The sequence below is a fragment of the Protopterus annectens genome, chromosome 8.part1 (genome assembly GCF_019279795.1).
Source record: "Protopterus annectens isolate FY-2018-M chromosome 8.part1, PAN1.0, whole genome shotgun sequence".
Taxonomy (NCBI): Eukaryota; Metazoa; Chordata; order Ceratodontiformes; family Protopteridae; genus Protopterus; species Protopterus annectens.
The window spans coordinates 431,384,452-431,456,540 of record NC_056742.1 but is presented as its reverse complement, the minus strand read 5'-3'; positions in this window follow the sequence as shown (position 1 = coordinate 431,456,540).

The window sequence follows — 72,089 nt, the reverse complement described above, 5'->3', positions numbered from 1 at the left end:
TAAAGGGATACAATGACATCCCTAGATCTAGACACATTCCCTTTGTTTATAACCTGTACTATATATAGAAGGACTTTCTTACAACAATAGGCACATGTTGATCAAAAGTTAGGTCACTGTCCTTTCTAAGTTCTCAAATCCTGAAGAACTGGGTCAGCTCTTAGGTTCATAGGTTCATAGGTTCATAGGTAGGTACTAGGCTATCTGCCTGAGGGCATTTATAATCCTAGCCAGAGTGTGTCGGCTTTCGCCACCCCATTGATTAATTAACTGATCCTCTGTCAAGCAGAGACAATGAAGTGATCCCAGGGGTGTATTTTCTGATACCCATCCACTTGTCAAGGTTTCTCTTGAAGAGTGTTAGTGAGAGGCTCTGCCTAATGTAGTTTGGAAATTTGTTCCAAAGCATGGGGAGTCTCTGTGACAGGAATCTATCCCTCCATCATGTTCTATTTATTGTTGTGGTGAGGTTTAGCTCACTAGAGCGTGTGGCTCGCAGTGACTTGGATTTCTTTAGGTGGAGCATGTCCATCAATTCTGAGTTGGGCATGGCTTTGTAAGTCAGGCAGAGATCACCTCTGAGTAAGCAATATGCCATTGAGTACAGACGGAGTTTTTTCAGTTGGGCTGCATAGGACATATGTTTGATGCCAGTAATCCTCTTGGTGAGGTACTTTTGTGGTCTTTCCAGCTGTTGGAAGTGTCTTGTGAGCTACATCCCAAATGGGGCATTGTACTCTATGACGGGTCTGATGAGTGACGAGTAGAGGGGCACTATAACCTCTTTATTTCTAGATGCGAATCCTTTAGTAATTAGATGGGCAACATAGAAGGATTTCCTAACTACTTTGGCAATATGATTGTCAAAGGAGAGATTACTATCTACCTGGGTCCCCAGATCTCTTATTACCTCTTCTGTATTAAGGGGCTGCCACCTATGTGGTAATTCGTGGGTGTTTTGTTTTCCCAAATGGGATCACTATGTATTTTTTGGCATTTAGCTTGAGGCCATGACTTTGACACCAGGTGTCCATCTCAGTAAGACCCTTTTGGAGGATGTCCATGTCAGCAGGAGAATCAGTTATGGCTCCCAGTTTGCAGTTATCAGCAAACTTGGTTAGCCATAGTCCTCCTGTGTTTGCCTGTACTTCTGAGAAGTATATGCCGAACAGTAGGGGTCCCAGGACCAAGCCTAGTGGGACACCACTTCTGACTGGTTTAGAGTCAGACCTGGAGCCCACTATTCTTACCAGGTGAGTTCTGTCTGTAAGCCAGTTGGCAACCCATCTTGTGATGTAGGGGTTTATGTTCAGGCTGGTGAGTTTTTCTATAATACCCGAGTGGAGAATGGTGTCAAAAGCCTTTGCGAGGTCAAGGTAGGCTGTATGAACCACCTTTCGCTCGTCTATGGCTTTGGTGACTGTCACAAAGAAGTCAACCAGGTTTAGTAGGCATGATCTGCCCTTAGCAAAGCCAAACTGGGTCAGGTCAAGTGTTTGGAGGTTCCCATTGTCTTTGTTAATGAGTTCCATGATGATGCGCTCCTAGCTTTGCAGACCAGGCTAGTCAGGCTTATGGGGCGATAGTTACCAGGGTCAGTTGTGGCCCCTCATTTGTGGAGAGGAATAACCGTTGCTGTGCACCATTCTATGGGCACGTAGCCTGTAGAGAGGTTGAGGTTGAACAGCGTGTTTAGGTGGGGGGTTAGTTCATTCTATAGTTCGTGCAAGATGCAGGGGTATATTCTGGATGTGGTAGTAATTTTAATTAACAACAATAATAAAAACACACAACACTACAAATAATAAACAATTATAATAATAGGATTAAAGATAAAAAAGTAATTCAGAATAAAACATGTATAAAATTAAGTTATAAGATACTCAAACATCCTACTTCTATACTGCTTATTAAAGTATGAAAACATTTATTATGGTAGCCAAAAATATTAAATTGCATTATCCTGAGTGTTAGTCTACATAGCTAAAAATAATATTTAAGAGGAACTGAAGCTTTCAGTACTGTAGAATATGATCCAGTGTTCCTAATTCCATTCAACTCATCTAGCACACATTCTGCCTTCTTTAGTCTATTTTGAATCAGAGAGTACTTACCAAAATTCCATAAGGCTGACTATACTTACTGCTATAAAATACTTAAAGAATATCTGCTTTATAATTAGGACTGGACTTGCAAAATCCATTATATCAAAGAAAAAGAAAACAGACATACATGGTTCAAATATATGTTGCAGAAAATCATATACTGGGTGAAATATAATTAGAGAAAATGAATAGCTAAAAGCAAACATTTCTTAAATGTATGTAATTAGGTGAAATATACTTCTCTTCGGGATACATATGTTTTAAACAGAAGAATGAAAATTGAATTTAATTTATTGAACTGAGGTATTTTTTATAAAATTGGTAAAGGATGAGATATGAGAACAACTGCCCACAAACTCACAAAAATGTTTTCTAAGAAGGAGAGCATCATGTAAAGATCATTTAGTATTGTATCTGACAATGAATTTAGTCATTAATCATTAACTAAATTTATCAAATGAGTATAATCCAATGGCAGATCATATAACAAAACTAAGTAAGAAAAAATACATTACAAAAATGTAATGTTCTTAAAACATTTAAATTAAGTGTAATCACAGATCCAGGTTTTCATAAGCATAGTATTCAGTGGTGTGCAATTATTATGCTTAGACTTGACCATATACAGCCCAGACATCAGTGCCATTCATAAAGAAGAATTGTCCTAGATTACAAACACACCTCAAAACAATGGGCCAAAAGGATGACAGATTCATAATCTGATGACATCTGTACCAATAACAACTAGCAAAGTGCTGCATTCTATTGCTAGTGCAACATCAATCAGGAAAGGTTAACAATGCCTGCAGAAATATAGGATCTAGGCAGTACTGTGGGTATACTGACATAATCTGCATTGAATTTACAGTTACAGTTACACAGAACTATCAGTATCCAAATGCAGTGGTCCTTGTATATACCCATCTACTAAGGGAAGATGTCGTTTCCAGAAGTGGTTGTGAATATACATAAAGCATCTACAAAAGCAATCACTGCAGAGCAGGAGAAGCTATCATTCAACCGTTTACATACTGACAACCCCTTACATGAAGCAACTATACAGTATGGTATTATTCAGCTAAGCTACAATATTCTCTACAAGTTATAGACAGATTCAAGTAAGTGATTTAGGGCATTTCAGCACCGAGCAATATGTAAACACAGCAAGTACATCATAATACCCCACTTTCACAACATTCTGAAGGGAGGAATGCAAAACAGTAGGTCTACTGATGTACTGTTCTGCAATCATGGGCAATGTGATTCATAAAACAATTAACCTCACTGGCATGCCTACAATGCAGCATTTAGTCGCATATAATGCAAATGAAGGGGACCTAGTGATGTGGTCATCTCAGCTGGAAGGGGGCTACTATTATAGTGCACAGGCATGTACATATTTAAGTGTCAAGGTCTTTGTTTGTACCCGACTTTCTTGCCCTTTCTTATGGTTAGAAATTTGTCTGTGGTACAGCTACGTAATGCTGAGCCCCACATGTTATAATCTTACATCTACAATGGTTTCAGTGTAAGTATGCAATGTTACTTAGATAAATTCCTATTACTCATGCAATCTTTGTTCCAGAATTCAAAGGTTTATAAATGACAATTTGTAGTACAGTTAATCATTTGCATGTCTATCATGAATCTGGGATCTTCCAGATACACAGCTGTGTACGCAGATACACCACAGAATTTAGATACTTCTATGAAAGCATTAGACACTGGTGTGTTATTTCTACCATGAGCCAGCATTATGCAAGTGGGGACCATGTTTATGAAGCCAGTTGAGAGTTCTGACAAAGATATTTGTATTATAAGAGATCAGTCAAAACAAGTAAAGAACCTTTCACATTTATCAGTTGAATTGCTTTCAAAATGCAATTGATCTTTTATAACTAATGCAAATTAAGATTAATTATGCATTTCTTGCTAAAAATATGACAGATTCTAAGGAAGCTTTGTAAACTATAAATATTTAGATCATAATTGAACCTATAAAGGGGATAACAAAATGTGTATACCATAGTCCATGTTGTATATTATTCTTGACTGACTTCCAGACTTTAAAAATGTTTACATTGTTGAGTCATTCACCTTTCTTTGAAGACAAGAGAAGAGATTATTCCTAAAAAGTAAATATTAACTATTAGTAAATTGGACTTTAATATTCTTAAATATGCATAATTATAATTCAAAGTAAATAATACTGATTAATCAAAATGTAACAGAATTTGACAATAGAAAGTACTGATATCTTCTTCTCTTTCGGCTGTTCCCATTCGGGGTTGCCACAGTGGATCATCTGTTTCCATTTCTTCCTGTCCTCTGCTTCTTGCTCTGTCACACCAACCACCTGCATGTCCTCTCTCGCCATAAACATAAACCTTATCTTAGGCCATCCTCTTTTCCTCTTACCTGGCAGCTCCATCCTTAGCATCCTTTTCCCAATATATCCAGCTTCCCTCCTCAGCACATGTCCAAACCAATCTCACCTCTCTGACTTTGTCTCCAAACTGTCCGACCTGAGCTGAACCTCTAATATACTGATTCCTAATCCTGTCCATCCTTGTCACACCCAGTGCAAATCTTAACATCTTTACCTCTGCCACTTCCAGCTCTGACTCCTGCCTTTTTGTCAGTGCCACTGTCTCCAACCAATACAACATAGCTGGTCTCACTACCCTCTTGTAGACCTTCCCTTTCACTCTTACTGGTACCCGTCTGTCACAAATCACCCCTGACACTCTTCTCCACCTATTCCACCCTGCCTGTACTCTTTCCACACTCACCATTACTCTGAATTGTTGATCCCAAGTACTTAAACTCATCCACCTTCGCCAACTCTACTCTCTGCATCCTCACCATTCCTCTATCCTCCCTCTCAGTCACACACATATATTCTGTCTTAGTCCTGCTGACCTTCATTCCTCTCCTCTCTAGAGCACATCTCCACCTCTCCAGGGTCTATTCAACCTGGTCCGTACTCTCACTACAGATCACAATGTCATCTGCAAACATCATAGTCCATGGGGCCTCCTGTCTGATCTCATCTGTCAACCTGTCCATCACCACTGCAAATAAGAAAGGGCTCAGAGCTGATCCTTGATATAATCTCACCTCCACCTTAAACGCATCTGTCACTCCCACTGCAGACCTCACCACTGTCACACTACCCTCATATATATCCTGTACCACTCTTACATACTTCTTTGCCACTCCTGACTTCCTCATACAATACCACAACTTCTCTCTAGGCAACCTATCATATGCTTTCTCCAAGTCGAACAAGACACAATGCAACTTCTTCTGACCTTCTCTGTATTTCTCCATCAACACTCTCAGGGCAAACATCACATCTGTAGTGCTCTTTCCATGAAACCATACTGCTGATTGCTAATCATGACCTCCCTTCTTAACCTAGCTTCCACTACTCTTTCCCATATCTTCAAGCTGTGATCAATCAGTTTTATCCTTCTATAGTTACTACAGCTCTGCATATCACCTTTATTCTTAAAAATAGGTACCAAAACACTTTTTCTCCACTCCTCAGGCATCATCTGACTTTTCAAGATTTCACTAAACAATCTGGTTAAAAACTCCACTGCCATTTCTCCTAAGCACCTCCATGCTTCCACAGGTATGTCATCTGGGCCAACAGCCTTTCCATTCTTCACCCTCTTCATAGCTGTCCTTACTTCCTCCATGCTAATTTGTTTCACTTCCTGATTCACTATCTACACATCATCCAACTTTCTCTCTCTCATTCTCTTCATTCATCAGCCCCTCAAAGTACTCTTTCCATCTGCTCAACACACTATCCTCACTTGTGAGTACGTTTCCCTCACTCACTATCCTTTATCACCCTTTTTTGCTGCACATCTTTCCCAGCTCAGTCCCTCTGTCTAGCCAATCAGTACAGGTCCTTTTCAAAGTACTGATATATGCATTTAAAATGTATAACATATTGGTTCTTTGGTACTAAGTATAAATATTACAAAATTTTAAAAGAGGCTATTCTAACTGAACAGCTATATAGATTATCAATGTTAGAATGGTACTATATACAAAGTGTGTTTAAAAGTAGTTCGATATAGATATTAAAAATGAATTTTGTCTCATTTAATAAATGATACAAATAGGTTTTGAGAGAGCACTAATAACAGTTGCAAAGTTGCAGGATTGTTATTAAGAAGATTAATAAATATGGGAAGTGAAACTTTTTATGCACTTGCCATAAACATTTGTATCTGACCTAAACAAAAGCTTTTAAAATAGCAACAGGAAATGAAAAAAAAAGGATAAATTAAAAGTTTAAATACCAGTCAATAATGAATCAAAATTGAAACCTGATCCATTTTCAGCCTTATCATGGCAAATCTGGTTGAAAAGGGGAACATATTTTGTGAGCAATACATTTTAATGTATTTGCTAGAAATGCAAGTAGAATTTTAATATTAACATCCATTGAAGCTATTAGCCAATAATTTGGGAGGTCAGAAAGGTCGCTCTTGTGCTAAGACATCAGGAATGTTTTGGACTGATTTAAGTATAAATCAGAAAACCTTTCTGAAATATATTTTTATGTACCTTCAACAAATTTTTTAGAAAATTTCCCCATGGGGAAAACAGATCAGAAACTGTCAGGGGCAATGTTTTGTTATATTTTAATTTCCCATGGTTGGATATGTAATTAGTTACAAAAGTAATAAAAAAGGTCTAGTTCAACCAAACAAGAAGTAGAAGAAAGATCAGAGTATACATTATAAATAAAGAACTTCAACAGTTTAGTGAAATTGAGACAATCCTTATCAAGAAAGATATATGAGTCCTAGGCAGAATAATTTTGAACTTTTTTCATAAAAAGAAAGTATTGTGATTACAACATGTATTCATCAATAAAAGTTCTTCTAACCATGATAACTGAAAACTGTAAATCAAGAGATGAATCTTACATATTCGGTATTTCAGCTTACCTTATCTGTTGGAAATTTTGCATCTTTTCTAAATTATGAATCTTATCAATAATATAATTTTCTGAGTTCAGGGTCAAGGCACAAGTCATGAAGTCCATCAAACAAGGTATCTGTTTTGTCCTTAGCAAATTTTGAGATGGTAGGCTTCTAATAATAAAGAATACATCGTTTAAACACACTTAATATTGTTTTTTAATAACTGTAGATTTAATGGAGAGGAAACTATTGCAGAAGTACATTTCTAATCTCAGCATATCATCTCACTAAAACTGTAAAGATAGTTATGATTATTATGGACTACAACTTAAAATATGCACAAAAATCCTACTTTCTTGCAAAACAAGATTTCTAAGATGATTAGCAATATGAATGCTAATGAACTCATTGATTAGACTTAGAAATTTCAATGTATGTTTAATTTCAAGCTAATAAGTTTCATCACTAAATTCCTTGTCAAAGCTTATTTCAGGGAAGTCAAATGGGCATTGAAGATTTTAAATAAAGGCATTGCCATAATGTTACTATTGATTCCAAGTTTTTGTTGAATTATTTTAATCATTTGCTTGGAATTTCTTTATTTCAATTTCTTTATTAATGCCTTTATTTTATCTGATCCATGTAGATTGTGTAGTTTAGCAGTACGTTTTCTATCCAAAGCTAGATTTACAACAGTATTATAGCCTGCTATGAGTATCAAGTATTTTTTTTTAATTATCCAAATTTGAAAAATATGTTATCAAAGTAAATGTTTTACTAGGTATCAAATCCTAACTAAAATATGGAAGGGAAAAAAAGTTCTTAATTAGTATTGTGACAATGCTGTACAAGATTTTGATACATCAGCTGAGACTACAATTTTAATCCATTCCTATGGGCATGAGACCTTTGGTGATTTCTTATTTGAGTTTTCTGTATAAGTATTTCTGGATAGCAAGGATTATAAAGTAAAATGGAAAAACATGCAGTTTTTACCATTTTGCAGTCACTTCAAGTTTTAATATGAAAAATATGCTAAAGCAGACTAAGTATAATACCTGACAGAGATATTTAACCTATTACAATAACAAGGTAAATGAATGAAAAGATAAAGCTGACACCACAGCCGGAAAACTCACCTGAACTCTGCATAGAAGAACTGAAATATGCTGACTGGGTATCTGAGAACAAAAATACCAACAACAACATTAAGGAAAATTACCAGTGATTCCCACCTTCTTTTCTCTGATCTAACCAGAACCCAAACTGGCTTAGATAAGAGAAGCAAACATAAACAATATACAAGCATAACACATGGCATAGTAATATATAAAACACTTCTGTAAATATGCTGCTATTCAAACTCAGAAACCATGCAGGTTACCGCCACACACACATACAAACACATGCACACACACAGACACACACACACACACACACACACACACACACACACACACACACACACACATGCACACACACTCACCACACGCACACTCACACACACACACACACACACACACACACACACACACACACACACACACAAACACACACAAAACACACACACATATGCATACATGTAAAGAAAACAACAAATATTGCACATACATTTGGGATATTCTTTAAGCCCACCTAGAATCATTCAAAAGCAAAAGAGGGAAAAAGTTAAACAAAAGGCAAATGAAAAAGACAAAATGAAGCTAATTGTAAAAAGGTAATAAAACAAAACTCAACTGACAATACAAATCAACATCAAGCATAATATGCATGCACTCAGAATGAGATAGTTTCATAACTCACTAAAGTATTTTTTAAAATAATTAGAACATAAACCATAACTGTCAATATATAATAGCACATCTTTTATAATGCATGTGTGTTTTAAATGGCATAACCACACAAAACCTTATAAAACTAAGAGCAGAAACAATGTAATAGATACTCTTGCAATATAATTTAGAAAATCACTAAGCCAAACTAGTAACCACCAAGATATAGTGAATGATACACCTGGGACAAAATATATATTTGACAAAACTCCATTTCATTAAATTTGGTCATGGTCTTTATAAAATATATGACACTAGAAAGATAATTAAAAACATTGTAGATGAAAGTTAAATTCTGAGCCTTAGCATTAGAAAATCAAAATATATACAATATACACACTTATTAAGACCAAGGTCTTCAAAGAACCTAATGTCAACATACTCACAAAATAATTTAGATAGTGTGGAATTAAAATTAAAGCAAAATACCTTTTATGTTTAATATGGTTTGCATACCTTGTTAATTAGGTTGATGAAACAGAATATTGAGACAGTGTACATTCATTCATTCATTCATTCTGTTATTTTCTGATCCATTGTTAAGGGTTGCAGGGCAGCTGTAGCCTATCCTCACACTAAAGGTTGTAACACAGTGGAACTAATCCAGAGCAAGACACCCACCTGTCACAAAGATACACACACACACACACACACACACACGCACACACACACACACACACACACACACACACACACACACACACACACACACACACTCAATAATACATGACATGCTTAATCTGAATTATGCATTTTGCAGCACCACCAGTTCACTATTTTCACATGTTTGGGACATGAGTTGAAGCAGAAGCGATACTACACAAAAAGTAACACAACCGAGACACAATTTGAAGAAGCAAACACTATGAAGCAGTAATGATGCTATTGCATTATACCACCCATCAAAAGAATAAATAAAGCTGTATCATAAATGTTAAAAAAAATGTTCTCAAATACACAAATATAAAAAATATGGACACTTGCTTAAGACTATATTAAGTTAATGTATGAAGAATTAAAACAAACATCCATTAAAAAAGTGGAACGAATATTTGACATTTCTTAAAAGTAAACAAAAATGAACTAATGGTATTCTTTAATGTATCATAAAAAACAACATATCCAGGAAAAATAAGATATTACCTCTGGCAAAAGAATATACAGTAATCATACTGTAACAATAACTGAATCCACATTTAAATTTCAGATTTCTTAAAAAAATATTTAAAATATAGAAAGTTACTCCTTCAGAAAAGCTACATGTGTGTAAAAAATCCACAGTGAAAACATTAAAAGGAGAATTGAAAACAGAGATTTCCATGATGTCTTGGTGCACTCTGAAAATTACTGAAGCATGCATTGTCACTCAATAGGATAATTATGATAATCATAGACCACTAGTAAAGAAAAAACTGTGAGAAAAGCCATCAAAAAAGCCATCCATGGTGCTTTGTACCAAAGAGAGATTCAGTGAATAGACCACTAGTAAAGAAAAAACTGTGAGAAAAGCCATCAAAAAAGCCATCCATGGTGCTTTGTACCAAAGAGAGACTCAATGAATAGACCACTAGTAAAGAAAAAACTGTGAGAAAAGCAATCAAAAAAGCCGCCCATGGTGCTTTGTACCAAAGAGAGACTCAATGAATAGACCACTAGCAAAGAAAAAACTGTGAGAAAAGCAACCAAAAAAGCCATCCATGGTGCTTTGTACCAAAGAGAGACTCAATGAATAGGCCACTAGTAAAGAAAAAACTGTGAGAAAAGGAACCAGAAAAGCCATCCTTGGTGCTTTGTACCAAAGAGAGACTCAATGAATAGACCACTAGTAAAGAAATAACTGTGAGAAAAGCAATCAAAAAAGCCATCCATGGTGCTTTTTACCAAAGAGCGACTCAATGAATAGACCACTAGCAAAGAAAAAACGGTGAGAAAAGCAACCAAAAAAGCCGTCCATGGTGCTTTGTACCAAAGGGAAACTCAATGAGGACTTCTGCTCTGTGGAAAATAATAATAATAATAATAATAATAATAATAATAATAATAATAATATTGTTAAATGACTTAGATAACAAAAAGTTATTGACTGGTTAAAAGTTGCTTCAAGAGTCAACAGCTTCCAGTGTAGCAGAGCAATTAATATTTACTCTCACATTTGCTAGAAATAAGTGACATGTAAAATCATGAATCATAAGATTGTTTTAATCAAAATCTTGAATGTGTTCAGAAAACAGAATTCTCTGTAGTTTAACATAATTTAATACATTTCATAATATATAAAATTAAGCATCCTTGTACATTCTTAATATGATTTTTGTTATTCTCTCAAAGGTTGTTATACTTGTCCTGAAAATTCAGCATTTTAACACAAATTTCTTGTACCAGCAAGAAATTTGTTGCATATCACAAGAATCAGTGCACTCATCCATTAATAAAAGCGACTTTAAGATTGTAATAACTAGTAATGCAATAACACAAAAAAAATCTTAGAAAGTTGCTATTTGAGTCAGATGAATAAAGGACATGGTGTCTGATCTCAACCAATATGATTATTCTATGGTTTCTTACTTCAAGACTAAATATATTGGTCTACAGAATTCTAATAAGCTTTGTAGCATTTTAAATAGCTGGGTCCTCTATACTCTGCCAGATATCAGAGACAGATATTTTTCTTCTGAGTTATGAAGATAGTCAGCAAATTCTGGTGTAATGCATTTTAATTTCTGATGGATCTAATAATAATTCTGAAATAAAGCTTTGTAGAGAAGTAATTTCTGTGGTGTAGACAGATGCATTATGGCATTCATCTTAGTCTTCAGCTCGTTTAAGTTTTTACCTCATTTGGTGGGATATTTTTATCAACTTTGAGATCTGTCAAAGTTTTGATATTTGGATTTTATATGGTTTCTATGGCAGAGGGCTTAAGAGTTTAGGCATTGTAATCTGAGCCTCTTTAGGCTTGACAATTGTAAGTGATAGAAGAACATGCCAAAAAAATACAAAGTTGAAGAAAAGAATTACCCCAGGATTCATGAAGCTTGCGCCAGGTGCAGGCGTTGCATAGGCGGCATAATGCCAAATATGGCCGCCGAGCGATTCAGGTACAATCGAATTCCACATGCACTACCGGTGTATGCCAGATCTGCCAGCTCCCGGCATAGGCATGCAAATCACCCCATGCACCATACTGCAGCATGCAAATGAAGGTACATAGCAATTCATGAAGTGGCGTAGGCATAGTGTAAGCCTACAGAAATGTAAACCAAAAAAAACAGTTTACATGTTGACAAACAGAACATCGTAGCCACGGAAGTAGACCAGACTCATGTATAACAAAGTTAACATATGCCTATCGCTAAATATACAGCTAATGGCATAAGAAAAGATGCACAACACATACAAAATAACATTTAATGTCATGGCCACAGTAACGCAAAGGACAACCATAGGGTATGTGTGAGCAAACGGGAACACAAGGAAAATATATACAAATGTCATAAAATAGCAATGCAACAAAAATCATGATTTCACCATAATAGTCACTGGTATGCATGCTACATCACAATCAAGTTGTAAGGGTTGCTTAGGGCCTGTGACATCGTTTGGTGTGGTAACTATGAATTAGTAGTCAATGCCATGCAAATGAGGCAAGTAATAGTGAATCGCAAACGTCCCGCCGGCCGAAGGATGTACAATACGGTGCACCGCTACAACACTGAGGAGTGGTCTGTAGGAATACATGACATCAGCAGTGGGGTGTGCCACTACAGCTGTAAGCACATTGGAGCAATGCAAATCTGGGCTGCCCATTGCTAAGCAAAGCCACAGGACAGGGGCGTGGATGTAGGTATAGCTTTGCTCAGCTAAGAGCACACAAGGTTCCCGAAAGCGCATGTGTACATGGATGAAAACATGCCTGAATCCCGATAAGCGGACTCACGCGCCACGCAGCACAGGCCAAAAAGGAAGTTTAGGGGAAGACAATAAGGAAATGCTACAGTAGGGTAATAGGAGTAGAACCGAGCAATTAACACCTATTAACTTATAGTGGGCAATCGACACCAGCTAACAAGGCTGCTAGCAGCAACCTGCAGAACAGGATAGGGGAGGTGACAGATTGCAGAGAAAAGAGAACTGTAATTGCTGAGCAAAGCAAACCTGCAGTAGATTGGCAATAGAACACATTTGGCAAGACAATCCTGGTTCGCGAAAGTACAAAACAAGAAAGCAGGTTGCTGGATGCATGCCAGACAATGGGAGGGGAACTGTTAAGAAAAGCGGAGTCAAGGAAAAGAGGTAATCCACGGCAGCTAAATGTAATGTAACACCAAAGGCAGCACAATAGCAGTATCCATGGTAAAACACAAGATACCCTGCAGCCCCTAATGTACATACACACCTTATGACATCATCAGTGTTCAAAGTACAATAGTATAAAGTGTGATGGCACCTCACCCACACTTGTGTATTCCCAAACACTGCACCATCTGTGTAAACAGATGGGGAACTTTTACAATGTACATGTTGGGAGCTGCCATAGCTGTGATTCATCAGCATGTGTTGGAGACTGAAGGTATTGTGGAAGATGATGCTGACACCACCTCAGGCCCTGGCGGAGGAGAAGAGTGTTCAGACCAAGGGTAACCTACCAGGGGCTACATGATCTGGAGATAGTAGAGCATTACAGGGTGGACAGGGACATCATACAGCAAATAGTGGAGCTGTGCCGGCCATGCCTGTGAGCCAGAAACAACAGAGGGGAACCCATCCCAGTGGACATGAAGGTATGTGTAAGCCTGAGAATACTAGCTACAGATACCTTTCAAAGGCCTACTGGAGATATTATGGGGATCTCACAGGCATCAGCATCCAGGGCACTCCACCAGTTCCTGGATGCCATGTTACCACATGCCAGTGAGCATATATACTTCCCCCAAACTCAGAAGGAGTTGGCCAGCAATATGCGTCTCTTCCACCATGTGGCATGCTACCCAGAGGTACTGGGTGCAATAGACTGCATGCACATACATATCAAGTCACCACCCGGAGACCATGGTAGGCGCTACATAAATCACAAGGGATACCACTCCATCAACTGCCAGGTCATGTGCAATGCCCAGGGCATTATTACAGATGTGTGTGCTGGCAGCCCTGGAAGCTACCATGATTCCCACATCTGGCATGCCTCACAGCTGTATCAGGTATTTGTCAGGGGGGACATCCCATATGGCCACCATGTGGGGGATGCTGGCTGTGCACTGGAGCCATGAATGATGTCTCCCATCAGAAATGCACACACACCCATGGAAGAACGCCATAATGAGGCACACACACAAACCAGAATCATCATAGAGCATGTGTTTGGGATGCTGAAATCACAGTTCCGTTGCTTGGACATATCTGTTGGAGCATTGCAGTACTCTCTAGGCATGTGTGCCCACATCTTCATAGTATGTGCCATGCTACATAATATGATCCTGCGGAAACAGCTGCAGCAGGGACATAATGGTGAAGGCCCTCACAGCCCACTGCAATTGCCAAGGCCATCACAGGCACAGAGGGATTCAGACCATGAACACCTTGTGCCAGCCCCAGTAGGCAGACGGAGGCGTGCCCAATATGCCCACGCCTTGGCAAAGAGGGAACGTATAGCACATACACTGACAGTGTAGGCCCCTACAGACTGACACACTTCTCACCTGCACACACAGTAAAATGGATGGCACAGACACACGACCACCTGCAAATTGTAATGTATAAATGGCCTACTGTGTGAATCTTACATAGGCAGCCCTCAACTATTGCACACACAACAGCTATTGGAACAAGGAAAGTCAACCCCTGAACAGTAAATGAAGCTAACAGCATATGCTGATACTGTATGTATAGGTGCCTAGGTACAATGATAGGTACATGCCCAATTGTCAGAGGCTATGCAGCAGCCTAGGCAAAATGTGTCTGCTATCACCACCCCATCGGTCAACCAACTGTACCTCTGTGGAGCATAGCCAATATCCGGATCCATGTGTTTAACCACTGTTCCCCACCTACTCTGCATGGATTCCCCGGTGTGTTAATGAGGGCCTCCATATAGTGTAAGTAGGGATGTAGTGCCAAAGCATGGGGAGTACCCATGACAGGTATCTGCCACCCCAGCATTCTCCAGTTATGGTTGTGTCAAGGTGTAGAACATGACAGTGTGTGGCTCACTCTGACATAGATTCCCAATGCTGGAGCACATCCATTAAACTTCACTCGGGCATACCATGAAGTGGTATCATCCATATGTAAACAAACTGAGTTACACATTTGACTGCAGTACGGAGGAACAGCTGTAGTACAGTCCACATACAAAACACCATTAACACTTGTACAAACAACAGATTACCAAGTGGTAAAGCCACTGACTGTGTCGTGTATGTAACCGGTTTCACGTCATGCAAGGTCCGTAACGTAATCCCGATGGCACGAATAATGGATGTTGGATGTAGGTCATTAGAGCACATGGAAGCACATGTTAGCAGGTTAATGCGGTGGCAAGTGACGGTAAGCGTCGTTCACACAGGACTACACGGATATGCGCAAAACAGGTTTAAGCTTTGCAGAATTCCGCGCAGATCACGGTCATGGATGTCCAGAACAGGTGAAACCAGCATTATACAGTCATGTACTAACAGTTCCTGCTCTGGGAGGTAAAACGACCACTGGCAGGAGTAGAACACGCAACCATGTACACACTCACCCACCAGCAAGCTACCTGAGATGTACCAATGGCAGGTGTGTATTGTGACAGGTTGGAACACAAATGTGTGGGGTTCAGCAAACAGAATACACCGCCATGTACCCAATGAAAGGTGTGTACACTCTCTCTCCTTCTCCCTGTCTATATATATATATATATATATATATATATATATATATATATATATATACATATATGGGTCTACTTCTTTTGACCTAACTCCCATTTGCCTGACACCCATTTGCCTGAGACCAAATGACTGAAATTTCATTTGCCTGACACTTCATTTGCCCGACACTTCATTTGACTGACAAGCATTATTAGCAAGAAAATGGAATATGCCCCCTTCCCCACCGTAGTGCGACCCTGGAATTAGAATATATAGTTAGGGGGGGTGTGGGGGGCAAAGCCCCCCACTTACTTTACTTTTACTAAGCAATATTACATCAAAAGTTAACAATATCATATGAAATGAAGTGGGGGGGGGGCTTTGCCCCCCACACCCTCCGTTGTGGGGGGCTGTGCCCCCAATCCCCCCTAACTATATATTCTAACTCCAGGGTCGCACTACAGTGGGGAAGGGGGCATATTACATTTTCTTGCTAATAATACTTGTCAGTCAAATGAAGTGTCGGGCAAATAAAGTGTCAGGCAAATGAATTTTCAGTCAAATGGGGTCAGGCAAATGAGTGTCAGGCAAATGAAAGTTAGGTCAAAAGAAGTAGACCCATATATATTATATATATATATATATATAATAGGGATAGAAAGGGTGATAGAGAGATGTATGTCGATATATGGAAATACATATATCTGCGAATATAAAGACAGGTTAACGACATGTACGCAACCATGGAGGTACAAATGAATAAGATTCTGCCAACTACCGAATGCTTTACATACCGACACGCTTAATCATGAGGATGAAAGACCGAAAGATTACAGTACCTGAACAGTATAACCGCGAGTAATATTATCATGATGTCAAGGGACATATTATCCGGATGAAAAGTGCTTTACGTTGACTGGTTTCATATTTTACGGTTTTATTGTTTTAGTTTGTTCGTGTCAGTGCGACAATAAACTCAGTGGATTACCTGTTCTTCGCTTGGGAATCAGTGCTTGGTTTTCTTTTATAACTGTTGGATTTTTGTTTATTGGTGTTAGTTTGTTTTGGTGCGGCACTGACGACCAACAGCGAGGATGGATAACTCCACAGAAGGAGAAGGACTTGAGAAGGGTAACCTTAAACAGTTACTGGAGTTAATGAATGAGCAGTTGGACTGCTTAACAGCTAAAGTGGACTTGGTCATGAACAGTAATTGTGGTAACAGTAGCACTGACCGGACAGGACATGGTACGCAGCAAACCCAGAACCATATAAGCCCACAGGTACACCAGATCTACCGAGAAGAGGTTCCAAACATAGGGGAGTCGTATAGGTCTTCTGAAATTTTAGGTAATAATGGTGATGGAAGGATTGGTACAACAGGAACTGATAACCAATACGACATTGGATCCTGGTTGAACAGCGAGTTAACACTAGACAGTATGCAGGCAAGTACAAGTCATCTGCCTGATAATGAAACTACTTGTTCCCTTGTGGAAAAACTAAAGCTATTTGACAGTAAATTATTTAAAATTAAGAAACTACAACTAGAGTTAAATTATTTCAACAAATGTATTAAAGAAAAAATAGTCCCAAAGGGACTTAGATACTGTTCATACCCAACTGGACTAATTGAAGGTTCTGAGTTTCACAAGGAACTTATAGTGCTATTCAACAACCAAGGTTTGGAACTGTTACAGTGTATGACAAAACATTACCAGATATTAATGAATGAACTTACGACTGACACCACAAAATTGGAAAGAGAAATTAAAGGGGATTTAGAGTTTAATAGATACCAATATGAATATAATAGAACATTTACAAGTATAGCACAACAAATGCAGAAATTTAAGTTAACTAAAATCAAGAAATTGGAGAGGGATTTAAAAGCATACAAAGAGGGCTATGCATACCCAAAACCACCGAGTTCACAGGACGACGGGAATAGAAATAGAATAAACGTAAATTTTGAACATGGGCAAGAACAAAGACTACTTTCTAATAGGAGAAATAGTACTGTGAGAAACAAAGAAGTATCTAATAGTGTGGACTTTATTAATGAAACTATAGATGAAACCTTTAATGACGAAGGAGGTATGGAATACCAAAGCAAGGGTGCTGTACAACCAATCCCCCAGGACAATAACCAACGGCAACCACAATCAAATCAAAACAACTACAGAGGGGGGAGGGGGAACAACTGGAGGCCAAATTCACAACAAGGCCCCAAGAAGAGATACAACACTCGCAGCAACAACAAGTATTAGGAATTACTTTATTTAATGTTATAACAAATAAAGAGGGTGATTTTAAAATTTTTAATTACACCGAATGTTGTATTGATGAGGCTTTGGTTGAACTGTTTGCAAGGGGTTTAACTTTTGTCCCATCGAATAGGTGTAACATTGCTGAACTTTTGATTGATTTTAAATTGTTTATCCGGAAGTTGAATTTAAGTATATTATTAGGAAATTCATCATATAGTAACAACGAACTAAGGGTAACTAGCACTTTCAACCCTCCATGTAATGCAGTTATTGGTATGTTTGAACATTTATGCGAACAAGAATTTAGACAAGTGGTGAAAAACTTCAAAAAGGATGGATATAATGAAAACACTACAAGTGAGGAAAGACAACTATTAATAATGTTCAGGACCCTACCGGTTAGATTTATGAAACCTGATAAAGGTGGGGGCCTTGTTGTTATGTATAATGAAGATTATAATAAGCAAATGATATCAGTTTTGGAAAAGGAAACTTATGAGGAAGTGAACCAGCACCAACTGAACCAAGCATACAACAGAATAAAAATGTTTATTAGTGATTTATACACTGACGGTTTAATTGATATTAATTTAAATCATTATTTAACAATGCTGTCCCTTAAAATTCCAAAACTTTTTGGTGTACCGAAAATTCATAAAAGCCTGTGTAATCCACCATTTAGACCTTTGGTGGATGCAAGGCAATCGATCACATACCCATGTGCAAAATTAGCAGATTCAATTTTAAAAAATATGTGGGTAAGGAAACACAGATATTAAAGGACTCTCTTTCTTGGAAGTAATACAGTCACTAACATTTAATAGTGAATTCAACTTCCTCACAGTGGACGTTTGTGACCTTTACTCCTGTTTACCACAAAATTTAGGTACACAATGGGTAGTGGATTTTATTAAAAAGGAGCAACAGGGAATGAATGTTTATTAGTAGAACAACTTTTAGACATAGTTTTGAAAAACAACTACGTGTCATTAGATAATAAACTATTCTTACAGAAGATCAGGATAGCAATGGGTTCCCCAGTAGGTGCGAGTTTTGTGAACTTGGTTATGGCCTACTGGGAAACAACTTTTATTTTAAACAGTGAGTGGAAAGAAAAAATTCTTCTCTATAAAAGATTCCTAGATGATATATTTATCATTTTTAATGGAGACAGTAGTCTAGCGGAGGAATTGGTTACCTTTTTCAATTTAACAAGTACTTTTTTAAAATTTACAAAACATTTTCAGGAGTCAAAGATGAACTTTTTGGATGTAGAACTGAATAAAAACATACAAGAAGGTAAATACGTAGCAAAAATGTATAGAAAAAGCACTTATTAGAACACATTCCTACATTTTTCAAGTTCACATCCACACCACCAAAAGAAATCTGTGGTGAAAGGCCAGCTCGTATGAGCGGCCAGGATGATAACCTTGAATGATGATTTTGAACAGGAATGTAATTTACTTTACAGGATGTTTTCTCACAGAGGGTACCCCAGTCAATTCTTAAGGGATATATTTCAAGAGGTAAAAATAAAGAGGAGAAATGGGATATACATACCCATTTTACATAGAAATTCAACAATTGATTTAACAAGTAGAATTGACAATTCAACTAATAGTGCCCATGAACAGAGAGAACCTAGCTTAAGGGAAGAAGTGAACATTATTACAGATGTTTCGAAGGCGAATGAAAACTTCTCCCTAGCATTTACATTTACTTATTGCCCAGAGGCCCTAGACATCCAGAAAGTAGGGAGAAAATACTGGTTTTATTTATCACTGGATAAGGATGTTTCTAGTAAGATAGACCAATTCCCAATCATTACTTTCAGGAAGGGATCCAACATGAAAACCCTTTTAGAAACAAAATGTAAAGTGAAGAAAAATAATTCAGGTACACATAAATGTGGTGCATGTAAATATTGTCCTTTTTATTGACACTTCTAACACTTTTACTGTTAGAAAAGAAACATTTGCAATTTGGGATGTATACAACTGTAACACGAGGTCGATAGTCTATTTAGCCCAATGCCAACAATGTCTGTCATTCTATATAGGGAAGACGGACCGTCGTTTGAGAGATAGCATATACGAGCATTTATACGCAATCAGTAAGAAGAAATGTGAAAATGCCTTAGCTAGACACTGTGAGCAGAACATTGGACATAAATTTAAATTTATGGTGATTTGTCAAATAAATAACAACAATATAGGAGGTAGATTTTTTACTGACAACTACATTAAGCTACTGCTTGAGAAAAGGGAAGTAAGTTGGCAATTGCGCTTATGAGCATGTATGGATCCAGGTCTCAATGAAACATGCTCCATAACGTGTATTTTAAAATTAAGAAGCCTCGGGAGGTAGGTCACCATAAAATGATCCTGTAAAATTTAAATCTTAAGTAGGTTCCCCAAAGGTAGGGTACATAGTTCACACATGACCAGTACCTAGATTTATAAACAAAATTTAGTAATTTAACATCATTACAACATTTAACATCAATACTGTGAGTATGAGTAAACTACAGGGTGGTTATTGAGTAGGTTATAACAGTTAATATAACAGATTTGAGTTTGGGTGAATAGAACACTTCATAAGACCATCATGTATTAATTTGGCTTTATTCAACATCATTTAGTGGTCGGGTAGATACGTATAGACCATAGGATTATATGTAAAACGAATGTTAATGACCTGGCACTATAGGTTCATATACATTATCTACTAGGACTATAGGTATTGGTATTACAATTCATTAAGTAAATAGTTAGGAAACCAGACTTACCTTTGTTCGGGGGGGGCTATTTAAGTCTCTGTTATATTAGACAACAATCCCCATGCAAATAAGTGTAATAACACTTTGGGGAAGGTAGTTCCAAATATGTTCTACTATTACTTCTGGAATAAACCACATTATACGTGGTGCTATGGGACAGTAAAAGTACATAACAACCTTGTAAACACTTTAAATTGACAAGAAGATTAATTGAATCTAACCTAAAGGGGTTATAGCAGTGTTTACAATTTGTTAGAATGTTCGTACTTTAAATAGATTTTTGTTACAATGGTTGTATTAACTAACTACTTTTAAATGTGCGAACATTCCCATTTATAGGTGACCTGTAAGAAGGAAGATATAAGTGTTTGATTACATAATGAATATACTATATAGTTTCTGGTAATTATAGTATAATATCTGACTTTAACAGAGAGATTGTCACTTTAACAACTAGTTAAGTATGGAGCTGGGTTTGATTGGTCAGTGCTCTGTGTGTTTAACTATTTGAATTTTGATTTTCAGGATAGAACTGTTTGTCTGAAGAAATCCGGATAAGATCCGGATGAAAAGCGCTTTACGTTGACTGGTTTCATATTTTACAGTTTTATTATTTTAATTTGCTCGTGTCAGTGCGACAATAATCTCAGTGGATTACCTGTTCCTCGCTTGGGAATCAGTGCTTGGTTTTCTTTTATAAATATATGGAAATACATATATCTACGAATATAAAGACAGGTTAACGACATGTACACAACCATGGAGGTACAAATGAATAAGATTCTGCCAACTACCGAATGGTTTACATACCGACACGCATAATCACGAGGATGAAAGACAGAAAGATCACAGTACCTGAACAGCATAACCGCGAGTAATATTATCATGATGTCAAGGGACATGTAGTTATCGCTGCCAGTGCTGCGGTCCAGGTAGGTACTGTGTATAAGTGTGGTTCCAATTGCTGTAGTGTGTGTAAGTTCGTGTTGAGAGTGCATTGTGTGTTTCCATGAGATTGTAATGTGTGTGTGTGTGTGTGTGTGTTTGCATCATGGGTCTGTTTGTGCAAACTTGGAGGTAGATTATTACAGTAGTTGTGGTCATATTCGGCCTTAAGCATACAGTTACCACCTGTTCCACTTTAAGAGGGACAGTCCCTCTTTGGGCATTTGTGTCCTGACAACAAATATTAAAAATGGCAAATGTACCATGATTGTAGGACATAGTGATGTCCGATATATGAAGTAATAGTTGCATGTAATAGTTATGTCTGTCTCTCAAATACGTAAATTTGTGAAGAAACATAATAAGCAGCTAAAGTACTACAAGAATAAAAAGTTCAATGTAGGGCAAAAGTAAGTTCTATCCTATGTACTGACAGTGTTTGTGTAGGCCTCTAGATCCTGATGTGTGCCCAACAAATGTCCCAATATGGCCAATTGAAAAGGTGGCAACCCAGGACAAAGAGTAGGAGTCACCAACACAACAGCAATGAGTGCAAATACTTGTGACAGAAATACACAAGACAGCTTTCATTTAGCAACAGTTCAGTACATATTGATGTATTTGTGAGGGATTGAAGGATCAACATCACCTGCATGCTATGTAGGAACCAATTAACACTGGTTTAATGACTAAGCCTGCAATAACCATAGTATTAGTCTAATAAATGACAGGTCTTCAATGAGGGAAGGGGCCCCCACACACATATGTAATATGTATAAATGCAGTCCCCACAAACTGTTATCTGCTATGTACACCCACCTACATCTGCCCCACAGCCGAAACAATTGCAATACATACTGTAATAACATCAGAAACATCTACTCACTCAATGACATCTGCAGAAGTGTTAACATACCTTGTGAGAGACATACTTGTAATGGCACCCTGTGAAATCATTGCTGTTGTACAATGGAACAGACGCCAATGTAACAGGTTTCATTTGCAATAGTCTCATAACAGATGGTTGAGATAACAGCTACATTCACATGTAGAACTATTTACTGTAGCCATCACACAGAATCACGGGGGACATGATTTCAGAGCATCCGGGTCTCTCCATATAGCTGTTGCAATTTATCACAATATAATACATCCAGACCGTCTCCCTGGAAGGTAGGGCAAAAGGACAACGCCCAAGTGGAGTATTCAATTATACACCACTGTTGCCGTGTAATTGGCCAATGGAGTAACTGCACAGCTGATGTGCATGTAATAATTTACTCCGGAACACCAATTGGCGGCAGGATACCACATGTTACAAGTATCCAAGTATAGAATGAGGGCTTGCCATACATTCAAATCGTATGCTCATACCATTGAATCGTTTAAAGAGGAAAGGTGTAACACAGATAGTATTGTATACTCGGACTACTAAGAAGGTATGTAGAACACTCAGTATGTTAGTGTATGTAGTGCCTGTGCTGTAGAAATGAAAGTGTACGCAATGCAGACAGTGGGAAAAGGTATTATGTAGTGATGTCTTGTTTAGCATAATAACGCTTGTAGAAATTGTGTGTACTGCTGTGGGCCACAAGGTAAACACCCCAGACACCACAAGGGATGCTACATAAGGGCTTTAAACATAACAATTGCACTCCAGCCGCTCTTGGGGTTAGGGTATGTCCAACAAGTATGTGCCATAACAGGGGATAGCGTATGTTGATATACAGTAACAGTAGGCATATGTATGGGCGTATAATGAGAATAGCATGCCTAAAGTGGTCCCGCTGGGCAATTATGCTTTGCATCATGGGATATGGTTTCAAATATGTGTAAAGTACAATATTGTAGGTAGATAAGTCAAATATTTTGCATAGCATGACTGGTATATTATGCAAACATAAGGTATGTGTATTGGATTGTACAATACACATTAACAGGATACATATGTCTTGTAGTTACCAGACAGTGTAACAGCATGATAGCTAATTGAAATGGAAGAGCTACACAATAAACCATGCACAAAAGACATGTAATAGCATCATAGATTCACAGTTAGGTACTATGCTGTCTGACCAAATCCATTTGTAAGCCCTAATACAGTGTTGTCACTGGCGGGACCTCCCTAGGTTACCGTCCTGTGCCTTTGAACAGCACAGCCATTTGTTTCCTGCACCTGTGTACAGTACAGCCACTGCAGTAATCCCTGGCGTACATGTCTGTCCCCCATCCACCCATCGAGGTACCTCATGAAGAGTGCTAGTGAGTGTCTCTGTCTGATGTATATAGGAATCATGTTCCAAAGCATGGTGGGTGTCCGTTTCAGGAATGTATCCCTCCAACACGTGCTACTCATCATAGCGTTTGGGTACATATCCCAGAGCATGACGCTCTTAGTGGCCTTTGCCTATGTTGCTTATGTGTAGCATATCCATCAGTATTGGTGTGTACATGGGCCTTGTATGTTCAGCAGAGGTCACCTCCGAGTATGCAAATGATTATAGTTGGGGTTCCAGTAGTTGTGCTGCATACGTCATCCTTTGGAGGTGAGTAATACTGTTGGTGTGGTAATGTTGTGGTATTTAAAGCTATTGCTGTCCCGTAGGGTACACCCCAAAGGGGGTGTTGTACCCATGAATGTGTTTCATAAGTCAGGAGTATAGAGGCACAATGGCAGGCTTTGTTCCGGCTACAAACCAGTACTGGTTACAGTGGCCATGTAGAAGGATATCCACGCCCTCTTGGCAATAGTTTATCAAAGGAGTGGGTGCTATCTATGTGTGTAGTACGATCCCTTATAATGTCTCATGTATGTAGGGGACCACCACCTATGTGATAGCCACACGGTGATTGTTGTAATCCAAAGGGTATGTCTATGCACCGTCTGCCATGCCACATGAGGCCATGTTACTGACGGCAGGTATCTGTCACAGTGATATCCATATGGAGGGTGTGTATATTAGCTGGTGAATCAATCATGGCCCTTAGTTTGCAGTCATCTGGAAACCTATTCAGGGAAAGTCCGTCTGTGCTAGAATGTACCTCAGGGAAGTCCATAACGAACATGAGGGTCTCTATGACTGAGGAATGGGGTATGCCAATTGTAACTGATGTACAGTAGGAACTATGGTATGCTACCCTCACTGTGTGTGTCCTGTCCATGAGCCACTGTGAATAACATCCCAGGATGTATGGGTCGCTGTGCAGGTGGATGTGTATAGTAACAATACCAGAATGGTGAACGGTGTTGACAGCCAATGAGAGGACAAGGTAGGCTGTGTGGACCCCCTAACCATCATCTACGACCTTGGTAACTGTCTTGCAGGACTTCACCAGGTTTAGGAGCCATGTTGTGGATCTAACAAATCCAACCTGGGTGGTATCAAAGGTGTGTAGACCAACAATGTCTCTGTGAAGGACTTCCATGATGATGTTCTCAATAGCCTAGCAGAACAGTCTAGTAAGGTGTATAGGGCAATAGTTCCTTTGGTCCATTGTGGCGCCACCTCTGTGGAGTGTGACAACTATTGCTGTGTGCCAGTCAGGGTCCACAATGCCTGATACAAGACTACTAGTGAATCTGGTGCCCAAGTGGGGATCCATGTCATTCTGAGGTTTGTGTAAAATGCAGCCTGGGATGTAGGATGGTCACATGGAGTGTGTGTTCCAGGCTTTAGAGAGACCAGGTCTGAATGGCGTAGTTGTGACCGCAAGGACTCTGCATTGATCCTGTATAGATGTGCGCCCATGAGGGTGTGAGAGGGGTGTAAAGTTAGCTGCCAGGTTGTTGCCTATATTAGTCTATTCTGTAATGTGTCTGCCTAACCGTTGTATGTCAGAGCAGATGTGGGTATTGCTATCGAGAGTAGAGACATACCTACATAATGCTTAGTGGTAGTCCTTTGAATGCGTCGCAGTAATGTTGACGTATCCCAGAATCTAACTGAGGCTAACTAGGGAGCCACACCAGCCCTGGGAGTGTACCCTACTTTGCAACTGTCTCCTCCTGTTGTGCAGTATGTCCACGGCAGTGGACCTCCAAAAGGCGCGTCCGTTATGTGGTGGGTACTGTCATGGCTCTGTGTGGGATAGCATGATCCATGCAGTTGTGTAAGTGCTAATGAAGTGCAGTTGGGAATGTTTCTGCGTTTGTAACTATATTGTCCATCTGCACAGGTGTCATGGCGATTACCACTCTTGTCATACAAAGTGTGAAGTTGGCTCTGTAGAAATATTGTACTGTGTTTTCTGTGAAGGGTGTGGTGCCATGATGTGGATAACAAGGGTGATTAGCATATGTTCAAAACTGACCAACGAGGGGATACTCCAGGTGTGTTACACCAGTCACACATGTTGGTAATGTCCAGGTCTACGATATTGTTGGACTTGGTGGTGGTGTGTATATGTTGACCCAGCCGAATGGAGTTAACAACCCACAATGGTGTTGGCCTAATGTGTCGGTACATGAGTAGGTAGCACAGTTAGGTGTGTGGTAGCATCAGTGTCACATCAGTAGTGTCTGTGTGAACCCTAGATTCCAGTACACCAAGAAATGAGGGATGTTAACCATGGGGTATGTTGTGGAATCCGTAGCAAGCTACAGTTTGTACAGCAGTTCTGGCCACAGTTAGTTGCACTTGGATTTCCTCTGAGGCATCGTGCTAAGCCACCAGTATGGAGGTGTCTACATCCCTGTGACATATGGACACACCTCTGCCAGGGGTATTGTGGTCCTGGTTACATGACTGAAAGGTGTGGTCTGTGTAATAGCCTGTCAGTGCATGGGTGTTCTCCGGAGTCTAGAAGCAGGTCACGGTCACTGCAGAGACATCAAAGTGGTCCATTATAAGGAGTGCCTCAGATGAGTGCATGTGAGATGGAGATGTCAAGCATTGAGTAACAACACCCTCAGGTTTTGCTCACTTGTACTTGTTCAGGTGGTGAATATGTGTCTGAAATGTGTTCAAAACAGGCAGTATAGGAGCAGCAAGAGCTTGAGATATTAACCATAATCCCAGGGCCGACAGGTGCAGGACATCTGTGGCAAAGCATTGAGGTTTGTTGACCATGTCAGTCAAAGCAAACAGATACTGGATACCCTTGGAATGACACCAGATGCATAGGCAACTGTTGACGTGAATAATTCCGTTGTTCCACTGTGTCATCAGTCAGGACTAACACAGAATGTTTCTCAGGGCTAGGGCGATACCTGCCTGGGTTACAAGATTGGAGAGCTATTGCATGTCCCTGTACATGTAGTCCAGGAAGTTGCATCTCAGGGCACTCACAGTAATGTGGAGAATGACAGCCATATTGTACCTGTTGAGGAATGAGCTGAGTGCATAGATCACATTGTGGATCCTGTTACCTGACAGCCAGATGTCAGTGACTATCACCTTGTGTGGCCTGCTGATTGGGACTTCAGTGTGACCGCCTACAGAGTCACCTATAACTAGTGTGTTGTGTATGTTATAACACCCTATTGGCTGTAGTTGATGGGCACGCATGAGTCTGGCCTATAAGCAATTGGTGTTGTGTCTGGTGATGGGGGCTGCCTCTGTTGCCTACATAGAGTAGTATGGTGGGGCTCTGCAAATGTTGTACTCTTACTATGTGTGGCCTGTGGTGGCAGAGATCTACTGAGACTATGTGATGAGTGGTGTGTGCTGCAAATGTTTAACATCCCCACATGATTGTCAGGGTAAGTCAGTGTTAGAGAGAGCATTACCTCCAGCATGGCTACATATGTGCATCTCCCACAGGCTGTAGTGTCGTATGTTAGGAGGTGAGCATTGACTGCGTACATGAGCCGATTGCTATATTGCCACATGTTGCCCACAGTCATCATATAGACAGGCAATAACACTGGTAATTGACATTTGGACATGCCCGTCTAGTCAACCAGTACTCACAAGATATGTGAGGTAAGTGTGTACAACAGCTGTCGTACTGCAAGCATGCTGGAAATGTAAGGACAAACAGTGTTTACCAGGAGGAAATGAGTAGGTTTGAGTGATAAAGTCATTAGTAGCTCATGAAGTGTGTGGTCATGTTCTGAACAAGTGCTGAGCATGCATAAGCAATACAGATAGGGTGTCTGGTAATTTCAACTCACTGCCCCCCAATAGGTACACAATCACATATCCATGAACATGACAGAGCCCTTGAAACATAACCATTATGGTACAAGGTACACTCTGGCTGCATGTGACCTGTCCAAATCCCCAGTCGTACATTACACATATGGCAAAACAGTTGGCTCTACACATACACTGCCATGTAAAACATAGGTTCATGGCAGTCTGTGAAAATACAGAATGGATCACACTAACAGTCATCACAACCCACAAAGTGGAGATGCTACTCATAATGGGAGGCACAGCACTACCACCCTTCTGAGTATGGTCTGAAAGCCTATGAACCTTAATCAATGAAGATGTTGTTAGTAGTACAGCTGTAGATTACAGTACTGATGTATACACACCACAAAGCATACCTGTGACAGGTCAGTGGACATCATCACACATACTGTGTTCCACCTACACTCAGTATACTACATGTACCATCGAAAGTCACAGGAGTGCTCTAGCAGTGGCCTGTTCACAGAAGCAACACTACAAAATGTGTCTGAGTGACATGTGCATAGCACACCAGTGGCAGCTACAGTAAACTGAGTTAATGTGTTGTACTCCCCTGTCATTGTAGCCCATACCACACAGACAAATGGGTGGCATCTGCATATGTGAGAATGTGAATGGCCATGACCTAGGAGCAATAGCTGACTCAGTGTTGTGGATAACATACAGCATGGGTTTTGTGGGTGAGGTGTGTGACATATGTGCACAATCTGACAGCAGCTTATTGCTTTGTCACTGCTATGGTCATAACTGTGTACCCATTAACTACCACCTCGGCAGTGGTCAACATTATGGACACTGTGTGTAAGGGATAGTGCTGTGCAGTTTACCTCATTGAGCTAGTGGCATCACCAGGGCTATTAGGTAGTCATAAGAGGCAACCTAAGTCATGACAGGGTGCCATACATGGGCATGGAGATCATTGGACAGCCATACTCAGCACTCACGTGACCAATATTGGATCACATATCACCTTTAAGAGGTATTGGCCATGCTGGGATGGGTGTCACCAAACTTCACAATCCTCATCTCCACTATGCAGCATGCTGCTTACCCTGCATAAAGACATGTGCAACACTGAGATGTTGGACACGCTACATGTACATATCCTGATCTGAAAGACATACGTCATGGACAGCAACCATCCTAGTACAGGGGTCGCCACATGCCGGACAGATCCCTGTGCCATATATGTGACATACTCCTGCCATACCATGCAACCCTGTCCGACAAAGCTGTACATGTATCAGTGACTGTCTGGATCAGTAATGTGGCACTGATTCACCTGTCGCTGGGCACATGGCTGTTGGATACAGCTGAAAGCCTGGCATCCTATGGCCATACATGGTCCAGGGCATACAGGATACTACATGATCCTGGCCGTACATGCTATAGTTGATAACCATCCCTGCGAATACCATCCGGATAGCCATTGTCCCATGTGCATCACATGTGCAACAGCGGTGATACGTGGCAGGATGTTGAACTGTTGTATAGTGCCATGTAGATGTATGTGGCAAAACACATACTAGTAAGGGTTTCCATGTGCATGTCTGCATTGTCACTGCCCATGTCCATGAAGGTAGTGTATGTGATGATATGTGATATATACACAGCATCAACGTCAACAGCATTCATGTGAACACATCCAGGCATGTGCTGATAGGTAGGAACACCTGTACAGGCAAACAGACATGGCCACATCATGACAGCATTCACATGGAGTATGGGCAATGTAATGAGGTGACACACATATATGGTGATAATATCCAATACCCATTGTGTGTTACATGTGTGTGAAACAAACATGTCAGTTGTGTGAGTGTCATGACGATTTGCAGAGACACCTGTTCATAAGTACTAACTATAATACACATGAATGTGCATCTGTGTCTCTGTGCATCTCTGAGATGCTGTGACCTGTCTCTATCATTATGTCTTACAGATAATGCCTCGATCACGACTGCCGACATATAGCCAAATGGAGGATGATGCACTCATACCATACCTCCATGACAACTATGAGGAGCTGTTCAGCCATTTGCCACAGCATGGCCAGCAGCATGATGACCTGTGGCAGAAACTTCGCAGGAGGGTCAGTGAGATGGGTGGCCATAACCACACCTACCAGCAGGTGCGCAGACATTGCACTGACCTGATCCAACATGCTAAACAGCGTGCCAATGCAAACACCAGGGAAAAAGGTAGAACAGGTGGTGGGCCACAAACCCAGCCCCCACTCACCCCTACTGAGGAGCTACTGGCCAGCCTGGGGACCCCATCAGAACAGCACCCACAAACTCTAGCTGCCATCGTGGAGGTGGGTGTCTCCCAACCACAGAGCCTGGAATTGCCTGGTAAGTCACTACTGCACATAGGAATATTATATCCCATGTAGTTGCACGTGTCACTGTACACTATGTAATGTAACATCATATGCAAGGCATGTTTACACACATGCCACATACTATAGTATGCTACCCTGTGTATGCACACATGTGCATACTCTGTAGTATATGCTATTGTACTGGGGAATGTGTTAACATGCAAAGTGCACCCTGTAGATGTCATACAGTCATGGATAATGATCTAACCACTGTGTCACCCCTATACAGGTACCTCTGGCATGCCGCAGAGACAGCAGTTCATTGCAGGTGAGACAGTTATCAGTATCAGGCATGTGAATGGACAGATCTATTTGCCATGTGGCCACTTAACACTTGTACACATAATGTATGGTCCAGTCATGATATACAGGTCGCAGCATTCATCAATCACACTGGCTACCCATGTGCAATATCTAAAAACAAAATGAAACAACAACATGACCTCACAGTAACTCTCATTGATAGATGTGTGGACAGCTATCCATACAATGGTGGAGGCGTTGTTCAGTGTATGAATATGTACTATACATCATAACAACACATGTGGGGTATGCAAACAGTACTACACAGTGAGCTGGGATATGGGCAGTCCACATGATCCACCATTGTGGAATGTGCCCCTGCAATGAGATCAGACATTGTGATGTGCCAGCTGACATGTCCCAGACATGTAGTGGTCCAGCTACAACATTGTCACTCTATCCAATAAAACATTCCCCACATACCAAGCATACAACTCTCTGTTTGTATAACCCTGTGGACACTGGAGTATCTGACATCTATGGGTGTATGTCATATGGGACAACAGACAGGTGACAAAGACGGCCAACACATGTTCACACATGGCCATGGAGGATGGCCAGAGACATGTAGTAACACACAGTAGATGTGATGTGCATGTGTGTACACCCTGTTGCACATTGTGTACACACAGTCCATCTATAGCCTTTGTGGAATGGTTATATAGTAGATGTGGAACACTGGACATCCTAATAGCCTGTGCACAGCTTATGGAGGTGTCACTTAATCTGACCACATACCATGTGTTGCACATCATGACTGTGTCACAGCATGAAGGTTGTCACCTGTACAGCTTACACACACATACACAGACACCACATCAGGCCAGAGATGCCGTACAGTTCCCTTGCTGCTGTCGGACATCACTGTCAGCTGTGCACCGTGTGTGTGTGTGTGGTACACACATGTCATGTGGAACATGGTGTATTGAGCAGTCTGCCATGTGTGGACATGGTTGACAGGCAGCTAAGACATGTTAGCAGTTGTGCAGGGCAGTCATCGGTATGTTGTCCAGTGACCTGTCACACATGACACAGCATGGTTTAGTGTGTATACACCTCAGCGACGTGGGCCACAATCCACAGTATGTATGTATTGTGTATGCACACAGTCATGGCTATGCATTGTATATGTATTCCACACTAAATATCAATGGAGACACCTCAGGTTTCCATGCAATGGCACAGTGTCTGTACTTCACAATGCATAGCAATATAAATGCCTCATACCACCCTCAATGGTCATACACATCTGCTAAAAGTGCATTCGCTCTGTAGGGCATACAGTCACCACTGCAATGTGACACCATTACACCACTGTACATCTGTCAGGACACCATTGTGTCAAACATGTATGCATGTCACTGCACACAGCAGCAGATTACATGTCATACTACATGTTGATGTCAAGGACATATGCCTCACATCAGCCATGTGTACAGTTAACCTGTGCTGGTCCACATGGTGTATCACAGGGATGCATGCTTACTACCATGATTGTGTGAAATGCATGGCTGCTGCTATGACACATGGTTGCTGTTGTGTGCAACCCAGGGATGTAATCCAACTAACACTGTTAATGTCTGAGATGCATGCCACCTGCTGTATCACATGCATGCTGCATGCCTTCTGTCATATCACGTGTGTGTGTGTCTGTGCGTGTGTGTGTGTCTGTGCGTGTGTGTGTGTCTGTGTGTATCCACTGTAATGTAGAGTCTTTGTTTGCCTTCACAGGTGATGTAGGTGTGTTGCCCTCCTGCGGTCCATCTGATGTTAGCCTCCCCACATACTCTAGCAGTGATGAACATATGCTTGAGGTACAGGCAGGGTTGTCAGGGGCTGAATCTATGCCTGTGGTTGCCATCCCACCTATATCCCCCTCTTCCCCGCACACAGTTTTCATGTCAACACATACCCCATCACCAGTGGCCATAGAGGAAGGACAGTTGCCATGTGTCAGCTCGGAACAGGAACATGTGGTGGCCACGGAAGGTGTGTTCTCACACCATGGTGTCAGTGAACTGACCTCAGAGGCACCACACAGGCATATGGCCAGTGCTGCTCATAGGAGGACCCCTGGCCGACATGCACCTGCACGACAGAGCACAGCAGCTGGTGTCACCAGACACATGTTTCAGACTGTAATGGCGGTACAGGCATGTGCCGAATGCAGAACAGAGAAGGGCAGAGGCTTCAGAGGGCTACTATCCATTCTCTGAAGGAAAACATCCTGGCATTGGCAAATGCTCAACAGCAGATTGCTGACGTTTTGGACAGGTGATTGGGTGACATGGTTGGAATCCTTGACTCTGGTATGGCAATCCATGAACGTGAGCTGTCTGTGCTGGAACATATGGTAGGAGTGAGGCATAGGCCACATGGACGTAGGCCAGTTACACCACCTGGTGCAAGTCTACACGAATGAGCCACCTCACATGCCCGCTCCCATAGTGCCGCTAGAAGCAGCAGTGCAGCTGGTACTGCGCTGTCCACACCAGGCCACAGCAGGCCATGTAGACATGGCCCTGGATGGTCCCAGTGGGGACACGGTTCCAGTGGACATGTGTCATCGGACAGTACCCATTCTGTACCTCTGTCTGGTAGTGCTCGTGCAACCCCTGGCAGGCACAGGTCGTGTGGCCGTGGATGGACACAGTGAGCTGTACAACCTGTTCCGTACAATCTGGAGCTGTCAACAATACCCCTGTGTAGGCCCGATACATGGCAGAACTGTGTGCACACATACACGCACACACCAGATACATCTGTAGGGCACCGACACCCTCATGCATAATAACCACACATGCTCAAGTAGATCACAGGCCCTAACCCACACACATGATGTCATCCACAGGTGCAGCCTAGGCCCCTGGCAAACATTATCACCCTGTGCATATGATGATGTCTGTGCCGCATCCCTGTCATCCACACCATCGGTGCAGGGACATGCTCATATGGTCTGATGCACAGGGTGAACCGATTAGTGAGATAGTTGTATATTACGGTTGTTGTGTACTGTTGGCAAGCAGCAGACATACCATGTAGTACAGAATTAGACTGCATTGTTATAGTTATATGTTCACAGTATGTGTCTTGCTAACAGTCGCAGCGTGTTGGTAATGATGCCCTTCTTCCCTCCTTAAGGTCTCATTGCATGTGCCAGTGCGTGACAGTGTTTGCGGTTGGAATGCATTGTTTTATGTTCACAGTATGTGTCTTGCTAACAACGGTAACAGCATGTTGGTAAGGATGCCCTGCTTCCCTCCTTAAGGTCTTAATGCATGTGCCATTAAGCACCTGTGTGTCCAGTTACAGATGTGTACATGTGGAGTACTCACAGGTATGGATGGCAATACCAGCATGCTATACATAGCCTCTACCTCACTGTTAGTAAGGCTGACATTCCATAGATCTCTACACACCTAACGATCCAGGAGCATGTAGTTTGTGTACTAGGCTATGGTGGCTAGAGACGGAGCATCCATACCAGGTGACTTCACAGGTACAGCTACATGGTGTGGGGGGTTTACACAGTGGTCTAGCTGATGTCAAGGGTGGGGGCCAGTTGATAGCATGGGCACTCACTGTGTAGCAGTAGAACACTGTCACATCACAGTATGTAAACACACACATGCACAGACACAGACAGTAACACACCCACACTCACAGGGTCAAAGACACTGTAACACACAATGGATAGTGTTGAGGTGAGGAGCGCTGCCTCTGTGCTAATCACCATTACAGTATGGTACACCCACATGACGCGACACAGAGTATGGACATGTACAGGTACTCAGTAATGCATAAGACTGACAGCATAAACAGGGTAGTAGGTCGCATCACCTTGAGGGGTTGGGGCCATATCAGTTCTCAATGGTAGCATACCTCCCTATTCCATGCACCAGACAGCCATACATACATACACATATACACACACTGGAGTCCACATGTCATGCACATACAGATAGCTGACGTGTGTGATACACACACCACCACTCCCTATGTCATGCTATCTACACTGCAGTATGTACAGATCTCTACAACAGTGTACAGATGTGGGTAACAATTGGGATGTATCCCCCAACATCCGTGGCATATATGGCCACACAGGCAAACACGCATGGCAGTACTGTGAAACAAACACCTGCTATCTACTGATACGTCTGACAGACATGCACCAGGATTGCCCACATAACAATGTGTACCAACGCTACCTTCAGAAAGTGTTTTGCTATATGAACACGCGGGGACTTACGTGTTACAGGTGTCAACTGCTTTACAGTCAGTGACACCCTGACCGCTTTGTAGGTTGTATATGTACACCTTCAATTACTGGAAACATAGCCTACTGTTTGCACATGTTTTGGTAGGACAGCATGTGACACACCTGTGAACTGTCTCCAGCAAATATCCACCTGCAGAGGTGGCCCACCACTTTATGTACACACACCCATCCATACCTGATGTACATCTTACCGTTATGTCAGTATATCACCATATACAGGTGTCAATTATGGGACTGCATTGCAACTGCACGTTGTAGTTGGACACAGATAAACTGCAAACATCAGCTACTGCTCATGCATTGCAGATGAGTGCACACCACTACATGTACATGTGTATAGGTCCTACATTCCTGTCATGTAGCCGTGTTTGTATGCATTGCAATTGGTGAGCATGTGACATACATGACATATGGACTGTTGTATGCTATGATTGTTGTCACGGGTAACCAGTACAGAGGGAATGTTAACTCAGTTAACATCGCTACCTTATGTACTGTTGGCATTGCACAGCCATAGACCTACCTTCCATGTGCATGCGTGTAATCACTGTAGCCACGTGTCTGCACAAAGAACAGCATTAGCAATGCTATGTACATATGTGTTTTGTGTGTGTGTGTGTGTGTGTGTGTGTGTGTGTGTGTGTGTGTGTGTGTCTGTGTGTGTGTGGGGGGGCATGTACATATCCACGATGGTTACATGTATGTCACATCCAAACATGGGTGTGTTGCCTGGTGTACAGCAACAGTTATCTGTTACAGCTGTATAGCACCCAGGGCCCCCGTTATGTGTACAGCTGACCTGGTTAGGATTAGTGGTATCACTGCATTGCATAACACATGATGGAACCCTGTCAGTACATGGGTAGTTTGCACAGTTGCTGTACAGCTAGGTACAGTACACTGGTCATGAGTAACATGGTGTTGTACTAATGTATGGATGTGTGTCGCTGGTCCAAAGACACGGTGATGTGTGAGGGCTACAAACTGCAGTGCGGCATTTATCACATTGATCTGCACACGATACATCTGTGATGGCTTTTGAGAGTGTACTGGTCAGTACATATCAGTGGCCTTCATATACATGGGGACACTAACACCTGGAGCGGTCCGTAACGGTCTTATGGCACACATGTCAGTATCTGAGGTATACAGTGGTAGTGCTATTGTGCACAACTGTGCCTTATGCCAGGTGTTCCTCACTGCACAGATGTCAGTATTCCCAATTGTTGTATCTAGATTGGCAGCTATGATTACGAACGCTACAAATCCACACATACAATGCAGTTGTCCTGTAGGTGTCAGGGTGTTTACCTGGTCTCAGGTTCTCCGTCTATGTATGGTACTACATGTGCAAAGTGCCCACTCCTGCCAGGACAACACCACGGGTAGTATTACTGTGCCACGTTTGGATTGGTACAGCTAAGGTGATGGACAGCAGTAGACGTTGTGTGCACGACTGGTGTCAGACATATGTTGTACAGCATTCATGCTAACAATGATGACTATCAACACACCGTGCCCTTCCCTGTTTAGAATCTGTGTGCATACCAGACAGCCCTTTGCTACTAAGTGTGTGAGCATGCCCAGTACGCCGTTTTGTAGATGGACACATAGTAGCACATGTCTGTCGAGAATGCACTGTGTGAGCATGCCCAGTGACACCTTGTGTCAGTTGTGTGCCCCTGTGTATGGCCATGGCCATTGTTATCCTGTATAGCGATAGTGGTCATCCAAGCATCAGATGGCCATACCCCACATCAGGATGGATTCCTAACTTTAACACAGTGGTCCACAGGTGTGTACACCATAACTGCCAGCATCCATGTTGATGTCTGCATTCCTAGAAGGTCATATTGACTGTCTTGAAAGGTGTACTGTCTGTGGTGCATCTCGTATCTATGTAGTGTTGTACTAATGCTCCGTAGATAGCCAGTTGTCCTGCTCACACCACTGCCATGTGTTCATCTCCGTCTGTCTTGGGACACTATTATGCTTTTAGACTAATCACACTCCATACAATCCCTATCAGTGTCTTTGCCCCCGCTGATGATGTCACCCACCTGGAAGTATGCCTCTGAGTGTGCTGTGATCCAGTAATCTCGGTAGTGCGTTCAGTAAATGTGTGATGCTGTAGTGTGATAAGGTGGTCAGGTAGTCAACTCTATGTTCGAATCACAGCATCTGCCATGTGTGTGTGTGTTTCCAGCTGCCTGGGGACAGAATAATGTTTTTAGACAGCTCACTCTCCGTACACTCCCTATCAGCATCTTTGCCTTTACTGATGATGTCACCCACCCTAGAAGTCTGCCTCTGGGAATTTTGTGATCCTGTAATCTCGGTAGCATGTTCTGTAAATGCATAATACTGTAGTGTGATAAGGTGGTCAGGTAGTCAGTTCTATGTTCAAATCCCAGCCCTGCTGTGTGTGTGTGTGTGTATCCAGCTGCCTGGGGACATAATGATGTTTTTAGACAGCTCACTCTCCGTACACTCCCTATCGGTGTTTTTGCCTTTACTGATGATGTCACCCACCTAGAAGTCTGCCTCTGGGAGTGCTGTGATCCAGTAATCTCAGTAGCGCCTTCTGTAAATGCGTAATGCTGTAGTGTGATACGGTGGTCAGGTAGTCAGTTTTATGTTCGAATCCCAGCCTTGCCATGTGTGTGTTTGTGTGTTTCCAGCTGCCTGGGGACAGAATAACGTTTTTAGACAGCTCGCTCTCCGTACACTCCCTATCGGAGTCTTTGCCTTTACTGATGATGTCACCCACCTAGAACTCTGCCTCTGGGAGTGCTGAGATCCAGTAACCTTGGTAGCATGCACTGAAAATGCGTAATGCTGTAGTGTGATAAGGTAATCAAGTAGTCAGTTATATGTTCAAATCCCAGCCCTATCGCGTGTGTGTTACTAGCTGCCTGGGGACAGAATAATGTTTTTAGACAGCTCACTCTCTGTACACTCCCTATAGGTGTCTTTGCCTTTATCTGATGATGTCACCCACCTAGAAGTATGCCTCTGGGAGTGCTGTGATGCTTAAATCTCGGTAGCGCATTCTGTTACTGCGTAATGCTGAAGTGTGGTAGAATAAACAGGTAGGTGCTCGATTCCAAGGCATGGCAAGTGTGTGTGTTTGGCAGTTATACCCTGTGTGTTTATCTGTTGGTGGTTAGCTGCAGGATGTGTTCAGTGTGTTTTGTTGCTGTCCTATGTAGTGTCCACAGCCCGCATAATCTGCCAAGACACTGGTTTGTCAACACATACATTCGCCAATAGGTCTGGTGAGTAAATGTCAGCAGCCCTACTCTTACCCTTAATACAGTCTGACATATGTGACGCAACAAAACACACATGCCTTGATAGTAACAGCACTACAGGATGTAGGTGGCACATGTAGTTTCCTTTTCATTCCTGTCTAATGCTTTGCTGTCATGTGGTCTGCTGTTGTGATATGAATGCAATATATACATATGTGTGTAGCTATATATGTGTGTATATATGTATGTAGATATATATATATATATATATATATATATATATATATATGTATATATGTCTACATATGATATATATGATATATGTAGTTATAGAGAGATAGACATAGATATAGACATATATGTCTGGGGACATCAGCACTATTCAATGTTGGTGCAGGATGATCTGTACGTGATAACCTCGGATGTATGTATATCTGCCATGGCGTAGTGGTAATGCACACCATCTGTTGTGTGCAGGGTCCCGGGTTGTAGTCATGTAGACACCGGTTAATTTGTTGCTGGGAAGACCATGGGACATCAAATACAGTGATAGTAAGGCACCTGTTACCAGTTGTGTACGGATCTGAGCGACACTAAGCAGTGGTTATTAATTTGGAGGTTCGGTATGGGTCATATATCTATTCATTAGAAGACTATACTATGCAGATGAGGTTGACATTAGTGCATCCCATGTATCCCCATGGTGTGATGCAGATCCCTGGACTGTATGTGTGTAGTTAGCCGGGTGCAGGGCTCGAATATAGTTGACAGCATGGGAGGGGGGGTCAGGCATACTGTATGTACATTGCAGAACTGTGCCTCGGGAGTGCTCATGCCTTAGCACGCCTAAGCTAGGGGTATGTCTATACCTGCCTGGTGACATTGGGAGGGACAAAAGCAGTAGTGGGGTAGTCATGGTGTACAGGCTGCACAAACAGGTGATGATCACCAAAATCAGCAGTGGCCAGCCCGCACCTGAACAGTACGGTAATGTGAGCAAGCGGCATACACACAGGTTTCTTCCACACTCTACACCACCGGTGTATACCTGCGGGGACATTTCACAACACAGTCCAACCAAATGAGAAGGGCTGCAGCAGGCAACATAGACCAACATGTGCAGGAGGCTGAGGGCAGTGAGGATGTGTATGCTGCTGAACAACCCTTACTGGGGTGACATATGACTATATAGATCCTGGGTGACATACCAGGGGCTACATGAGCTGGGGATGGTGGATCACTATGGGGTGGGCAGACACCTCCTACAGCAGCTTGTTGACCTGTGCATGCCACACCTGACACATCAAACAGGCCAAGAGAAACCCATCACAGTGGATACCACGGTATATGTTGGCCTAGGTATACTAGCCACAGGTACCCCACACAGATACCCCACACAGCACAACTGGGGATATCATGGGGATCTCACAGGCATCTGCATCCAGGGTATTGCACCAGTTCACAGACGCCATGTCAACACATGCTAGTCAGCAAATACATGTCCTCAACACACGTGATTAGTAGACCAGCAATATGCATCTCTTCAACCACATGGCTGACTACCCTGGGGGTACTGGGTGCTATAGCCTGCACACACGTACACATCAAAGCACCACCCGGTGAGTGGGGCAGGGCCTACATTCACTGCAGGAGCATATCCTCCAACAGCTTGGCCATATGGGATGGCCAGGGCATTAGATTGAATGTGTGTGCCGTCTGCCCTGGAAGCTATAATATTCCAATATATGGATTCGGACACAGCTGTACCACACCTTTGCCAATATGGACATCCCCTACAGTCTCCTAGTGGGGGATGCTGGGTAACCACTGGTGTCGTGGTTGATGACACCCATCAGCAATGTACACACACCTGAACACTCACACCATAATGAGGCAGATGCACAGGCAAGACATATAATTAAGCATGTCTTTGGGATGCTCAGGTCACAGTTCTGGTATCTGGACACATCTGTTTGAGCCCTGCAGTATTCACTAGCTGCATGCACACACATTGTCATGGTATTTGCTATGCTACACAATCTGATCCTACAGTAACAGTTGCAGGAGGAACAGCATGGAGCAGGGCCACACGGCCCAACACCACTGCCAAGTCCTGTACAGGCACAGTGTGACTTGGCGAAGGAACTACCTCAGCAGGGCCCAGTCGGTGAACGGGCCGTGCACAGCATGACCTGCCCTTGACAGTGAGGCAACACAAGGCATATGCACTGACACAGTAGGTACCCAGGTATTTCACCCTCTCTGACCCACACACAGTACAATGGATGCCGAACATGACACTACCTGTGCTCGGACATATATAGGAGGTGCACTGTGTGCATCTGACATAGGCAGCCCTCCAGCACTGTCCTGAGGTCCAGAACACACCCAGGGTATGTCTATCGACCTAACAATTGGCAGTTGTATTACAATGTGTATTTACCCATTGCTATGGTATGTATGTGAGCATACAGAGACTTTGGTGGCCGAATGTTAGGGCAGCAGACAGTATACGTCCATAGTGGCACCATGATGTCTGTAGCACATACGGGGGTCACAATGGTAGCCAGTAGTACACAGGGTGTCCTAACCCACTGCAGATTATGGGCTGACCATCATGTGTGTCCATACAGCCCACACACGTTCCATGCAGCTGGACAGGTGTGGAACAATACAGACTAATGATATACAATGGCCTATGGATATGCCCAATGAATGACCCCAACCCCCAGAGACACACACAGACTACAGCAGGCCAGGCAGTTTGATGTAGGTTGTGAAAGCTCAGATGTCCAACACCACTATGCTGGTATTTAAAGCTGTGATCTGACGTACACTGGTATCCCTTCAACCGGCAATTTAGGTAGGTCCACACACTGACATGGAGTACCTGGCATACCAGTACAGTAGTGGCAGATGTGTACAACTGTCAGCTGTGCCCCCTGTCCAACCTATAGATGTGAGAGTCATGTGCTCCACCCCCGGTGCTGTGTAGGACTGTGAATGTAGTTAGATGTCCCCCCACGCTATGCAGACATGTAGCAACTGTCAATGCCACATGTCCATTTGCTACCCTGCAAACACAGAATGACACCTGTCTGTGTAGAACGGAGGGGTAGGCAACACAGTACTGTCTATCTGGGCATGCGACACATGCAATATAGTTGACCATACTTGGCATGCTCACACACATGACGGTATGACGGTAATGTCGGTCGATGACATGCATAACAGTCATACTGGGCATTCTCACACATTGAAACACAGGATGGACAGGCATGCATACACCAGTGGTCCGGACATATCTGCCAGTACATTGCTATACTGTTGGATGACTGTGCTGTATGGTGTGTGTGTGGTCAATTATCTGTACATATGCTATGGTCTATTGTTTATTCACATAGGTTCATAGGTTCATAGGTTCATACTAGGCTATCTGCCCTAGGGCATTTATAAGCCTAGCCAGAGTGTGTTTGGCTTTCGCCACCCATTTTAAATTAATTTTGCTATGCGTTTTTTGAGGTTAGTATACTGTGCCTCTGTCTAACAGTGACACAGAAGTGATAGCCGGGGTAAACCTACGATCTCCCATCCACTCATCAAGATTCCTCTTGAAGAGAGTCAATGTGGGACTCTGCCTAACCTGGACTGGGATTTTATTCCAGAGTGAAGGGAGCCTCTGGGTTATGAATCTGTCCCTCCAGCATGTCCTATTTATTTCAGTGCTGAGGTTCAAGTCTCTCAGCGTAGCTCGATGGGATTTGGATTTTCTGAGGTGCAGCATGTCCATTAATTCTGGGTTGGACATGGCTTTATACGTCAGACAAAGATCGCCTCTGAGCAGGCAGTATGCCACTGAGTAGAGCTGGAGTTTCTTTAACCGGGCAGCATATGGCATCTGTTTGAGCCCTTTGATCCTCTTGGTGAGGTACTTTTGGGGTCTTTCCAGTTGCTGCAGGTGTCTGGTAAGGTACATCCCAAAAGGGGCATTGTACTCAATTATGGGCCTGATGAGGGATGAGTAAAGAGGCACGATGACCTCCCCTGATCTAGATGTGAATCCCTTCATGATTAGGTGGGCTATATAAAATGTTTTTCTAACCACTTTGGCCACGTGGTTGTCAAATGAGAGATTGCTATCAACTTGGGTCCCCAGGTCCCTAATGACTTCTTCTGTACTTAATGGATTACCACCTATGTGGTAGTTTGTGGCACTTTGTTTTGCCAAAGGATGACTATACACTTTTTGGCATTTAGCTTGAGGCCATGGCTCTGGCACCAGTTGTCTGTTTCTATGAGGCCCTTTTGGAGGATGTTTGTGTCGGCTGGAGAGTTGATTATGGCACCTAGTTTGCAGTCATCTGCGAACTTGGTCAGCCACAGTCCTTCTGTGTTGGCCTGTACCGCCGAGAAATATATACCGAACAAGAGAGGTCCCAGGACTGAGCCTTGTGGGACGCCACTTGTAACTGGTTTGGAGTCTGACATGGCTCCAGCAATTCTAACCATGTGGGTTCTGTCCTTGAGCCAGTTTGCAACCCATCTAGTGACATAGGGGTTTATATTTAAGCTGGTGAGCTTATCTATAATGTCCGAATGGAGTATTGTATCGAAGGCTTTTGCGAGGTCCAGGTAGGCTGTGTGGACCACCTTCCCCTCGTCAATGGCCTTGGTGACTGTTTCAAAGAAATCAACCAGGTTTAAGAGGCAGGATCTGCCCTTAACAAAGCCAAACTGGGTAGGATCCAGTGTCTGTAGGTCCCCAATATCTTTATTTATGAGGTCCATGATGATCCTTTCCATAGCTTTGCAGACCAAGCTAGTCAGGCTTATGGGGCGATAGTTTCCAGGATCCGTTGAGGCACCACCTTTGTGGAGAGGGACCACTGTTGCTGTATGCCACTCTTTGGGTACATATCCTGTAGTAAGGCTAAGATTGAACAGTAGTTTTATGTTTGGGTTTAGCTCTTCTTGGAGCTATGTGTGCAGGGTACTGCTACCAACACATGAATAGGATGGCTCTTTTTTTGCGGACAGACCGACGACTTTGGATACGGACTGGGTAAGGCACATTCCAGCAGGTGGGTGCAGTTGTGCGTGGGTTTGCACAGTGTTAAGCACATCTGACCTCTGGCTACAGCACCTTATACCCGTTTAGACTCCACATTTCTTTGACAGTGCACTACTGGCATACTGGTCGCTTGCTCACCGACATTTGTGCTTACATTTGTCACTCACGCTGGGTGTGCGCGATCCCTTGTGATGTGTATTACATCAGACTACATGACTACAGTATCGGGTATGTCTAACCATTTGGCGACGGCAGGCATTTGACTGTACGGACTCGGCGGCCTGTCCAGTGATGTATTCATATTATATGCGTGTTCATCATACGATCTGCTCCCATCTGCCTGATACATGGGAACCGATACTCTGCAATGCTGACATGTGACTGTTATTTTGTTAATGCAGCTGTCCACCGAGTCATGCTACCGCATACCTACTGTACGTTTTCCACCTTTCAGATTGCACGACGGGAGACTGTCGGAGTAACACCTTTCCCACTTTGCATGGGACAGTCCCTCATTAGGCATATGTCATGTGACAATACTGTGGCCATTGCAACTGTCCTGATTAGGGGACATTCTCATATTCTATGTGTCTGTAGTGTTTGCTTGTTACAGGTCTTGTATACCTGACACATCGATATGTTATATGCAGTAGCATAAGCAACTTTACTGCTACTAGACTACGCTTTGATTTGTGCTGATATGTATATTTCTGTACTATGCATGGCTGTAGGTATGTTCTGCCCTGGTACATCTGACATTTCTACAGAGCAGGTCCCACTTTGGCCATTTGGAATGGTGGCGGCCCTATAGATCCTATATGTTGAGCTATCACATGTGTCAAGGCAACACATGCCCACAGCTAGTAGTAAACTGACTACTTCAACGGTTTGCATACGTTAAGGTTATTCCTGTAGCATTATAATTGCTAAGACTGTTTCCTATTACATGTAGCTGTTTCTGATACAACAAATTAATTTCTGACACCACTACACACAATATATGGCCGCCTTTCTCGAACTCACAGACCATGTGCCATAACATTCATTTTGCAGGAGACAACTGCCCAGACGGGTGTGTCCCTCAAAGGCGTACGGGTAGTAAACCTCATCTATGATGCTATCATCTACCTAAGGTGGTCAGCAAATTATGCACTTTCCCTCAGTAGCAGACCTCACATACCAATGGGGGAGAATGAACACTGTATCAGGAACACTGCATAACACCCTGTGGGACATATTTAGATGATTGTTTCTATTAACCAGACACATTGACAGTCACAGAGCATATGTATTCATTCACGTTTGTCGAGATGCATGCTGTTTATGACTCATACATGTTGTCATCTGTCATTACCTGTATTCTGCCACCTGTCCACCTAATATCACTAGTTCTTGAAGTGTTTAGTTGGACTTTGTTACATTCTAATTCATAGCCATGGACGTCCATGCTAATCGGGTACACGGCACTGATTTGGTCCCTATGCATTCCCCCGATGGTTTACAGACTATCCGGTAGATGTGCTCTTCATGTTTTGGAGGTATAGGCATCTGCTATGCCCACATAGGAATATTAATGACTTCCACTGGGCGGGCCTACTACATCTCTGCCAACCAGCACCTGCACACTTAAGCCCATTATTGCATACCCATGGTTCACCTACCAGGCACCCCTCTACAGCACTCATGACAAATACTTATACAAATACATTGACAAATACTTACTGTGAGTGCAGCTGGGGTATGAGCACACCCCTACACATTGCCCACTCTCCCCATCTCGGGACACATGTCGTACATTTTGTCAACCCATGTATTATCACACTTGCACAACCTACTGTTCCATGTACACCTACATCCTGCTCGCATTGATAACCACGGGTTCACACGTACAGTGAATTTTTGGGGTCCTGCAAGGGACACCATTACCCATGTTTAAAGTGTAGACCTTGCAGGTCCCTCCCACTGGTACTTTTCTGCCGGTGTTTTAGACAGCAGCAGTGTATTTATCTTTATTGCCTGTCTGTATGTCTGACCGGCCTAGCTGGGCGGTGTGGGGGGTACAACATTTATTTATTGGACCTCCCAGTCACATATGCCCGGTCTGTAAATATGTTACCCCTAATTCCATGTGCTTCCCCTTCACATTTGTCTATTTCATTCATTTATATATACGATGAATATTGTTCTGGACATCAGTTATGAATTCACTACAGGTATGCAATAGTTCTGTCAACAAATGTCACAGTTGGTTGGTGTACATATGTGTACGGACCTCTGTGATACTCGGGGAATAGTTTCTTCAATGACAGGGACAAGGCTATGACAAATCAGGGACAATCATGGACACTTCTACCGTATTAGTGCTATTAACTTGGAACGTGTCGACAGATTCGTATTACTACTTATTTTCTGCAGTTAAATGTGTCTATTACTCTTAATTGTTGTAATTAGTCATTCTCATTCAACACCTTTCCTCCAAAGGTCACTGGCTTTGTGAGTGATTAAGAGGCTGGCTAGTTATTGTGCGAATGCTCTGACCATTGGTAGGGTTGACACATTGTCATATGTACAGGTTGGGATATTTTCTGGGGGCACCAGATTGTTTAGGCCAACACATACCCATGGTCAGCGCAGGTTTAGAAATTAATTATTTTCCTAGCTGAGAGCCTATACCTTTAGCAGTTTAGTTGTTAGTTTGTTTCTTGTATGAATTACGTATTTTCTATCCTGACATGACTGCTTTAGGCAACTGTTACATGCAGTATGGTACATAGTTATTTCCTAGAATCACAGGACATTTGGCATTGTATCATTGTTGGTCAGGACACACGTACCCACACAGTGACTGTCCCTCACACAGTGGATCAGGGGGTACCCTGTTTACATCAGTGCCTGCATCACCCTATTTCCAAATGCCACTTTGCGAATGTGTACAATATATTCTCTCGGTTATTCATGTGGGGACACGTGCATCACAGGCAGGTGTTTGATCCTGGGTAGTAGGTTCTGCATGACCGTCTAGGGCTGGACAGTCTCGTGCACCACTACTGCACATTCAAACTTGTGTCCAGATGTCTACAGGACTGGACATCATGTCTTGATACCCATTCTGATGTTTACACAAGTTACTTATCTCATGAGGGATATCCAAAAATTTAACAAGACCAATACCGACCATTCTTTTGGCTTTACAAAAATGTGTTGGGGGTTTTACATGCAAGGGATACATAATTTGCAATCCTGAAACTGCCTAAGGTGACACTGCCTACTACATATGAGTAGTGGTCTCTATGTGTAGATGTAGCTGCGCCAAGCTAGTAGGCCAAGTATGGCTGGATTTGGTGGACATTCAGGTATGGGGGCGGGTTGTGTGCTGTGATGGGTATTCAATTATGCATCCAGATGTGTTGCATTTGAATGGGCCGGTTCCATCAGGACCATTCTGTGGGTATGTGCCAGTGACATTTCTGTACATTTGTATCGCACATTTTAATATTCATATGTTTGTGGGATTGTGTTCTAAAGTATGGCCTGTCAGGTTGTATTGCAGATGTGTATACATGTTCTTTGTGTTTCTTTCTAATTCACCCGCTGATCCTCATACACCTCCAGTTCACCTATTCTGCATACAACACAGTCTCGCCTTTGAGGATTATACCATTACCCATCCCCCCACACACATATTCCTGACACTCCATCCATCACTGCTTTGGGTGATGGCCCATGACATGGTCAAGGTAACACATTACGTACACTACATATGTCAGGTACCTGTATGGTTGTGTGGACTACCCTGGCATGGTTCACCTTCCACATGCTATACATCACGCAAATAGGTACATGCCCGTACTTCACTTTCATGACATGGTTGGTACACCCGGGTAATACCCGTTCAACTGTGACACATCCTGACAAGTACGGCTTGGACCGCATATGTGCAGATTTTGGCTGACTGCTCTGATCATTGGTAGGGTGCCACCTTTTCCTATGTCCAGGATGGGATATATTACAGACACATATCCAATTGTACTGGACAACACATACCCACAGTCAACACTACGGATAATACTTTTCCTTTAAGCCTACATGTTGCCTTATTGTTGTAGCAGTTTATATTCTCCTTCTGTTTTGTTTTCTTGCTTATTCTATTTCTTGTCACATATGGTATGTTACATATGGACATACCTATTGTATGTGACTATTACATGCGTTGTGGGATATAATTCTGTCATACGGTCACTAAATATTTACATTTTTCGTGGTTTTGTTATGGACACATCTGCCTAGCTGTGTACGCTCCCTCACAATGTGGGACAGCTGGTGACCCTGACCATTGGGCTGGACATAGCTATTGGCGGCGCGCTAACATGATGCATTTCACTTCCACTTGGTATAACTATCTACACTGTGTTGGACTATGGGCACACGGTTTTCAATGTTATTTGTTTGAGGGATGGGGACCCATTATTCCCTACCGTGCATTTGTGTTTGCTTCTTAATTTTGTGTTCACAGGAACTGTCTTCCATGCTTGCATATGTTTCAGTATCCACGGACACTGACAGATGTGATTACTATTGCATGCAAATTGTTATATGCAAGCATTTTAGGTTGCACGTCGACAGCTGATATTTCCATGCCTCCATGTGGCACTTCGACACGCCCTATGCGCTCGCGCTCGTTTCCTATGCACGTGGCTTTGGCGGCAGCGCACCTTCATTAATATGCATTCGGCGCTACTGCGCCATCTTCATGCCACACGGTTGGCACAAGCCTAACGCCAGAGCTTGCGCCGTGCTTCATGAATCCCGGGGTCATACTTCAAACCACATATAAACAGTCAAAAAGCAAACATGTTAAGTTAACTAATTGCAATTAAGAGTAAGTTCCAATGGTAGAAACAAAACTCAGACTGGAACAATGCTAGAGTATGGTGGCATACAATTGCCCCAAAATTTAGAGATGCAGCAGCTGTCTCCCAGGCATGGAGAAACAATGCTGTACCTGTAGGATAGCTGTCCTTAAATAGCTGCAATCCATTGTTTTCTACTGTAAAATGTTTTCAGGTTGTCTCTTTAAAATACTTTTCAATGTCACTTTTTGAAACTAGTTTAATGTAATCTATACCTTGTATTATAGTTATCACACATGTGAAAGAGAGACTACCTTGATGTTTAAAACTGCCATTTTTAAGATAACTTTATACCAGGAAACTGGATTAATTTCCCAGCACAGCCACTGCAGTGAGCATATGGGGGAGTGCTGCAATCCGGAATATGCTATCCTTTGGAGGGGACATCAAACTAAGGTCCCTTCTACCTGAATTGGTGGTAGCTCAGGTGAATGTAAAAGATTCCTTGGCATTTATTGAAAAGAACAAAGGAATTTCCCTGGTGACCTAATCAAATTTTTCCAAGTTACTCTGAATGCCACCTCAGTTGTCATCTGAAAAGAAGTCACTGGCCTAGTGTGACTAATTTGATCAACAAATTTTAAATAAATCAGTAAAATGACATTAAAGTATGGCATGTCCATTACAAGCTGTTCAGGATGATCTACCACCTGAGTTTAGTCATTATCTGGAGTGTATGTATATATATATATATATATATATATATATATATATATATATATATATATGCGGATTCACTTCATAACAATGAAAACTCAAAACACTGAAAATGAGAAAACTTCATAATATAGAAGACCAAAACACTGAAACTTCAAAAGACTGAAAACTCAAAACATTGAAACTCAAAACACTGAAGGTGCATATCATACATATACTGAGTTTAAACAACATAAATCATAACACTTTCCACCAAGTGTAAACAGGGGGCAAGCCCCCCTGCATCCCCCATGAGGGGGTCTGCACCCCCACACCCCCTGCTACTTAAATATATCAACTCCAGGATTGCACTTCGTTTAACTTGGTGGAAAGTGCTATGATTTATGTTTAATCTCAGTATATGTGTGATATGTGTTTTCAGTGTTTTGAGTTTCAGTGTTATGAATTTTCAAGATTTTGAAGTTTCAGTGTTTTGGTTTCAATGTTTTGAGTTTCAGTGTTTTGAGCTTTTAGTGTTATGAAGTGAATCCATATGTATGTATATATATATATATATATATATATATATATATATATATATATATATATATTTTGCTACTGTCAGAAAAAGCATTCGTATGGAAGGCTATGAGTCTTCATGACATAGTCAAAGTGGACAAGTTGTAATGAACACCGATGGATGTTGAATTGTAAAAATGGAATTCATCTGGGGATGTGACTGACCACACTGAACAACACTTCACTTTAGATCTGCACAATCCCCACAATATTGGGGATTAAGGAGATGGAGATGTATTGGGACATCAGTAAAATATAGACAATAACAGAATCTAATAGAGACTGACCAAAAAGTCCACCACAGTGATGGGAAGAATCAAATACAGGAGAAGTGAGTTATGAGACAGAGTAGGGCAACCAACTGGCTAATGCTGCTAAACAAAAAGATTCCTATGCTGAAATAACAGGGGAAAGACCAAAATGGGACCAGGGTGACCATCTATGACAGATAGAAAAAGGTTTTCTGAGAGATGTGTACAGGGTACAGACAGACATAGAAACAGAAGGTTCAGAAAAAACGAAAGTGACAGAGATTCAGTAGATGAATTATTTTGTTGAAAGAAGGGTTCAAAAATTAGACTATGATAAATGTAAGCCAAGAGAAGGTACTATACTAATCCCATATAAGATATGTTAGAGATGTATGGACTTGTAAATGTACTGGGAAAGCCATGCTATGAGAGATTCCAAACTGTTTAATTTTAATCTTTTTCTACCTTTTCCATAAGGGTTTGTGAAACACTGAGCAGATAGCCAAGATTTTTTTATGTATGCCTGACAATGGTTATAAAATGCTTTGGCAAGCATAACACTATGCATAAAATATACAGATTTTATGAGACTGGGTGAGACAGTAACTTAATTTTGTACATTTTGTTTCTGAATATATAAAGACATCTTTACTGATTTTCAGTATGGAAATCCATTTTTAATGTCTCTCTCTCTCTCTCTTTCTCTCTCTCTGGAGGATACATACTTTGGCTGAAGTATGGCACTGCATTTTAGATGGCAAAATTATCCACTAAGTATGATTTTATAAGTATGCCAGTCATAATGTAATACCCACTCTTGTTATAGGAGTAACATTCTCAGCATGCTGAAAAGCCTAGTGAGGTTCCCAGTATATTCTTAATGAATATTAAGAATTGTTTTACCATATGTTTTTTCTGATTCTTATGGATCTGAATTTATTTCACAAGACTTCTTACACATTGCAGGTGAATTTTTGGGAACATATGTTCCAGGTAATGCAGTAACACTACTATGTCTCCCTATGCTTTGAGAAATATCATTTAAAATCATAGGTTAGTATTAAGCTAACTGCCTTTGCGAGCCATTTTAAGCCTAGCCAATTATCCCTTGTGAGACTCAAACCCTGCACCTTGTGTTTGTAAGGTAAACACCTTAATCATTTGGCCATCCTCCCAACTCTATTTGGCCACCCTCCCAACCCTTGTTATAGCTTACCTACAAAGTAGAGGAATGTATGCTGATGTTTTTTCCACATTATAGGTTTATAGGTGTTTACTGGGCTATTGGCACAAAGGTTTTTATAAGCCTAGCTGTGTGTACCCAATATAATACTAGAGAAACCCAATATAAAGGATCTTGCCTAAACTCGAGATCTTAGTTAGCAATGACTGCCCATATCTAGGAGGGTCATAGGTGAAATCCTTGGCAGGAATTTATAATTTCCCATCTGGTCAACCAGGCTATGCTGAAACAGGGTCATAGAGGGGCTTTGCTTGATGTAAAGTGGTAGCCTATAACATAATGATACTTATGTTTTGTTAGAGTGAAAAAATCTTCAGAAACAATGTGACAACTGGATAAGCATGAGAAACCCCATCAATCAGGCATTTATTCTCTCTTTCTTCCTCTAAGAAATAATGATATAGTGGCATTATTAATTATATAAAGATAAATGAAGTTGATAATCCTTTGTAGTGGGTCAGTGAGGGGATGAGTGATGAATGCTGTCATTTCTGGGATATGGGACACACAAGACAAACTACACTATGTGTTGGTGAACTTTCACAAGTTTGCATTTGGAAGTTTACATTCCTAACCTACTAACAAAAGCCTGGACAAAAAACTGGAAATATGATAGTAAGGGGCTAGAATTTATCTCTCTACTGGACAGGATTTTCTAACACATTAGCTTATATCTGGAAACATAGGTGGTGTTTTCATCCTATTAAAGCAAAATGTATTTTCAGTGGCTGTGCAGAGAAGTAGAAGTGTTACTTTTACAAAAATAAAATTAAAAGTCACAAATGCTTAGGAATTAAAGCAAAAAAAAATATCACTATTATATGCAGATCACAAACCAGATATATGTGTGTGTGTGTGTGTGTGGGGGGGGGGGGGCTGTGATACAGGGGTCGCACCATTATTCCATAAATCACTTCTGAATGTATAATCACTAATGTTGCCAGGTATACTCTATGGAAACATACCTTTCTGGGTCTCAAGATTAACGTGGGCAAGGCATATGTTCCAAATAAAGACTCTCCAGAATTATTTCAGGATTCTTTTGGCAACGAGATAAACTGTCAAGTCTACATCACCTTCAGCAGGGGAATCTAATGTGGTCCTGGATGATGACCTTGATAGGCTTTTTGACAAGAAAGAAAGCCATGCAAAAATATGGTCAAAAGCTCTGAGTTTTGTTTATAAAAATGCAGAAGCAGCTTACAGGACTGACTGAAGAGAGGGAATGGGTAGTTATTTGAAGAAGATTTCATGAGGAGAAGAAACAATTTACCTTCCCTAGAAATGACCACCAATAAGCAAGAAGACTAGATTATTTTTCTTGGTTCAAAGATTATTCTCCCATGAATAAGCAACACAGAAATTAAGGACAAAAATTATTTCTAACCCCAGCATTGTGAAGATCACTCTTAACCTAGGAAAAAAGTACTGGGTCAATGGACATTTGGCAATGGGGATATTACAAACTGAAGTCAGAAAAAGAAAAATGTGAACTGCCATGGACTGCTAAACAAACAGTAGAAGACAACTTAATGGAGAAAGAATTGATGGGGGAGTTTGGTGCGATCCTATGGGAAGCTCAACTAAATAGAAATAGAATCCTTAAATAACTTGGTACGGTCAAGTGTGAATTATAGCAACTTACTACCTTACAAGTCGAAGCTGAGATTTAGGTAGAAGATAGTTATTTGTCATTATTTGTTGAGCAAAAGGGTAAAGCATGTGCCTAAACCTGCAAACAACAGAGGTCCACTTAATTTATTTCCAAGATAATCGATAATACATTAGTGGAAGTGATAATGATAGAATCCATTAGGAATGCTTTCAAACTGCATTATGAAATACTTTATAAAGCACATGGGATTAAGAGACTTACCCATAGGTTTACAGAGACTGAAACCAGAAAAACAATTAGCTTGGAACAACAAGTATATTTAGATAAAGATATTACTAACCTTGAATTGCATTCTACAGTAAAGACCTTAAAAAAGGTAAGATACTGAGAACAGACACTCTGCCTAATGCTTTCTACAGGTTGGAATATAGTGTAAAGCTAAAAAAGTCTTGCAAAATGTATTTAAGAGTACTACAGAAGTAGGAAAACCCTCCACCCCCTTTCATGCAGCCTGCAAGAATTATAGTAATTCCTAAGGAGAGCAGATGCTACACATATTATACAACCGCATCTGCGTAAACACACATGCAAAACTGTTACCATCTCCATGCTATAATGGATGCAAAAATATCTCATTGACCAAGGACTATGGAGACTGAGTGAGAAAGTTTATCAATAATTGCTGAACTTTCTCTGGTCTCATGAAAGAATGTCATGATAAAAAGCCAGCAGAAATATGTTTTTTCAATCTCCAAAGCCATTGGCTCAGTCAGTTGCTCATAGATATTTGAGGCATTAGGACAATGAACATTAGACCATAACATTATGGCCTGGGTGAAGGCTTTATATAGTCACCCTAAATACAAAATGCTGGTCAAATGGGGTATGTGACAACAAGTGAGCGTCTTGACTGTAAATCTTAAGCAATTTGATTAAAAATCAGCAGCACCTAATCACATGTTGTGGTTCTTTCCCAAAAAATACAGCATTGTTCTAACCTGGTTAAAATAAAGTATCTACCTCAGTTATATTTAAAGTATTTGTTTGTTTTATTCATGAAAAAGGGTACTGGAGACTAGATGACTACCTATTGCAATAATGTAGCAGTATCAGTGTTGCAGGCATTGTGCTGGACTGGAATGGAGAAGGAAGACCTTAACCAAATGGATACAGTTCTAAGCTTATTGGTCAATCTATGCAGTTGCCCTCATCTCGTTCTATGGTCTGTGGATAACTACTGAAAGAATGAGATCATAGAAGAGGTTCCTTCACAAGGCAGCTGGACTCAGTCCCCATGAAAGAGGGAAGAGGTTGGCAAACTCAGAAGATGATAAAGTTTAGACCCTGTTCATTCATGTTGGGGGGGGACTAGTTGAGGTAGTTTAAGCACCTTGTGAGTATGTTCTTTGCATGCCTCCCATGGGAGGTATACAAAGCAAAGATTACTAGAAGTAGGCCCTGGGGAAGGCTCAGAATTTGATACAGTGCCTGTATGTCTCATATGATCGAGACATGTAATTCCTGTTTGACATGCTACCACTACCAGAGCTTAAAATGATGATACTAAAAAAATTGTTATTGTTATTACTGCTGCTGTGACTACTGCTAGTACTTTTACTACTACTAAACTACCATTGTCACTACTACTGCTGCTGTTACTTCTACTACTACTAATACTGAGAAGCAATGCACACATCTGGTTACAAGCAAAGTCACCAGAGAGATTCCATCTATGCTGCCACTTCACTGCTTCAAAATGAAATGGCCTCAAAACTTCCAATACAAAGTGTTTAATGTCCAACCACATAAGAACTTACCACTTTTGTCCGATACATACAACATGTTTCAGGACTTCTTAAGAGTTATATTTAAATCTCACATCCCTTCCTTTTATACAAAAAGGTCGCATTTTTTAAAAAAATATATAAAATACACTAAAAGCTATATTTAACTGACAGTGGAATAACTCATTTAGAATACACCAACAATAATAATAAAAGAAAATCATTACAAAAATACTCTAAAAAAGTTTTTTGTGTTATTATCAGAAAACCATTCTATTAACAAAGAATGCAGAACAGTAAAATAACCTACAATTTACTTTTGCTTGATTTTGCCACATATTTCCCATTGTGACCAGCATTTATTTGTGTTTTGATTTATATAATTCTCTTTTTCATCTTTAAAAAAATAGTGATGGAAATGTAATCATTTAAACCTGGCAGTTTTCTTGCATTTAACCTAATTTGCCACATTAACTCTTTGAATTTAAGTAAGTTCTAAAAATCACCTCCTCTTTCATTTGGTTCCACCCTATCAATAACAAAAAAAAAAAGTAAATTTATTAAAAGATACACATACCAAAGTGTTTATATAAGGCATTAGTCTCCCTGCATTTTTTAGTGTCATACACGTGCTAGGAAATTCTGTCCTTCAGCTTCCTTGTGGTCTTACCCATATAAAACACAGTACCGGTACATGAAGCACATGAAGCAAGGTAAGCCACCATCTTGGTTGTTCTATTGCTTCTCCCGGGACACAATAAAGCTCTGTTGAAACCATACAATATTACAAATGGACCATCATTAATGAACCTGTAATGCTTGCAACTTCCACACATTGCCATGCTAGATGCACTTTTGGTCATCTCACAACCTTCAAAAATCCTTTTTATGTTCTTTCCTCTACTGAATACAACACTGGTCCCCATTCCCCAGTATGTTCTTCAGCTGCTCTGGAAATACAACTTCCCAGCAGGTATACATAATTTTAACCAAATTGTTGGGTAGTCCATTGTATGGTATTAACATGGCTTCATCCTTGTGGGCACAAATTCTGCCAGTCAAATCTTCATTCACACCACTACAATATGGGGGGGGGTGGTCATCAATCAATGTAGACCCCAAAATGGGGGCACATTTTGTTTTCCTTCCTTCCATAATTTCAAGCCTTACCTGGTTTAACATCCAATCTGAGTAACACCTTTCCCTGAATAAATGTTATAAATGAATCAAATTCGCTAATAAATCTATTGTCATTTGAACTTAGCCTAGTTAACTACACCATTTGGCCCTTGACAGCACTTTTCTCTTGTCTCAAGGGATGACAACTGTGGAAATGTAAAAAGGTGTTCACTAAGTGGTGTTCTAAAAATATTAGCTGTAAATTTGTTGCTTTTCTCATCTTTTTCAATGGTCACAGTTAAGTAGTTAATAACTTCTGGATCGCATGCATAGGTAAATTTTTTTAAAAAATCAGCCGTAGTCTCAAAGAACTTAAAAAAATGTTTAAACGAGTCAACATCCCCATTCTATACCACAAATATGTCATCTGAAAATCTCAAATATTTGAGCATTTTACTCTTAAAAGGTCAATCACTTAACCAATGATGTTCCCACTCTGCCAGGAAAGGTTTGCATATACAGATGTACATTTGCTCCCATTGCTACACCTGATATTTGTTGAAAAAAGTCACCATCAAAGTATACGTAATTATTTGTCAACACCAATTCAATACACTGCATTATAGCACCTAATCCACTGCCTGCAATCTGTTGTCCCTAACCAAAGGGTCCAAACAATATTTAAATCCCACCTCATAAGGTATCACATAAAAATGTTAATTACATCAAAAGTCCCCAAGATAATACTATCACAACTAATGCCTTTTAATGATTACAAAGTGTGAATCCCTTAATATTTGACACTCATTCTTAACCAACCGCTTACAATGGTCAACCACAAAAGCCAACAAGGATTTGTTTTGGACCCCTTGGCTGCCACTATTGGCCTCAACGACAGATCCAGTTGATCTTTGTGTACTTTTGGAATTTTAAATATTGTTTGTTGGAAATATGTGGCTCTCAACATTTAAATATTGCTGTTATTCTTTACTGTTAGTCCCGTGACTCAGCATATCACTCAACATTAAGTCCAGTTTGTGGTAAACCAGTAGGATTTCATTCCTAGTAACACATCCATATGTGTCAACATCATGCAGAATGTTTATCATTTGCCCACTGTAAATGCAATAATCCATTATGACCATTTCTCCCTCCTTACTGGGTTTCATAACCCTTGCTGCCTTGTTGTTCACTAAAGCATCTAAAGCACTCCTTTCACCATGTGAGAGATTACCAGTCATTGATTTTAGAGAAATCTGTGCCTTCCTATAACTGTCCTTGCACATGTCCTCATACAATAATATAATAACAGCAAAATACTTTTTTACAATATTTTTTGTAATTAAATTTTTATTATTATTGTTGTATTGGAAATTAGTTATTTACACTGTCAATTAAATACAGTTTTTAGTGAATTTTACATATATTTAACAAAAGGAGACCTGTTTGTATAAAAGGAAGTGATGGGAGATGGTTTTAAATAAACTCTGAAGAAGTCCTGAAACATGTTGCAAATATCAGATGAAAGCAATAAGTTATTATATGGTTGAACATTACATTTTTGCACTAGAAGTTTTGTGGCTGGTTCATTTTGAAGCAATGGAGTGGAAGCATTGACATAATCTCTCTAATGATTCAGTTTGTAACTACTACTAATACTACTACCAGTACTACTAATACTAATGCTACCACCAGTACTATTACTGCTACCACTGCTACTACTACTACTACTACTAATACTACTACTACTGGCACTATTACTATTACCACTGCTACTACTATTGCTTCTAATGTTATTTTCCAATACTGCTACTACCATTGTTACTACTACTGCTACCAGTGCTACCTCACTACTGCTGCTATTTCTACGACTACTAATTCTACTACCAGTACTACTACTACCACTGCAGCTTCTACTGCTATTAAGGCTACTACTACTACTGATGCTTCTAATGCTATCACTACTACTGTTAATGATGCTGCTACTACCACTAATGTTACTATTATTACTACTATATGTTTGTTCCTACAATAACAAAATGAGATACAAAGTCATGCATGATCTTGCTGCTTTGTTTATATTTACTAAATTACACTGCCACTTTTAAAACATATGATGGCTAGAGGAATTAAGCCATAATCCATACTATTTATCTTGGTAAAAGAAAAGTATGAAAATATTTAACTTTAAGTCAGGCAAGTAGGTATTAAACTGGTCTGAAGGTATAACACTGTAGTGGATGTTTGCTGACTTAGAAATGTACAGTGCATAAAAAGCTAAATCAGCCTGATTTTGCCAAATCAACAATACCCATAACATATCACGCTCGAACTTGATAGATAGCTAGTTATGTCTGCAGGGATATAAATTTGGTTCAAGAATTTTTGTATTCTCCGGCATTTTTTTTTTCTTTTCTCATTGAACAAAGGTGCTTGGACTGTGATGTGCCATCTTCTAGGATCCTATGTATTTGTACACGCAGACACACACATGCAAACGTACCCACTCACACACACATACAACACACACACATACACACACACACACACACACACACACACACACACACACACACACACACACACATGCAGACACACACACAAGTGCAAATCCTCTGTCTATAGCATGCCATTATGTCTGAGAATAAATGACACTTGCAAATTAAGCCTATTACACAAACGTGCTTTTTGCCTTTCATTTTTATAATAATCGTATTTAACAGCAAGTCTTCAGATATAATTAATTGCAGGCTATGACAGTCTGTAAACATTAATAATGGCTTTTTGTTTCTCATATTGTAAGGTCAGCATTTAGTTCTGCTCTAGATTTATCCTGCAAATAATCATATGAATGTATAATGCATTAGGCTGTAATCCTGCTAACAAAATATATTTTTTTCTTTTCTATCATATATGTTAAACATGAGAAGCATTCTATGATGCATTTTTGCTTGATGAGCTCTTAGCTGCTGAAACAGGTGTCTCTTACAGCATGTAGTTTTCATGGCTAGAATTAGACGTTTTACAATGCAGATGGAAATCTGAGGTACTAACTGTGGCTGATAATGAGTAACTAGCAAAAATGTTTGCATCTAGGCATCTTATGTTTCTAGGATAGCTTTTCTCAGTCTGGTGTTTTCTTCCTGAAATGAAGAAACTTACATTTTGTACCAAACTTATACAGCTTTGTTTTCATAAATTTCCCAATCAGATAATGGAAGGTGTGAATAATATATATTTTAGCATACATATTAATACATTAAAGGACTGAGTTTTTTCTTCCACAATTCAAATTAATGCATTTTTTAAATGCCACTATATATAGCATACAGATGATCTTTCTCACATGTACAGTTATGTTTTTGAAAGTGAAATACATTAACACAACTGTTCTAATTTTCTAGTGTTGTCATATTTGTGCCAATATTCCCTAAAATACAACATTTGATATCCGAGTTAGTTGAGGAGTACATAAACAAGATCGGTTGAACTTTGAAAATCTTGGTGCAACAAACATATTTCTTACAAAATCAGCACCAATCATATTTGTTCTTTTTTCATCATAATATGATTATTATTTCTCACATCAGCCCGTGTAAGATTCTAAAAGCATGAGTTGATACAGTATCTACATAAATAAAACCTGACAAACGTGTGTAAACAGTTTCAGTACAAAAGAAGGTTTATACTTCCCTGCATGACTTTAAGAAAGTATTAATAATGTACCTATCTGCTCTTTTTAAAAATTGTCACATTGTGAAATATCTCTATGTTTACACACCTAGATAAACATGATATTGGATGGAACATATTAGAAAAGGTTTGGTACTTCCAATATTAATATGAATCTGTTATTTATATTGCCTTTGCGAATGGCCTTCCTAAGAGAAAATCACAGCATTCATACAATGGATTAAAGTGGGCTACCTTTCATGTCACCTGAAAGTCATGCTTAAGCCTTCTCTGAAGATGAATGAAAAGGTATCACAGATGAGGAGTGATGGCAGGAAGTTCAAATCTGTCTTACATTCATTTTGCTCTTGTAGCTAGTACAACACAAAATCTTGTGACCCTGTTTTGACTTCCACATTTAGGTGACAGAAAGCTCGAGATTTTTTAATGGAGGCTCTGTAGTAAAGAAAGCAGAAAACAATAGCTAGCTGTCACAAGTAACTGATATATACCTTTGATCAGGCAAATGAATGTTGCAGGCATTTCTTATAAGGGGGAGATTGCTTATCGATCTATATCAAAATATTCATGTTAATCCCAAGGAGCTGAGAGTATTTTCAAGTGGAGTTAATAATCTGATTGCTGTCCTGTCTGCTGCAATTCACTGAACTCGGTGCTCTAATCAGCCTGGGGTCTTGCAGTCAAATATACTTTGCTGTTTAAATTTAGACTGGTGACATTGATTGAGGAGTCCTTGTAAAAGTGTTGACAAATCAAATTGTTTGTTCCAGTAGTGTTTTGCTAGAGATCAAGTCCAAAGTAATGTGCAGTGAATTTGTTCATTACTAGTAGGGTGAAGGGAATGATAAAATTCACCTGAATCATTATTTCAGACAGGATGCTGATCAAAGATATGCTCAGGTGGAAGAAAATGGCATTGGTAGTATCAAACGAGTCTTTCAATTCAAACAGACACTGAGCCTTTTAAAGAGGAAGCACAACTACACAAATGGGTTTATTGTCCTTTGCATAAGACTTTTGTAGTACGTTATCCAACAAAAGCATTAATATTGTCACAGTTCATGTGATATCAGAAAAATAGTAACCTATAACATCTTTAATAGGACATAAACACAGAAACAGCTTTAACAAGGATAATAGGTTTCAGTATGAAGAGGCATGTTTAGCTGAAGCAGTTTTGCCAGTGGTTTGTTAGAAACATAATGTGCATAACTTGTTACCTTTTATTTGCTATAAATACTGTTTCTTAGTAAAAGGTTTTATATTATGCAGCCTAGTCATGCTGGCATGCACATGCCTATGAACATATAAGCACTTGAATGTACACACACACACACACACACACACACACACACACACACACACACACACACACATGCACACAACACACACTCACGCACATACATTGATATTGTATATCTCTCTGCTGTGCACATACACAGACATAATCTCGCTCTGTCTCTCTCTCTCTCTCTCTCTGTTGGACACACACACACACACACACAGACACACACATACACACACACACACACACACACACACACACACACACACACACACACACACAAAACATAGCCCCTGATTAAGAAAAAAACAAATAAGACAGATTCCCTGAGATTTTCATTCATACAGGAATGCCAGAACTTTAAATGTGTCGTGGTAAAAATTTGCCAGTTTTTAATTTTCTATTAAGAAATTATATAAGGAGGAACACTAGGCTATTTGTCACTGTATAGGCAACTGGGTATAATATCTAGTCCTATGGAACTGGTGTTTCTGACCTTGGTTATGAGAGAGGTGACAATTTCAAATTAAACTTCTAATGGGAGCATATTGCCGTGAAGAAAAAGAATGGCTCTCGTCCTTCTTGGCTATATGAATCTTCCTCCACATGTCTATGCAAGCTTTTTACCTATATACATACATACAAATATTTCAAGATTTTAAACATGGCATTAATGTCCTTTTATCCTACAAATATACCATTACATTTGTTGTCATAATAAGTGCCCAGGTTGTTCTTAAAAATATCTAAACTAGTGCTTGCTTTAACGTAAACGTGCTTCAGCTGCTTTCTCAGAGAACCAGTAAGTACACTTTCTTCTAGAATCTTCTCTGTAGTTTGCCTGATGATGCTCTACTACTTTTTGATAACCTCAAACATTCCCAGATGCCGTCATCTCTAAATGCCCTATATACCTGAATAAGGTCTCCTCTTTAATATCTATATGAGACATTGTACAAGTTCAGATATTTTTTACTTTCATAATAACTTAAATTTTCACATCCATACATGCCATTAGTATATTTCTGCTGTACCCTTTCCAGTTTACTCATACTTGTTTTCCTATATTGTTTCAGTATTGTTATTACATACTCAAGTTTGGATCTAATGTAACTAACAAACAATGACTTCATCATTTCTGATTTCCTAAACTTTATAAATCTTTATTTTACAGCTTATAGTTCTATAACTATCAATAACCAATTGGTTGATATGATTAGAGAAATTCATAGATAGATCTAACCATATACCCAGATCCTTAAATAAATCTACAGTTTCAATCACAGTGTGCTGTATTAAATATTCACCTTTCAGGTTATGTCTCCAAAATCTCATATGCTTAGTTTTTTCATATATTTATCAGCATATTATTCTTCTCTGCATAAATTGTAATTTAGTCAACACATGTAATCAGTTTATCCAATTTCAGGTCATCTGCATATAGACAGTAGAATATATCAGATGAAAAAGATAGATCTAAAAGATATGATCCAAACAAGTATGGGGCTAGGACAATGCCCTGCGGGACACCCTGACTGTAACCAAGAATTTCACCTGTCCAATTGCTGTATGATACTTGCTGTGTCCTATTTGTAAGCCATGAAACTATCCAGTTTATCACAGTACGTTGATACCTAGTTGTTATAATTTCTTGCTCAGTTTTTTTTTGTATGACCATATCAAATGTTGAATTAAATCTATATAAATTATATCACAACACACATTTTCATTCATAGCTACATAGCTGTTATGTATTGCTATAGAACATTATGTTACAGATGGTAATATATCTATTTTTAACATATGCATGCTGATATATGGTTTCAAGTTCCAACTTTTCCAGTTCTGACATTAACTTATCCAGTATTACTTCCTCCATTATTTTTCTACAACATGAAAGTAGACTTAAGGGTCTGTATGACTCTGGGTTTGCCCCATTCCCCTTTTCCTTAAGGATAGGTTTGATAAGTGCATGTCTCCAGTCTTGAGGAATCACCCCATATTTATATGACCTAGTAAATAATACATGTAATAGTACTGGAAGTTCTCGCTGAAGTGTTCTTGGGTCATTATTACTAATTCTGTCTCCTCCCTATGCTTTGGATCCAGATTGCATAGTTCTTTTTCAGTATAATCTAACTTTATTTCACTATCTGAGGTTACCTGGATGCCACTAGGACAACCCAAGCTGTCTTGCATAAGATTTTGTAAATATATCTATAATATGTTGTATATGAGAATATGTCTTTTCTTCTTCCACATCTTATACATCTATAAAATGGTTTTGTATTATGCTCAATATCTTTATAAGAATTTTCTTCAAATTTATCTTGATCCTTTCTCACACTATGCTAATTGTTTTATAGCTTGTTTATTTCAATTTTCAAGGTTGTAGTTTGGCCTCTTTTCCATTTCTCATATATTTTGTCTTTCACCTTAATCAAGAATCGTGTTGTTATGGAAATATATCCTCCTGATGCTGTGTACCTGGATCCTAATATTAAACAAGTGTTTTGATTTTTCGCATTCAAAACATTTTTCTTTCAAAATTTTTTTTCATTCCTTCTACAGTTTTTCCACTGAATGTATCATTCCAATTAGTTTTACATAGTGACTCTTTTGCTTCCATATAATCTGTTATTAATCTTCTGTGCAATGGTTTAGATTTCAATAAGGTGGTGCAGTGGTTAGCGTTGTCGCCTCACAGCAAGAGGTTCTCCCGCTCGATTCTTGACTGGAACGCCTTCTGTGTGGAGTCGGGATGTCCTCCCCATGGTCTAGTGACATTTAAAGACATGCAGGTAGGTGCTTGCATGAATGGGTGTGCCTTTTTTGAAGGCTGGACGTCGGGCTGGCAACTCAACACCGTAAAAATCCACTGCCAATCATAACTGGACCGGAGTTCTTCTATGGTGATCCCTAACCGAGAAAAGCTGAAAGAATCATCATCATCTAGCAACAAATAAACCTTAATAACCTCATGGTCACTGCACATCAATGGTGGTAAAACTAAAACTTAACATGAAATAACAGAAAGTCATTTCTTTAGGAACACGAGTAATGTTTAGTATGTTCCTTTCCCTATTTTTTTTTTTTTTTTTTTTTTTAAATCTGAAGCAATTGTTGTTCCCGAACATATGTTGAGAATAATTTCCTTACTAAAGTCATTGAGTCAATATTATGCTAGTCTGTTTCTGGTAAATTTAAGTCCACAGCCATTACTATTCTTTCTTGTGTTTAATACAAGAAATATATAAATTTCTCTAGTTACCAGCACTTGACTTTGGTGGTCTATACACTCTAGCAATTGTTATATGTTCCAGGGTTATTTTTATTGTCACATTTACACAACCTATAGTATTGGTGTTATCACTGAACATGTAATAATCACAGATCTGATAACTATCTTTAATACCTGTCATAACACCTCCATCTGATTTTTTGTTACAATGCCTGTTACAATAAAAACATTTATACCCTGATTGAACTGGTTTCCAGTCATTGTTAACAATAATAATATTATCTTCTAGGAACATATAGTAAAGTTTCCAATAAAAAAAAACATTATTATTAATGCTCCTAGAATTAACAACCATCAGAGATGCATCAAATGTTGCTATCTGTTAACTGTTAATTGTTCGACCTGGCAAAAATCCTGCCTTGTGTTTGTCAAATATTGCAAACTATCTGCTGCAAAAAATTCTCTTCCCTGTTATTGACAAGTACACACCATCCTGTATGATCACATCTGTCCTCAAAATTAGGATTGGATGCTCTATACATTTCCTTTGTCCATTTCCTACTTTGTAGAGATAGCAGAAGTGCACTACACTATTATTCCTTCCCAGACTTTTATTGATGTGATTGCTGAAGGCCTTAATAGTATCATTCATCCTGAATGCAGCTTTTATTTTCAATAAACGTTTGTTTCATTTGATTGCTTTATTGTTTTCTTTTTTGCAGAGTGTTTACCATAGCCTTTTTGCAGTTGGTTGGCTGAAGTCACAAGGCTTTGTACTGTTTTATCTTTTAGTTTAATCATATGTTGATTTTATAACTGCAGAATTTTCCAGCTATATGGTTCATAGAAATGAATTAATCATTGAAATTTTCTTTTTATGTATTGTAGATGATTATGAAACACCAGTGTGTTGGATGGGGTCCAATATGCGGTCCCAGATAAATGATACAATATGATTGCACATAGGATTTTATTTGCCATTTGAAAAATTCTTAAAGAATTCATTATTTCATTAGGTTGGTGTATATGAGGAATGCTATGGCATTTACTCAGAGTGAAAAGAGTGTGGGTGAGGTTTACCTTAGCACAGCTGGCAAAGAAGTTTTACAGAATGATATCCATCATGTTTCTGCCTCTTGTCAATACCTTTTAGTGATTTTTACCAATTATTTAGCATTGTTAATGTTCATTCATTTTGTTAATGTTTGCCCTGAATATTAGCTGAGATACAGTTTTTACCCTTTCATATTAGTAATAATTTAAGCAATCAAATGCAACATTGTTTTCTATTGTCAGGAGGATTACGTATTTATCAAGGAAGCAGACATGCTTTTGAGGTGATATAGAGGTATGTAATAACATGTTAGAAAACTGTTGTTAGAATAGTGTTGTTTATTTTTAAAACCGGGTGTGGAGTACATCATACTTGTAGTTCATTTCTATAGTCATACCTTTGAAAGACTGACATAAATAAAAATAGATGTAGCACCCTGTCTCAGTGTTGTTTTAAGTGAGTGGAATAAATTGCTGTGACAAGCATGCAAACATAGCTACATTCATTTGGAATGAAAATTATTCCCATTGTAAATTTCTGCGTGAAATGGGTGGTTTTGTTGACTAAGTGCTTAGAGCAGTATGTATTGGTTCACGCATCTTATATGTCTTCTTCTTTTTGTGTAGGTTTATATCCGGTCTTTAGCAATTTATTTCAGAGAAAATGCCCATGTTAGTGCAGGTCTACTGAGACTGTGTGATAGGAGAACTATAATAATAATTCTTAAGTTCCATCGCAACTCCTCTCTGGCATAATAGTGATTAAGATTTTTTAATCAGTTCTTGGCTTATTTTGTTCCAACCACCATTTTTTTATTATAGTCTGTAAAGGTAAGAGCTTACACCTAACTGTTACTGTCCCCCTGATGTAAATCTAACTTCCTGGCATAACAGCATGGTGTCTGTGCATGGCACTTGTTGCTCAAGTTTTGTCTGCACACTCACAATGTAGTATACCCCAGCTCCAAGGTTGAAGATATAAATGCAAAAATCCTTGAGTCGATTGTAAAGTTCATAATCTAAGCAAGAACACAACATCAATAGATTTAGTTAAGCGCTTTCATCCTTACAACATAGGCCTTTTCATATTTGCCATTTAAATAAAAAAGGTTTGCTTAACAAAATCTATTGATGTGTTTTTATTTAATTAACTTTTGCTTGTTTTGTGAACATTAATCGACTCAAGGATTTCTGTATTTATATCTGCCACTTTGGAGCTGTGGTAAAATACACTGCAAGTAGCAGGTTTCTCTGGTGTTTTTAAAAGTGACTGTGTCCTGCATATTTCCACCTTGGTTTGGTTACTCACGTTTTGTAATGGGAAGAATGGCAAGGGTACATGTTATCCGGTCCGCCTTTAACCCTTCTCAGCCATAACGTCAGGCATAGCAAGAAGAGAAATGTAATACCTACAAAAAGCGGGTTATGTCTTTTCTAAATGGAAGGATGATCCCCAAGACCCTTACATGCATTGAATTACACTGCTTTAATTTAAATATAAGTTGTGTCCTGGAATACAGTAGGTCTCAACATTTAATGTAAATGCAAGATTTGTTTATTTATTTTGTTTTATGTTGAGTGAACTAGCCTTTCAGATATTTTGCAGCAAAAATAGCAAGGTTACTTTTATTAGCTATGATTTTCTATTTTTTTTTGTGCTATGTCTTGGATGCCTTTTAGCCGCACTGTGGATCTCAACACTAAGTGATAAACAACATATAAGTGCAAGTTCAGATTACACATTTATATTGTTTTTCAAAACACTACCACTATAATAATCATGCAAACAGCACACTTCAGGATAAACAGAGTGTTTCTATGATCTACATATTTGTAATCTGTTGACAATATTTGGTATGGTAGACCATGATACTTTACTAGACTATATTCATTGTTTCTGTAGTCATTGAATCTGTGGCCTAGTGCATGCTGATATCATTCACCCTTTCTGAAAATTATCACATGAAGTGACAGAAGATTTGACATAATAACCATATATATGCTTGTTTATTTGTTTGGTTGAATTGGTTAACCATGGTGGAGCAGGGATCCATTAATTTGAGGAGCACTTTCTAGTTAAGTGACTTTCTCAAAGTCACAAAGTTAGGCAAATACAGACTGACAGAATTAAACCCTTGTCCAAAGGTTTATTCCAGAAGTCTTAGCTGCATTAACAAAAAGAAGGAAGTGATTACAATTAATATTGCTCACATGGTAGGAACATCATAGTATGGGCCAATGTGCTTGTCATAAAAATGAATCAATCATTGTATCAGGGGGCTCTAAACCAGTTTCATTTTGGGAATGACTTTCTGCATTGTTTGGCCACTTAACTTTGAATTTATTAGTACAATTTACTACAAGTCTGAAACAACAATTATGCAAGAGGCCACAGACTTTACCAACGATATGGAATAAAGTATAATGCTGAAGATAATGATTTCAGCAACAGAAACTGGTGATTGAATGGATTTTTGTTAAGAAGATATTGAACAGCACAACCTTTTCAAAATGGGATTGTGAATGTTTTTCAACAAGTCCTGTATCATGGTTTCCAGTAAATTCTCCCAAAATAGATTAGCGGACAAAGAATAAATGTGATTCAGCATGTATCATTTGTACGAAAGGTCCTATGGCCCAGTACAGTGACAACCTAAGGGGTATTTCCCCTTCCTTAAAAATCACTTGCTCTGTTTTCTGCAACCAAATGGTGAGACATTTGCAAAGTGCATACAACATAGTCCCTCAAGAAAGATCTGAATATTGTTTCTTTTGCTCTTCAGTGGTAACATAATGACCACTTTTCTCAAATGATGGTTTTAGTGACTAGAGAAAAGATGACGACAGACTCCATACAAGTAGGACAGTGTAACTCACACAGGGAACATTCACAAATTTGCCTGTGTGGACTTCACTTCAGTGAAGCAGTATCAGGAAACAAAATAAGCATGGTGAAAAGTTCTGTACCATATAGCTGTCTTGTCTGCCTTACACTCATGGAACTGATAGTACAGCCTGGCCCTTTTCTGGTTTGAAAATGCAACTTGGAGAAAGTCAGCTTACGTATCCTCAACTATTTTCACAGAATTTCTAAAAATTATGAGACAACATATTAAAGAAAATATAGTGAAAGAAATTGAAAAAGGCATTAATTTTTTTTAATTTTTGTTAATTTGACACAAGACATAATTCATATCAACCAGACGAAATGCTTGCTCAGTATGTACTAAATGGAGAACAAAGTAAAACCTTTCTGAATTTCCTGTAGACTGGCAACTATAAAGCTGAAGAACAGACCAGCAGACTTCCACAGTTATAAAATAATAAATAAATAAATAAACAAATAAAGCAGATGCACAGAGAATCAGCTAATTGTATGAATTCTTGATCTCTGTAATACAGTCTCAATCCCTCACAATCCATGCCTCTCCAGCTACCCTGCTCTCAACTCCAACTCCAAAGAATCTAAAGACCTTGCCTCCTTCCTACTCCAACTAATCTCTATCCTCTTTTCTGGTGACATACATCCTAATCCCAGACCCTTAGACAATCATGCTTCTAACCCTAACTTGTCTTCCTCACCTTCTCACCATAAATCTCTCCATTTTGCTACCATTAACACCCAAAGTTTATGCAATAAACTTCCTATCCTTCATGCCTGGCTATCCAATTACCACCCTGACATTCTCTCTATCACCAAAACATGACTAAAATGGTTAAAACCCCACATAAAAGATTCCAAAATGACAGAACTCTAAAGAAAGGTGGTGGAGTTGCCCTACTTTTCTCCTCCTCCCTAACAGTGACACCCTTTACCAAGCCTATACCCCAATTCGAAACAGCTGAACTAACCCTGGCCCTCCTGAAAATTAATAACCACAAAAACATATGTATAGCTGCTCTTTATATCCCACCAGGAAATAACATTCCCACTCTTGAAGATATCCTGTCGTGGTTCTCATCCAATATAAACAATGAAACTATACTCCTAGGTGATGTAAATATAAACTGGGCTTCTATTCAGTCACCTACATCACTTAATAATATAAACCTATACAACTACACCCAAATAATTACCTCTCCTACCAGATGTAATAAAGATAACAACTCCGGTAGTATTCTGGACTGGATAGTATTTTCTCACCCCAACTCCATTTCTGACAAAGGCACCCTACCTAACTCCCTAAGTGATCATCTTCCTGCTTTTGCTCGTCGCTCACCATCCTCTGTCCATCTTCACCACAACTACATAATAACTCGTACCCTAAAAAACTTCAACCCTCTATCTTTCTCTGATTCGCTAAAACATATCAACTAGAATCCCATAAAAACTCTCCCTCTTGACAATGCTGTTACATACTTCAATACTACATTCAATAACCTAATAGATAGCTTTGCTCTCCCCAGAACTAAAAGAATCAAAAACAAATCTGCTCCTTGGTTAACTAAATCAACTATTGCACTCATGCATCTCTGAGATAAATATTGGAAGCATTACTATAAATCTAAGACACCTAACACCTTTATTGAGTATAATCAACTTCGTAATAAAGTGAAACAACAAATTGCTTTAGACTAAAAGTCCTACTACTCCAAGCTTCAAAATAATCATAGATCTCCTGACAAAAAAGACAATCCATGCCCTGACCCCAACTCTCCAGATCATATCTTAGCTACCCAATTCAACTCTTTCTTTATTGATTCAATAGCCAAGCTCACCACATCATTCTCCAATAACACTTCTACTCCACCCTCATCCCGCACCCTCAACTCTAGTCCCACTGACATCAATACTACTCATCTCCCCCCTTTACCATTCAACCTGTCTCTCTACACACCATAAAAAACTTCTACTAAAACTAAAACCATGCTCTCATGCCCCAGACAACCTTCCATCTAAATTTCTCAAGCTAGCTGCAGATGGCATAGCCCTTCCCATCACCATACTTATCAACCATTAAATCCAAGAATCCTATGTACCCCTCCTCTGGAAGAAAGCATTCATCATTACCCTCCACAAAGGAGTTAACAATACTGAAATCTTCGACTTCCATCCTATATCCATCCTGTCCCCTAACTCAAAAGATGCATACATTTGCAACTCCTTCCCTACCTCCTATACAATCAACTTTTTTCTCCAACTCAACATGGATTTAGACCTGGACATAGTACTACTACCACCCTTCTTTCCTTCCTTGACATCATAAACCATGCCCGAGACTCTGGCAACATTTTATCTACCCATCTCCTAGACTTATCAAAGGCCTTCGATAATGTTTCCCACAAAGTTTCTTGTCCACACGCTCTCTTTTCAATCTCTCCCCCTCCTCTATTAACTGGTTTTCCAGTTACCTTTCTAATAGACATCAAGCCGTCAAGTGGAACAATAGTAAATCTTCCTTCACACTCCAACAGGAGTTCCACAAGGCTCAATACTGGGTCCCTTACTTTTTAACATCTTCATTAATAATTATCATTGGTGCATTCCTAATACCAAACTTGTCCAATACGCAGATGATTCCACCATAATTTGCTATGCTCAATCCTTCCCCAAACTCAAGCAACTAACACAAGATGCCTTCTCTTTTACCGAGTCTTGGATGCTGAATAATCACCTTGCTCTCAATACAACCAAAATCAAAATTATGATCTTTAACCCATCTAAAAAAACCTCTAGCAATAAAAATTCCTTCTCTATAGTCAGTCAAAATAAGATTCCCATTGAAAATGTCTCCCATACAAAACTTCTAGGTGTTATCATTATTGAACATTTAAAGTTTGACATTCATATACAAACTAGTATTAAGAGAACACACCAAAACCTCGGAAGGGTGTATTGTCACAGCCGCTATTTCACTCCCTTATCCAAACATATACTTTTTATTTCCTACCTCATCCCCTCTCTCTTGTATGGAGCCCCTCTTCTCACCAACCTTCAATCCTTCCTAAAGTCAAAACTGTCATCCTGCTACAATAAAATCTCTAAGTTTGCTACTGGGACCAAATTATTTTCCCACCACTGTGATGCACTCCACTCCTTGAACTGTCTGGAACTCCCCCATTATCTCTCTTACATTCAAGTGCTAACTGCTCACAAACTCATTTCAAACTATCTAACTGCCATTCCCTCTCCTCCATACTCACCTTGCATTATTCTGACAGACTGCTCAGGTCCAGTAACCAGAACCTCGAAGTGTACAAACCCTTACACTCACCTGGGCAATTTCTCCTGTCTTTCTTCCTTGCTTCTCTATGGAATTCACTCACCCCCCACATTTGAATCACCCAAAACCACTCCGCCTTCAAGACCATGCTCCATTCCCATCTCTATTCTCACTGGGAATGCTCATGCTATCATCCCACCTGACCCTCTCTATATCATTTCTGCTCCCCCTTCCTTTTTTTCTCATTTCTCATAACTCACCTTAGTGACTCCCTTCATTTCATTTCCATTCACTCTCCCTTTCCTCCTTTCTCATACCTCACTCTAGTGGCTCCCTTCATTTGCACTCACTCTCCCTTTTTTTCCTTTCTCATAAATCAGCATAGTGACTCCCTTCATTTCATTTCCACTCCCTCTCCCTTTTTCCTTTCTCATAACTCACCCTAGTGACTCCCTTCATTTCATGTCCACTCCCTCTCCCTTTTTCCTTTCTCATAACTCACCCTAGTGACACCCTTCATTTCATTTCCACTCCCTCTCCCTTTCCTCCTTTCTCATAACTCAGCATAGTGACTCCCTTCATTTAATTTCAACTACCTCTCCCTTTTTCCTTTCTCATAACTCATCCTAGTGACTCCCTTCATTTCATTTACACTCCCTCTCCCTTTCCTCCTTTCTCATAACTCTCTCTAGTGACTCCATTTCAATTCCACTCCCTCTCCCTTTCCTCCTTTCCATAATTCAGCCTAGTGGCTCCCTTCATTTCATTTGCACTCAGTCTCCCTTTTTTCCTTTCTCATAACTCAGCATAGTGACTCCCTTCATTTCATTTCCACTCCCTCTCCCTTTTTCCTTTCTCACAACTCACCATAGTGACTCCCTTGATTTCATCTCCACCCCATCTCCCTTTTTAAATTTTCATAACTCACCCTAGTGACTCCCTTCATTGCATTTCCACTCCCTCTCACTTTTTCCTTGCCTCACAACTCACTCTAGTGACTCCCTTCATGTTATTTCCACTCCCTCTCCCTTTTTCTCCTTTCTCATAACTCATCCTAGTAAAGCCTTTCATTTAATTTCCACTCGCTCTTCCTCTTTCCTTTCTCATAACTAAGCCTAGCGACTCCCTTCATTTAATTTCCACTCTCTGTCCCTTTCCTCCTTTCTCATAACTCACCCTAGTGACTCCCTTCATTTCATTTCCACTCCCTCTCCCTTTTTCCCTTTCTCATAACTCACCGTAGTGACTCCCTTCATTTCCACACCCTATCCTTTTCCTCTATCATAACTCACCCTAGTGAATTTCCACTCCCTCTGCCTTTTTTTCCTTTCTCATAACTCACCCTAGTG